This window comes from Amphibalanus amphitrite, unplaced genomic scaffold (assembly GCF_019059575.1).
Source record: "Amphibalanus amphitrite isolate SeventyFive unplaced genomic scaffold, NRLGWU_Aamphi_draft 000667F_arrow, whole genome shotgun sequence".
NCBI classification, from domain to species: domain Eukaryota; kingdom Metazoa; phylum Arthropoda; class Thecostraca; order Balanomorpha; family Balanidae; genus Amphibalanus; species Amphibalanus amphitrite.
The window spans coordinates 45619-108749 of record NW_024882161.1 but is presented as its reverse complement, the minus strand read 5'-3'; the positions used below and the strand labels follow the sequence as shown (position 1 = coordinate 108749).

General features: G+C 47.6%; 1 protein-coding gene across 12 annotated transcripts; it reads left to right on the top strand.

The window, feature by feature from the left end:
- The first annotated feature begins 20886 nt into the window (after nt 1-20886).
- Nucleotides 20887-42607, top strand: LOC122364291 (acetyl-CoA acetyltransferase, cytosolic-like). Of its 12 annotated transcripts, none has more exons than XM_043334526.1 (9): nt 20887-20915; nt 35509-35578; nt 37511-37632; nt 37963-38075; nt 38371-38570; nt 39358-39587; nt 39869-40060; nt 41305-41467; nt 41743-42607. In XM_043334526.1, the coding sequence occupies exons 2-9, from the start codon at nt 35524-35526 to the stop codon at nt 41859-41861; spliced, it is 1194 nt and encodes a 397-aa protein (XP_043190461.1). In that variant the 5' UTR covers nt 20887-20915; nt 35509-35523; the 3' UTR covers nt 41862-42607. The 12 variants fall into 12 exon arrangements, with proteins under 12 accessions (XP_043190461.1, XP_043190464.1, XP_043190458.1 ...); XM_043334529.1 differs by lacking the exon at nt 20887-20915 and adding an exon at nt 24645-24840 and having other exon boundaries at nt 35518-35578; XM_043334523.1 differs by lacking the exon at nt 20887-20915 and adding an exon at nt 24704-24840.
- Nucleotides 42608-63131: the final 20524 nt, after the last annotated feature.

Here is a 63131-nt window from a genome sequence, read left to right as displayed (position 1 = left end):
TCCCTTGTACACCTGAATGGCCAACTATCCCCTCCGTGTCCTCAGCAACTGACCTTGGAGTTCTTGTAGACACCAATTTAAAATTTCATGGTCATGTGCATAAGATTCAGGGTTGTATACGACTCAGAGTTGAATCATGAATCGACTCAAGAATCAGTCGTTTTTCTTCGAGTCATGAGTTGAGTCGAATCAAATAATTTGAAAGCTTAATGAATCATGAGTCGAGTCGATTCACATATGCATAGGCCACTTGAGTCAGAGTTTGAGACTTGAGTCGATTCAAGGTAACGCGAGTCACATTTTGAATCGATTCAAGGAACTTGTCACAGTCTGCTCCAGCCACCAGGTAAGATAAACTTACCTTACCTTACCTTACCTTTGCGGTAATCGGGATTTAAAAGGCCACTTGGCCTGGGGATCCCGCTCACATCGAGCTCGTGACAGGATACAGGCTGGGCTCTTAGGGGGTTGGGATGTCGAACATCGAGTCGCCCCAGTGTTTATCCAGGAGAGCCTTGAACTGGTTCACGGACTGGGCCGCCACCACTGCGTTCGGCAATGAGTTCCAGTCGTTGATGACTCTAATGCTGAATGAGTTTCTGCGCACCAGTTTCGAGGCCCTGGGCTTCTTAAGTTTCCAGTCGTGGCCCCTGTACGACCAGAGTCACTCCGCGTCAGGAAGACTTCAGGTGGAATTGCCAAACCGCCGTGGAACAGCTGGTACACCGTCACCATGTCGCCTCTACGTCTCCGGTAGTGTAGGGATGGCAATCCCAACCGACGGAGCCGTTCAGTGTACGGGAGGTGCCTGATCGCGGTGACCATCTTTGTGGCACGCCGTTGCACGCGTTCCAGCTTCTTCTGGTCGACCTTTCCGAAGGGACCCCAGATGGTGTTTCCGTATTCCAGGAGGGGGCGAACCATCGTCTTATATAACAGTGGCAGTGTGAACTCATCGATGTTAGCGAATGAGCGCCTCACAACGGCCAGTATCTGGGAAGCCTTCGCGATGGCTGCGGCAGTCTGCTTGTGGAAGTTGAGCTGGCAGTCTATGAAGATGCCAAGGTCTTTCTCCTCCTCTGTCTCTTGTATCGGAATGCCACTCAGGGTGTACGTCAGGGCCGGGTTTCGCAGGCCGAGATGCATTGCCTTACATTTCTGGGCATTGAATGGGAGAAGCCATTTTTCGGACCATCGGACGAGTGCGTCGATGTCGCTTTGGAGGCTTGTGCCGGTACCGGGCACTTGTCGATAAAGCTTAGTGTCATCTGCGAAAAGCTTGACTGAGCCAGACACTTCCAAGGGCAGGTCGTTGACGAAGATAGTGAACAGCACAGGTCCGAGGACCGATCCCTGGGGAATTCCGCTCGTCACCGGTGCCCAAGGGGACTTACTTCCCTGGACCACGACCCTCTGTCGACGACCGACCAGAAAGGCCGCAATCCAATTGAGAATGGCTCCTCTGACACCATAGGCGTACAGCTTGTGTATCAATCGTTTGTGCGGCACGGAATCGAAGGCCTTAGCAAAGTCCAAGTAGATGATGTCAATGGCCTCGCCATTTTCGAGAGCACAGCTCCAATCTTCCATCGCTTCCATCAGCTGGGTAGTGCAGGACCTCTTTGGGAGGAACCCGTGCTGGGCGCTGTCAAGCAGACCATTTGTGCACATATGCTGGAGGAGGGCGTCTCGGACGATTGACTCCAGGACTTTGACGGGGATGGCCGTTAGTGTTATAGGTCTGTAACTCGAGGGGTTCTGACGGTCTCCTTTCTTGAAGATAGGGGTGATCCTCCGGTCTTCCATTCTGGGGGGAGGGCTCCAGCATCCAGTGACTTCCTGAATAGTGTGCTCAGGGGCATCGCGAGGGTCCTTGCAGATTCGCGGAGGACTCGAGGCTGTATGGAGTCGGGTCCTGGAGAGCTGTTTGGTCTGAGGGAAGTCAGTTTTGCCTCCACTTTTTGCGCAGAAACGTCGATGTCTTCGAGGACAGGTCCATCCCACCGCACGTTAAGTTCTGGCTCTGGTTCGTTGGCTTCGTGGGTGAAAATGCCACTGAAGTACCTTCCCAAGATGTTAGCCTTTTCTTGGTTGCAGGATGCTAGCGCTCCATGTTCGTTGACTAGGTCTTCAACTCTGCTCTTGGTACGGAGTCTTGTGCTAGCGTATCTCCAGAAGGCTTTGGGATTTTCCTTTAGTTTACCCGCCAGGCTGGATTCGTATTGCTTTCGCAAATTTCTTGTGAGTTTCCTTAACTCATTCCTACAGCGTACGAACCTGGCGTGGTCAATTGGGTCTAGCGTTCGTCGATATTCACCCCAGAGTAACTTCTTTTTCTTTCGCAGCTGCATTGCTTTTCTGTCCATGTAGATGTTTTTCTTGGGGCGGATCTTTCTTCTTGTGGAGGCTTGTGACACAGCCTCGGATAGCCGTGCCTTGAATGTTGCGTATGCATCATCCAAATTCATGTTATCAAGCTCTGACCAGTCTCGGGCACCCAGCTCAGCGGATAGTTGCGCAAAGTCAGTGATCGTGCGACACTGAGGGAGTGAAGTAGCGGTATCTGTGTAACAAGAGAGGGTGAACCGGATGACCAGGTGGTCGCTATTTCCTAACGCAGGCTGGTACTGGAGGCTAGTGACCATACCCTCCTCATTCGTGAGGACCAGGTCAAGGACAGATGGGGTCTCGCCCAATCGGTATCGAATTGGGTGCTTTATATGCTGAAAGAGGAGGCAGTCATGGATCAGGTCCAGGAAGGAGTGTGAGATGTGCTGAGCTGGTGCGGTTTCTGATTCCCAGTCAATGTAAGGGAAGTTAAAGTCGCCGACTATGAGGAGGTGGGAGAATGGCAACAGGCATGCCTGCCGAAACAGACCCTCAAGGTGCTGCATACTTTCTTCTGGAGAACCAGAAGGACTTCTATAGATGCATCCCAACAGAAGGCGATCGCTTCCAGTGAGTGATAAACTCACCCAGGCGTGCTCCACTGATGAGTGTTCTAGAAAGACTTCAGACACACTTAGTTTTTCAGATGTGAAAATGCATACACCTCTCATGCCGCTAGTACCCAAGTTGGGTGTAGATGGTGCAAAGCTAGGGTGCATAGTATATCCAGGGATGTGGAGCAGTGCAGGGGCTATTGGATTTTTTTGGGCCTTGGGAATCACTTCAGAGATGAGAATAATGTCTGGTTCATCATTGCAGATTAGCATGCAGAGGTCGTCCCGTTTGGTGGTGAACTGGTCGGCATTTGTATACAGGAACTGTCAGACCCTTGATGCGCTGCCTTGGGTGACTTAGTCAAAAGCCAGGGGCAGCATTTTCTGGTTGGGCTGAGTGGCCTTCAGTGCCAGAGGTGCCACCAGATTCCCGTACTGCACCAGGCAGACCTGCGCGACCCTGACCCTCGTTGTTATCAGGGCTGCGGGTGTAGCCCCAATAATTTGAGGAGCGGCAGGGGCTGGCTGAGCAGGGACACTGTCGGGGACATGGCTTCTAGACTCTGACTCCCTGGACTGAGAGGACACTGAGGTGCCACCAGACACACTGCTCTTGCCTGGTGCTTTGCTGTTTTCATTTGGTGGCTGGGTTAGGCAGATGATTTTGCCTCCCTTGATCTTCAGGTTTGTTTCACCTGCTCTACGTCTTGATGTGAGCTCATCTCTGAGCTTCCTGTTCACCTCTCTCTCCTGCTGAGTCAGATCAGGCGTGATGTAGATGTTGGGGTACTGCACAGAGTGGCGCAGCTGCGGAGCACACCTAAGTACATCATGTCTACAAGCTGGTTATCCAGAGTTACTATCAGTAGTCGTGGTTTCCCGGGCACTGCCTTACCAACTCTGAACGACTTTGATGCCCTTACGTTTATCTTCATCTCATTCTTGACTATCTCAGTGAACAGGGACAGGTCTTTTACAGACCTCTCGTAGAAGGTGCCTTCTACCTGCTCGGGAAGGTTGTGAACAACAAGGTTCGCTTTCCTTCTCTCTTTGTCGAGATGGTTGTCAAGGACCTTGGAAAGATCCATTGTAGCCTTGCGCTCTTCGTGTTGGCCGGATTTTGGAAGCTGGGCAAATTGAGTTTTCACCACCTGAGCCACCTCAGAGCAAGTACTTTTTACTGCTTCAGCATAAGAGACCTTGTGTTGCTGGGTTGTAAGTTCAAGCAACTGAGACTGCTTGACTGTCTGCAACTCAATGGATTTGAGTGATTTTTCAAGCAGGGATGCATGGTCCTTAATCGATTTCTCGTGAGACTTGACTGAGGTCAGGAAAAGCTCCGAGTTTCTCTTAGCTGCATCTTCGAGCTGCCGCAGCCTGTTCTCGGTGGACCGCAGTTGCAAAAGGAGAGATTTTTCCTTTCCACCCTTTAAATCTGTCTTGCATGTCATGCAAAGCCAAGCGAGGGCCTGAAATCTCTCAAGAGCTCTAGAAGCAGCTTTTGGAATCCCTTGGCAGCTGGGATGAAACCATTCGTGACACCTATCACAGCAGACCCCAGGTTCGCCATTTTTCACAGGGTTTCCACATACCTTGTCAGGGCCACCAGTACAGATTGCCTCTGTGCTGCTCGTGTCGCTTGAGGAGCGTGATAGGGTACCGCCAGATTCCTGCTCAAAAGCTTTGTAGACGCTTTGATTGAGTTTACCACCTTGGTTTGCTTCGTCGAGGTTTGTTCCATACCTGAATCGATGTCTTTCTCGCCGACCGCCGCCACGCTTCCCTGTTTATGGTGCTCGTCGCTCCCTCCTTCGCTACCGCCACCATCACCACAGCCACCGATAGCTAAAGCCCTGGTTCCACCGCTTTCCCCGTCGCGACTTTTTTCCTTGCTTTTCTCGGAGACTCCGGTCGCATTTTTGAAACCGATCCCGACGCTAGCGTCTTGAGGCTGATTGCGGTCAGCTGGCGTCCCTCCTTGGTTTCGGCGGGAAAGTACCGGCGATCGTTCTAACGGCATTTCTTGCTTTTCTTTACTCTTGTTGTTTTTGTTTACGAAGATGTGATCCGTGGATTAGGAAATAGCAAAGACCAGGAAAGAAAACCAGGAAAAGTGAGAAACTCTGCTTGGCGTCGACCAATCGAGTTATGGCCCGGCACCAATCAGCTGACTAGCCAGGCAGTAAGGAGGAGCTCGATGGGCACGTCCGATCCCGACGGAATCCCGACACCGCACCAACTTATTTTTAAAGTCATGAAACTGCTTGTGAAGTAGTGAGCACCTTTTATGTTTTGGCTGGCATCAGCTACCTATTATATTCAACTTTGGCAAGTCAGCATTGCAATTGCCTCAGCCTGTATTTAACTATACCTATATGCAATCACTACATCTGTGGACTGTTACTGAAATACTCACATTGGGTTGGCTTTGTGAGTGCTAGTAAGGGACACTAACAAGTATGAGATAGATACCAGTTAACAATTGAAATAAACCTTAAATAATTGTCTATCAAAGTTGTCTAGAAAGACCATCAATAACCCTCACATTTTTCTTTTCCGATGGTTCACAATTGCTAATTCGTGGTCGCGCATGACGTCGCAAATAACTATTCGTAAACAAGATGAAAAATGAAGTTTTTATTTAATTCAAGCTGATAAATGAATAGGAACAGATTTAAAACGATATGAGAACTTGATCTTTTTAGCCAGAAAATTATAAAATGATAAAAGTTAAGAAAAAAATATAACATGATTTGGTTTCAAATTAAAATTGTATGACGTCATTAACGTGGACAAATGTTTCTCGAGCTTGCATAGATAAGAGTAATATTTGTAAGTTATTAGCAATTTCTGTCGACAATCATATTTGCTGCCATATCCCAAACGTAAAGGAAAAGCAAAAAATCGTAGCGGCGCTACCATAGCTAAAAAAAACGGGTGACATTCATAAGTACCAGAGTACCATTGTACCCAGGTTACACCGGGACCAAGGTTACACAGGGGCCCAGGTTACGTTCGGCCCCAGGATTTGAAGGGACCATGAAGACGCAAGTACCATACTGTGATTGGTCGTTGGCAGACGGGAATGACGTAATGCATCTATGTGGCGGCCGTGACGTTGACCAATAGGAGGGGCGGATACAAATTTGGACCGCCTTGGTACACTACTTGGCAGTGTGCTTGGGATTGATTTTCTCGAGATTGAATTGAGGTAGTGCCGTCCATCGCCCGCCGCGGCGGCGCCCAGGCCCGAGGGTCATCCGGCGCGGCGGGAGGTAGCGTCCCTCGGCCCCCCTCCCCCGCGCGGCGGTATGGCGTACTGCGGCGTCCAGGAGAAGTGAAAATGACCCCTTGCACGAATTAGTGTTCGCAGCAGCTAACTTAAATTGCAGGAGGGGGAGGAGGCAGTGGCGTAGCCACGGATTTTTTAGTGTGTGTGTGTGGGGGGGGGGGGGGGGTCGGGTTTCCGGTCTTCGTCTTGATGGGTAGAGGTGTTTTAGCCACACTCCGACTCCCGGTTTTTTTCATGTGTTGAGAAAAACCTCGGCGCACAGTGCCACGAAAGCAGCGGTATATCTTATTGTACATCACTTTTGCATCGTGCATAAAAATCAAGCACAGGCCACCTGAGGTCAGGTCACAATGTCATGTTCAGTTCAGTTCAGCCTCTAAAAGCTGCAATCTTGTCATTCTCATAGATTATCTCCTATAAGTCTGAAATTTGGTGCAATGAATGGGATTATAAGTGCCAACAGTTCATGAATCTGGGATTTTACATCTGAAAAGTGAAGTCAGGTCAAATATGTGACCTCACCAATCATGATAAGATATGGGAAAATGCACGAATGCCCTCTGCTTTGAACGAATATGCTAAAAACGCTAAAAGATACTTCTGTAGCACTTCTTCTGTGATTGACCTTTACCTGATGTCAAGTTTTCTAGTTAAGTTCTTAAGTTCAAATTGTAAGCCATGCGACGTGTTTCGACGAAACAAACACGATGGTGAAACCTAACATGAATATCATACCTACACATTCACTGAATTATAGGTTGTTACAGAACAAATGTTTCGGCAAATTCCGTCCGTTTAACTGTTTGGCCTCTGTTTAACTGTTTGGCCATAGACCCGAAGTCATATCTGAGGCGAAGTTGGCGAAAGAGCTTTAAAAAAAGCTATCGAGTAAGCTTTCTGTGTCGCTTTAGCTCTTATTCGTGTTTTACGGGTCGCCATAGGCGGCGGAACGGGGAGGGCACCGGGGCACCGTGCCCCCCTTTGATTTTGGCATTTTAGCATTAGCCCTATGGGCGTTGCATGGAAAGAATGGGACCAAAAGTCGGCAGTGCCCCCCCCCCCCCCCTTAATTGAAGGTGTTCCGCCGCTACTGCGGGTCGCTAAGGTAAAATGTTTACCAACGTAACGCTAAAGGTACGCTTTCGGCCCCTGATCGAGGTAGAGCTTCGCGGAAAAGCGAGGGTGCTGCCCGTGATGAGAGAAAGCCGATGATGCCCAATTTCAAGGTCTTGGCCGAGTCATCTTAGGTCAACGCCCAAAAGTAGAAAAAAGCTGGCCTGCTAGAACTTTGTGAGCCGTAGCTGTTATCGGGGTTCCGGGTACGAGTTCGATGTTAGTTTTGGACAAAGCTGATGACTCCATGCATTTGGGGTAGATCGGGTCGGGTCAGGTCAGGTCGACCAGCACGCTTCCTGCCGGCCATCTAGAGTCGGTGACAACCACCAACGAGAGCTTCGTAACATGTTTACTACATTACCACCATTTATCAAAATTACTTCTTAAGTTCAAACGGGCGCTTAACTCGAAATCAGTTCCAAAAACTTCACTTGTAAGTGGAAGCAAATAAAACTAAAAAAAGTGAACCAAGGTCAGCTATATTCGAATCAGGGCCAATAAATTTTTAGAGTAGGTGTAAAATTGATTAACTCGAGGTCACAGGAAGTTTCGTTGCAATAGGCTCCTTTTTGCGCGTCTTATTGGGAAAGCCCGAGAGGGTCCACCATCTGACCCCATTTCCCCTAGCTACAGGCAGGTCCGAGGGTAGTCAGGGCTGAGGCTAGTTAGGTACCTCGTAGTTACTGATATGTCATCCGACGAATCGACTGTAACCATTATTTTGACAATCAGACGAACGCCTGGGTCAGTTTTGGCGAGCTCATTCGTTTGAGGGATAAAAAGGGACTAGAATAGTGGCTATATACTTTAACCCTCGCCCGGCGAGGAGGTTTGATGCAACCCCCTAAGGTTTTTCGCAAATAACGTAAAAACGGCGGCGCTACGCCAAATTTGGCATACCTTCTGGGGCAACCTTTTCGCACCTATCCTGAAAATTTGAAGTCCCAGTCTTTTCAGGTCAGGTCACCAGGTCACAAAAGCCGGTACAAGGTCAGGGGAAAATTGGACTAGCTTAGCGGCAACTGAATTCCAGAGTTCACTTAAAATGGTAACAAAGTATATCATTCGATGCGCACGGACGTTCTGAGTTCACTGGTGCTTTTATTTTTGCTCTATCTTTACTAGGTAAAAAGTTATAAGCGAAAAACGTTTGACATGTTTAAGCAAAATTGTTGCGTTCATACCCCCCAAAACCCCCTAAATATTGACTTTAAGTCACCAAACTTTTACAGGGGCGAGATCTCCTATGGACCCACCTACCCTGTAAATTTGGCGTTTCTAAGTGCCATAGAAGCTAATCGCGAGGGGGGTCGTACCAACCCCCCCCCCCCCCCGCCGTCCGTGTTATGGAAAAGGCCCTCGCCTGGCAAGGGTTAAAATATTGTTATGCTGTCCTTGGAAGAACTTAACCCTCGCCCTGGCAGGGCATTTTTCATAACACAGCCTGGCAGGGGGGGGGGTCGATGCGACCCCCCCCCCCCTCGCGATTGGCTCCTATGGCACCTAGAAACACCAAATTTGGTAGGTAGGTGGGCCCCCAGGAGTTCTCGCCCCTGTGCAAATTTGGTTGCTCTAGGTCAATATTTAGGGGGGTTTTGGGGGGTATAAATGTAAAAATTTCGCTAAAAACAGGTCAAAAGTTTTTCGCTTATAACTTTTGATCTAATTAAGATAGAGCAAAAAGAAAAGCACCAGTGAATTCAGCACGTCAAGGCGCGTCGAATGATATACTTTTTATCTTGCTTAAGTGTACTTAAAGTTTTTCTTAAATTTTAAGTAAACTTAAATTAATATCTTAAGTTCAAGTTAACCAAATTTCATCATATCGCATATCATTCGATTCGGCTGATCACCAGGAACACAATGATACCATTTTTAAAGCTCTAGCGTCATTATGTGCCACGTTATTGGCAAAAACGTCATTTGACCTCTGTTGACCTCATTTGACCTGACCCATGGATAAGTACACCAAACAAAGAAGCACCAAGTGACCTGCTGTTGAGTACTGTGGTTTGAAAGCACAAAAGTGATAGAACGAAGCGGATATCTCCAGTATTTTCCGAATTTAGTATTTTCCCATAGGCTTAACATTACGACGTAATGACCTCTAACTGACCTCAGGTCAGTGACCTCAAAAAACCCGAACTATATGTTATACAACTCGGTGAACTTAGCACATCCTGAAAGTTTGAAGGAAATCAGTCCAAAACTGTGAGTTGGACAGGTGCAAAAAGAAAATTGAAATTTGACCATGACCTTGTACCGGTTTTTCTGACCTGGTGACCTGACCCAAGGTCACCCGGACCTGAAATTTTCAGGTCATATGTAAAAAGGTTGCCCCATAGGCTGTGCCAAATTTGGCGGCGCTGCGCGCCGCCGTTTTTACGCTATCTTTGAAAAACCTTAGGGGGGGTCGCATCGACCCCCCCCTGCCAGGGCGAGGGTTAAACAGCCTTGGCTTTTCACGTGGCACGCACCACGACGGTCATTTTAGATGCATCAAGAGAAGTGTAAGGTGTGGTACTTGTAACATATTTTTACGCTTACTCTGTCACACAAAATTCCATTTCAACCCTGGAGAAAGAAAAACTGTTCAAGTAGCGCAAATATAACTTCCTTTCTGACCATGCAAACCTTATTTTTGGACAAGCTTTGTGTTATATTATGACTTCATCCATCATTGGGTGTATGCCTGTGGATGATTGATTGAATGAACTAAACTAACTAAACTAAGCTGAACATACTTGGAAAAGTAAAGCCTCACTTCCCCACCAAGTCACGGTGTGTTACCCCCGACCGTGCGGTACTTACATAGAACAGTCTTCATATCTTTGCACGCAATAAAACGATAACCTCGCTATCACCGCTGTTGTTTGGTGCCTAAACAAATAGCCACAACAGCTCTTAACATACCTAGGAAAAAGTGGGGTAAGACGGTCAGGGTAGGTAAGACGGGCACCCCTTCTGCAGACCAAACCAATAGCGCTACGAGCGAGAAAAATTAGGACCAGAATTGCCTTTGTTCACTACACACCACCATTGAAGTCTGGTGAATTTGTGTTCAGTCGATAATCTTTTATTTTGCTTTCTTTAAAACACTCATTTCATTGAAAACATCCATAATGTGTTGTGCATTGTGCAAGCTTTTGTGTGCAACAATATAGATTAAAAAACTCGCAATCACTTGTGGTACACTCATATGCCACCAGTGCTCATTTACCGCGGATTTGCTTTGTCTGCATCAAATTGTCCACAGAGAAAAATCGTGCTGAACTTCTGACATTGAGTTTGGGGTAAGACGGGCAACTATGAATCCAATGGGTCTGCAATGGTGAAAATATTTTTGTTGCTGTAGGAAAAAAGAAGCATTTCTAATAAGAATATGTTCGATTCCGATACTTACAGACATGTCAGCAATATTCCTTCGGCACAGTTTATTCTCGAATAATGAATGTGAAAAACGGTTCTACATGGTTTCTGAACTAGGGCCTCTATACGAGCATACGCCTTCTGCACGAATCTCGTATACTGCCATTTCCGAAGCACTTGAGACCAACGAGCGACTGTATCAATGCGGCTAATCTCGGGCATTTGGTGCGAGCTGTGCTGGTCGGTGAAAGAAGCTGGCCGTCTTGCCCTACCCATGTGACCGTCTCACCCCATGGGGTGGGGTAAGACGGGTTTTTGAAAGGTTTTGCAAAAATAGCTGCAGTTTATTTGTTGAATCAGGTCTATGTCTCATCTTCTGGCAAATGGAAGTAAAATGTCTAAAAAAAAAGTTTTCACTCAGTTTCCCTTTTCTATGACGTTTATAACCGGCCAAAAAATGGCTCCAAAGTTAAGGTGTCCGTCTTACCCCACTTTCCCCTATATTAAAAAATCAAAACAACAAAAATGACCATTGCCGAGTATCAATACCTATCTGCTCGTTGCACACCGGTTAGTTGATAGTCAAATTCTAACATAAATTACACGGGATAGTTTCGTTCTTGTCGATGAGACCACGCCCAGTTACGGTATGTGCGATTTTGTCAAAAACGGTCGGAGGTTGTACCTATTATGACGTCGTAGCTCGGTGACCTGATATGACCCGATTTTTTTTTACCAAAAGTTGCGCGAAGGATGTCCCAGAGGCCATTGAAAATTTAAGCACGATCCAACTAATAGTTCGGTTTGCATCACAAAAAGGCTCGGGCGACCTGCCAGGGCGAGGGTTAATTATATAATCTTCGCCATAGCTCATCAAAAATTATGACAAAATGCAAAAACGATATCAATGTCAATGCACAAGTCAGTTTGGAGGCCGCATGCAAAACTTTAATAAAATCCGTTCATACATTTTTCAGTCATGGACTGAAAACAAACAGGTAAATCTTTCTGCCCCACCCTGTACATAGGCCATTAGTCTGACCTGGAAGCCGAAGGTCAGGTAAATGACCAAATATCGGGAAAATCGAGACCTTGTAGAACTTCTAAAAGTGATGTTTTATGTTTCTGAAGTCCTGATTTCAAACTTAAGAATTATTACGATCAAAGAATATGTGTTCATCCATTTGAGTAGATCAAACGAGGTCAGGTCAGGTCAACCGGCGTCCCATCGGCTATCCATTAGTCACTATAAACCATCGCTGTCAAGTGTCATTTTTGTAACATATTGTCAGAACTAGTTCCGGAATGTTTATATCTGTGCTTAGGAATCAGCTCATAAAAACTACGCTGAGACGTTTTAAAACGCCAAACGAGGTCATCTAAGGAAAATAACTTTGACCTGAGTCCCAGGGCTGCGGAGTCGGAGTCGGATCGGTCGGAGTCGGAAGTTTTGCCCTGAGTCGGAGTTGGAGTCGCTAAAATCTTATACCGACTCCGACTCCGAAGTTAAGTCTGCATTGCTCAAAGTCATGCCCGACACCTGGTTGCTTCATGATATTTGGCTTGTTGACCTTTCAAAATCTGATTTTGTTGAAGCTAAGAACATAAGACTACGGTTTTGGACCAGCGTTTTCATTGAAAAAAAAACTGAAGAAGGCTGCTGCGTCAAAACCTGTTTTTATGTATGCATGCTATTTAAAAAGTAGGCACTTATTTGCAACATTGGCCTTGGAACGCGCAAAAGGTCGCTTCAGGCAAGATAAAAAGATCTCCGACAATAAATTTTATTTCATTATATGGACTTGCTGGGCATTGTCCGAAGTCGGAGTTGGAGTCGATTTTTGAAGCCGGATATTTTTTTGGCCGTAGTCAGAGTCTGAGTCTGAGTCGTAGTCACCTTAAAATCCATCGTCTCCGCAGCTTCATGTGACCTTGCCACCCACCCTATCAACAAGTAAACACAGGTAGTTAGTTTATCACAAAGAAATGTGGAGATGACAAGATAATAGCCATTTTTAGAACGGTTATCTGGAACACATTTTGTGACATTCGGTGCGATCTGGTTAAAATAGGTTTATAACTGATTCTTAGTAGTTTTTATCTTGGGCTGCACCAGTTGCTCAATTCATGGATGACTGAGTGTCGCCACAGGAGGTCCCCCGGTGGGCCGGGGCAGCGCAGGGGACGGGCCCCGCCACTGAGCCGACCATCGGATGTGCCCATTGTAAGAGCGTACCGGGCAGAGGCGGATCCAGGTCAGAGTTTTGGGGGGCAAACCATAACAATTTATCGATTCTTTCCATGCATCGTCCATAGGCGTAATGTTAAAATTATGCCGTTGGGGGGGGGGGCAAATGCCCATTTTGCCCCCCCCCCCCTGGATCCGCCACTGGTACCGGGCAGCGGAGCAAATCTCGGACCCACCTCAAGGGTATCCTTATCAATCAGCTTCCCACCCCTGCTGTCTCATGACAGGGGGAGTATGTGAACGGTAGTGGCAGCGGTAACCGTTAGGCGAGCCGGGCCTGCGCTGTGAATAGGGGTGCGCGCCACCTCCCAGACGGTGTGACGCTCCTGCACCCCGCTCTCCCGGCTGCGGCCGGGCTCCCGGTGCTGGACCGCAAAGCGCTGGCCGTACATGTGTCCACTGTTGACATAATCAAGTCGCTTTACATGACCTTGTTTATCCCTCGCCCGCACATGGGGGGGGGGGGTTGCCACCCCCCTAGGTAGTCTTTCTGCTCTGCACTCAACATTTTTAGAGCTAAAAGGCTGATTTTTGGTATAGCTGCTCCTCTATCCTTTTTAGATGTCCACTGAAAATTTCCAGTTTCTGTGATTTTTGGTTTCGGAGATATGACCTTGTTTGTCAGGTCATGTCATGACCCAAATGGCCAATTCTCAACATCTTGCGTTTGCCATGGGCCTTGTGAGCTTTTGACACGTTGATTTCGGCCTTTTTTGCCAGTCTTACCTCCCACCTATCATGGAACATGTTGTTCGACGATGTACAGGGGTCAAGGTCAGGGTCAAGGTCAACCTAGGTCATCTAAGATAATTGCGTTTTAGGCAAGCTGAATTTACTTTTTGTGAAGTTTTTTTGTCTGCATTTTTGGTAAAAGCTTTTCAGATCATGATTTCATGTAATATGGACACAAAAACAATCGGTGCACACATCAGTACCTATACACACAGACACACACAGACATACAAACACATATAACTGACCTTGACCTGAAATGACCTCAGCAGCAAAAATCTGGTCGGGTAGTGTGACAAAGAGGTTCTAGCTGGCTTGGCACCAAAAAACGGCATCGTCATCGGTAGGTATATGATAAGCAGCGCACTTGATATCCAACGGTGACCCAAAACAGCAACATTTTTTAGTTTGACGTGACCTGGAAGGTCAATAACTGACCTGAGAAGGTAAAATCGGGTATCATTGGATTCGTCTCTTCCCAAAGAATCTTTTTGGTCTTTACCGCTAAGCTCTATCTCCAACAGGAACGAAACGGCGCGGGGGGGGGGGGTGGCAACCACCCACCCCATGTGCGTTCTAGCCCTCGCCCGTATTGGTGTTTTTCCAGCCGCGAACGTATAAGGGGGGGGGGGGTCCGTTGGACCCCCCCCCCTTGCCGATTCGCCCCTGATCGAGCTAGAGCTTCGCGGAAAAAACGAGCGTGTTGCCCGTGACGAGAGGAAGCCGATGATACCTAATTTTAAGATCCTAGGTCATTGGTTGACCTTGCAGGTCAGGTCAATGACCCAAAAGTCGGGAAAATCGAGACCTGTTAGAACGTCGTAAAGTGTGGCTGCTATGGGGTTTTTCAGGGCGCTGATCACGAATATCATGTTAGTTTTGATCACAGATGATGTCTTTATGCATTTAGTCCAGGTCGGGTCAGGTCAGGTCAGGTCAACCAGTAGGGGTCTTGCCGGGTATTCCTAGTAGGTGTCAACCGCCTCTGACAGCTTCGTAACATGTTACGAAGGTACCAAAACTACTTCGTAAACGTTCATATGGTTGCTAAATTCGAATTCAGCTCCAAAAACTGGCCTAGAAACATGTAAAACTCGAAAAAGTGAACCGAGGTCACCAAAGGTCAATGACCTGACCTGACCTTCAGGTGACCTTGACACCCACCTAATGCATGGGGGCAACATCATATCACATGTTTGAACGCTTGAAACCAAGAAAAGACTGCAAACGCGCGGCTAATGCGAGCAGACATACGCCGAATCGCGATTCCGGCCAAACATGGTCTCAAAAAGTAGGTCACAGGTCAAAGGTCATTGGGGTCAGGGTCATGAAATTTTCAGGGTAGGTGTAAAATTGATTAACGCGAGGGTACTGAAAGTTTCGTCGCGATCGGCCGCTTTTTACGCGAGTTATTCGCGAAAAACCATGGGGGGGGTCCGTTCGACCCCCCTCCCCCTATACGGGCGAGGGCTAGGATGGGAAAATGGCATGTGCGGGCGAGGGTTAAAGCGTGTACCTATAGTTTGTGCACAGTGTGACATGATCTCTCACGTGACTACGATGTAGGGGTTGACGGTAGCCGTACCAAGGTCAAACCAATTAAGGTATTGACATGAATAGAATCAGTCTCTATTAATTTATGTTTAAATCAAAGCGTCAACGTGTAGTCATCATCATTGCCTCAATGCTTTAATGTATCAACGCTACCAATGCTTATGTTCCGGTCAATGACCCAAAAGTCGGAAAAATCGGAACCTATTAGAACTTCGTTAAGTGTGGATGTAATGGTGTTTTTAGAGGTGCTGATCACGTATTTTATATTAGTTTTGATAATGAGGTCTTCATGCATTTAGGCCAGGTTGGGTCAGTTCAGGTCAATCAATAGGCGTCCTACCGGCTATCCAATGTCCAACACCACTGACAGCTTCTTAACATGTTACAAAGGCACCAAAACTATCGGCTAAAAAAACTAAGGCACGCTATAACAAATGCCTAAATCGATGATGCAGTTGAAACGGTAACAAATAACAATAGCCGTAGGTACCCATCTTACAACAGAGACACATAGGGGTGCACCGTGTGAAACGCTCAGGCTAGGTAGGTAAAACGCCCCATGCCCTTATTTACGGCACAATTGTTTCCTAGCCTTTATTACCCATACCATACAGGTTAAGCAGATACTGTGAAAGAAAAATACTGACGAAGTTTGGTTCGTGGCATCATCATCGGGTTGATTTTATAGCCAAAACATGGTTTTATGCAATTTCTCAAATATGTAAATGTCCGTCATAAAAACGGCACTGATTCACTGCTCAGTTGTCACTTGGACCTGAGATGTTTCGGTTAACGAGACTTGTATAAAGCACTGAAGTTCGCTAAAAGCAGTGCTAAATGACAGATATACCGACAGATAACACATATTAACCGCGAATAGGTACGACAAATCTTTTAAACGTCGAGCCGATAGGCGAGACGTTTAAAATTCAATTCAATTCAATTCAATGTGTATTCGCGATAGATCCACGCAAACTGGTGGCTTTTCGCCATCGTACGTAGTAAAAATAAAACAGTGATAAAAGGTAAACATACAGTAGCATCCATCCAAAGCACAGATACACAAACAAAAACGTAAGGCAGGTGACAGTATACCCATTATCCATATAGGGCGCACAGGTAATCACAGCACTCGCCAACAAACCTCCCGGCTCCAGCTCTCGTCACGTTTCGACGGCACGCAGGTGGCGCTTTGCAGCAGTCTTGAATGAGGTTCCTGCAGGCTTCGGTACCTCATTATACAATTTCACACCGCTGAAACACAAGCGCTTGCGACCAGTCTCGGTACGAATACGTGGCACAGTCAGGAGGTCAGCAGACCGTGTGTCGTGATCGTGCTGGCGGCGAGCAGGAGCACCGATAGTCTGCGCTAATGGCGGCGGAACGAGGCATGACATGAGTCGGTGAATGACAAGAACTCGATGATAGGAAATGAGCTCGTCTGCTTTGAACCAACCCAGCGATCGAACCACGTCAGAAATATGGTCGGTCTTCCGACGTCCAGACACAACACGCGCAGCGAAGTTAATCAACTTTTGAATTCGGTGGACCTGCGTTTTGTTACAAATGCCGTATACAGACATGCAGTATCGCATCACGGGAAAAACTAGCGCGGTAATGAGATATTTTACAGTGGCCATTGGAATCACGTGTTTTGCATGGTTCAAAGCGAGTAACATGCCGGTGCACTTCGGTACAAGCTGGTCTACATGCAGACGAAAGTCGAGGTGTTGGTCAAATATCACTCCTAGGTTGCGGGCCTGGTTCATAGATCTAATGGTGGCACCATTAAATTTAACGGTCACCTCCGCGATATCTCTCAGCATTTGCCTTGTTCCGAATAACATGAGCTCAGTTTTTGCCTCGTTCACTTTCATGTTGTTGCTACAAAACCAGTCGAACATACTCTGGAGAGCGGTCTCGAGTTGTGTCACCAGCTGAGGCAAGTCTTGTTTCTTGCCCGTGATCCAGATCTGGGTGTCGTCTGCGAACTGCACTACCTTTACAGGCGGCGGCACATGCAGACAGAGGTCGTTGGAAAACACACACCACAGTATACAACTTAACGAACCTCCCTGGTACACACCGACTGCATTCTGTTTCACGGCTGATTTGATCTCGTGTCCTTCATGATTCACCGTCTGCACGTGCTGTGTGTGACCGTTTAAATAGTCCGTGAACCAAAAAGGGTCAACGCCATATAAAAGTAGTTTGTCGATCAGCCTGTCATGCGGCACCATGTCAAAGCACTTTGAGAGGTCGACCATCGCCCAGAGGGCGATTTCACCGCTGTCCATCGCTCGCAGTATGTCGTCGGTCACTACGTGAAGTGCCGTCTCGCAGGAGTGACTCTTCCAATAGCCGTGCTGCGTCTCGCTGAGCAGATGGTGCCTCTCCATGTACTCGGCGAGCTGGAGCTGGACGGCCCTTTCGGTGATTTTGGTGATCGCCGGCAGCATGGAGATAGGCCGCGTGCTAGATGGGTCGGATGAGATTAGCTTCCCCTTGGGGATCGGTGTTATGGTAGCGTGTTTCCACGATGCAGGAACCGTGCCCGTCTCGAGGCTCGCGTTAACCAGGTCCAGCACAATGTGTCCGAAGCCGTCGAAGAAGGTCTGAATCGTCTTCACGCTGAGTCCGTCGGGGCCCTCGAAGCTGGACGGCTTCATCCCCTGGATTATCCCCCACAGTGCCTATAATAAAATATTTTTCTACCTACGAGCGGTTTAATAATTTTATTCCGTGCCGCCAACATAATTCATGTAATGTCTTCTAGACGGTTTAACAGTTTGTTAATCGTCACAGTAGACGTTTAACAACTGTTAAACATCTAGAACCTGTTAAACCATAGACCACTATATATCTATATAGTGGTCTATGGTTAAACAAATCAATTACTCAACATCTGATAATTTTCTCTCTTAGCACGTGAAGCAATTGTAAACACTGACTATACGGTGCGGGATAAATGACAGATATAAGATATACCGCTACAAACAAGCATTGTAAAATTCACAAAACGCACCAGCATGGTTTCTAATAAGGCTGAAACAGACTTTTTCCGCAGTCAGGAAATCGCATGCGAGAGCCTATTCAAATAGATTAAATCACGCTTGCATCAATCGTACGCACCTCCCGCATGCGTTTGATGCGGGAAGGATTGTAATGTATTTGAATAGGCTCTCGCATGCGATTTCCTGACTGCGGAAAGTCTGTTTCAGCCTTGATCATTTTATTTGCTTAAATGCCACAATCCAGAAACGGCTATATTGTGATGCATTGTTGCTGATTAGGGTAAATACCGGGCTTCTAAAAAAAGTTGGACGATTTTATAACTAACGTATTGAAGGGTGTATCAATGTAACAAAACATAATTGGGTATCACCTAAAAGCCTAATCAAAGACGTTTCGTTTGAGGGGATTTCGATCCTCGACAGTCGCCTTTCTGAGCCGCGCCGAGGTCATGTTTGAGATGATTCCCTTTTTGCTCGATGCACAGTTTAGCCCGGCGCAGCGCGACCTCTGCTGCAGCACGACCCACGGAAAGCTGCAGACGGCACACCGCTGACTTCAATGCATCCTTATGATCTTCGCAACTTTTTGGGTGGTTTCGGTACACCTAGATAGAACTTGAGGTGGTCCTAAAGGAAAAAGTCCGGTGGGGTTACGTTCGGACTAGTTCGGAGAGTTCGCCGACCACGGGCGTGTCTCGAACCTCGAGATCACGCGCTGCCCGAAGCGCTCCCACAGCCCCTCCCGGTTTTCTTTAGCGGTATTGGCGTGGCGCCGTCTTGCTGGAACCATTGGATCTTAAGCGTTTCCGGATCTCTGCTCATCCTGATATTGCAGAACCCTCCAAAACGTCGCCAGAGCCACCCGATATCGCTGACCATTGACAGTCTGAGTAGCGCATCTCTCACACGAGCATGGCATTCGCCGTGAGCCTTTGATTGGGTTTATGGCCGCCGCTGTGTTCCTTGAATTGCGTGAACCTATTGTTGACACTTCCTCGAGCCAGAAACTTGTCAATTATGTGGTAAATTTAGTTTCAAGATGCTGCTTTCTTTGCCCTAAAGTGCTTGCGGATCTTCCGCGGTGTCGAGCCGACCGACTTAGTCTGGGAAAGCATAATTTCACGAGTTTTGCTTTTACTTCCTAAGACCACGGCTTCATTTTTTAAGCTCAAACCATGGTGTCATATAAATCTACGAAAAATTCTCCGTTTTTCCACGTGCATTGATTTTGCTTAAATGTTGTTAGGGCCGGGGTCCTCTATTCGCAAAAGAAATCCGTCTAACTTTTTTGAGAAGCCCGGTAGATAACGAAGACATTGAAAACAGTGATTTTTTGCAATGGGTGAATTTATTGAGCTAGCTAGCTTTGCTTGCAAATGCTGAAGCATTGTTTTTTTAACGGTTCTCCATCCAATCATATTCTCCGAAAGCACGTTACTGACGTTAATACGTTTCTGCTTACCTAAATAATAGAGTAGTACCGCCGAAACTGGAATATTAAATGCATTATCTATACAAACGGAACTCATACTCATAACCAGGTGACAACCAAAGTTGGGGCGTTTTAGCATATCCGTAATGTAAAACGCCCCGTTTTCAAAGGTCTTGCAAAAGCCCATTCATGCTGGAATGTAGCATTCCAGTGCTTTACATATGATTGTGTTCAATAGTCTAAAGATGACGCCTATAAGCATATGGTCCAATAACTAGCCTAGCCGTGACACACTTTCTTAAGGGGGCGTTTTGCACGGTTCACCTCTACCTAAGAAATTGCTAAGATCCGCAATCATAAAACATGGCTCACAGCAGGGCTGAAGTATGAAATACGCAAGCATGACCGGTTATTCAGGCTTGCTCAGCGCCACGACTCAGAAAGCCATGCAGTTCAGTTTGCCGCCGATGATGACAGCATGGTCGGGTGGTTCGTTCCGCGACAGGGTCCGGCTGCTTTGTGCGGCTCGGCGGGGCGGGAGGGGGGAGGCAGGCGACGCGTCTGACAGGCGACACTTGAGCGTCCCGGGAATCAGCTGTCACCGTGCGGCGCGGCGGGCCGTCCCTCCGACCCTTCCCATTGTTACCTGACTGGGCGCCGGCCGCCGGTTCTCCGGAAGGGTCACTTTGGTATGCGAAATCTTCACCGCACTTGCCCTCTGTCAGAGAGTGTACTGAGGTACAGTAGTTTCTAACAGCTCGTTCGATTGGTCTGCCTGCTCAGCCAATCATATTCTGGCAACCTTGAGCCTTGGGACCCAACGTCGCTATGGTACTTCCGTATAGCCTGAGGCACCTGGGTACTTATGAATCTTGGGTCCCGTTGGATCTTGGGTCCGACTGTACTTGGGTACATTTGATACACACCCAAAAAAACGCTACCATAACGCAAATCAACTGGAAAGTGACGTTTTATTTAACTTTGTTATTTATAATTATCGCAAACGTCCATTTTTAGGCTTGGTGTTGTATTCTTCTGCTAAATTTAATAAAAATTGGTTTGTTTATTTTGAGTTTAATTAGTTATGACAAGCTAAAGCTAAGGTTAAGATAATTGACGTCATGTGTTTATACCTTTAAAAAGTAAACCACACTACATTATTGGATTATGCCCTAAACCTTGTCCTGGTAAATTCTCAAGGCCGCAAGACAACAGGGCATGAACAAAATGTTTTTTCTTTGCATTTTGAGATTCTAATTAGCCTTACATTTGACTTCATATTTGTCATATCAGTTGGGCAAACTAGACTTTTGGAATCAAAATATGGAGGCATCAATAATTTGATTCTGGTGGGAGGAGCCATGACCAAATATGGGCATGGAATCAATTTTTTGATTCATTTGGGTACACTTTTGACTTCAAATGAATCGTTACGGTTGAAAAAAGGCCCATGACGGTGAGATTTTTCTTTTAAAAGGTAGAAAAATGTGGTAGGTTTGCAAAAAGTGTTACCTCAAAGCTAAGAAATTGTCCCTTTGGCCTTGTGAATGGGAAAAAGACAGAGCCACTGTCCATCACGTAAAAGCTGTTTTGAGGAAATCACACTGTATGTTATTTATGTATCATGAATCACATACTAACCAATCAGTATTTGTGTAAAATGGCAAAATGAAATTTATAAACCCCTAATTACCATTGTTGTAGTGCTTTTATATTATTTATATGGTTTTTACCTGTTGCTTCAGTTTTTGTATTCTTGACATTTAAAAATTGTGAATTGTTATCAAATGTAGTGAAGGTAAAGTACAACAATGCTATAGGTATCAGTTGTGGTGCTGAGGATACCACTAAATGAGAATAATAGCAAGATAAATGCTGTATTCTTGCAAGTCATTGTTGCCTATCTGTTAACATTACCTGTGAATCAAAATAATGATTAGCCAGCTGATGGGGAATCAATATTATGATTATCTGTTTAAAGTGAATCAATTCCTTGATTGCCTTTCACTACCTATAGAATTCAAATTGTTATGATAGGAGCAATATTATTTTGCTTAGGAGATAGTTCAAGCATTTCTGCTCAAGATCAGGCATGCTCCTTCTTGAAACACTCTCTTATTTTTATGTGATTGGTAAGTTAGAAATGGTCTGCATTTATGCCCAAAAGGAATCAATCTTTTGATGCCTCCATATTTTGATTCCAAAGGTCTAGTTTGCCCAACTGATATATTAAAGGCGTAACCGGACAAATCTTCGTATGGCATTTCTTCGTCGCGCAATATTTCGTCCGCATTTCTTCGTCCGCAAATCTTCGTCGGCGCATTTATTCGTGTCGCATTACTTCGTCTCGCATTTCTTCGTAGGTGCAAAAATTCGTAGCGCATTTCTTCGTATCCGCATTTCTTCGTCGGCGCATTTCTTCGTCAAGCATTTTTTCGTCCACGCATTTCTTCGTCTACGCAAATCTTCGTCCGCATTTCTTCGTCCACGCAAATCTTCGTCTGCGCAAATCTTCGTCCGCAAATCTTCGTCCCCGCAAATCTTCGTCCGCAAATCTTCGTCCGCATTTTTTCGTCCACGCATTTCTTCGTCTACGCAAATCTTCGTCCGCATTTCTTCGTCCACGCAAATCTTCGTCCCCGCAAATCTTCGTCCGCAAATCTTCGTCCGCAAATCTTCGTCCGCAAATTTTCGTCCGCATTTTTCGTCCACGCATTTCTTCGTCCAATCAAATCTTCGTCCGCAAACCTTCGTCCGCAAATTTTTGTCTGCGCTATCTTCGTCTCCGCAAACACTCGTCCACAAATGTGGTTCAATAAAACCATGAAGAAATATCAGACAGTCAAGTGAATGACGAATTTGATGCATGGAATGGATGATCGAAACTTTTGAAGTCAGGTAGATGAGGTCAGTCAGGTGAAGCTATTGTATTTGGAGCCGACAATTGTAACATTCCATATCATTTGTGTCCCGAGCATTCTTTTTTTCCCGGTCGTTGAATGACAATATAATCTCTTGTACCCTCGCCGGCATAGGCGGTGGAACGGGGAGTGCACCGGGGCACCGTTCCCCTCTTTAATTTTGGCCTTTTAACAGTAGCCCTATGGGTGTTGCATGGAAAGCATATTGGACCAAAAGTCGGCAGTGCCGTGCCCCCTTAATTGAAGATGTTCCGCCGCTACTGCCCGCCGGACCTATTTGTTTTCTACGGTACGGTGCACGCCGGCCGAGGGGGCGGGTACGACCCCCCCCCCCCATCGCCGTTTCGCCACTGGTGGAGCTAGCGCGTCGCGGAAAAAAACGAGCGTGTGCGCCGCTACGAGCCGCAGAGATTGATACCCGATTTTAAGGCCTTCTAGGTCAGGGGTCGGCATACGGCCCGCGGGCCGGATCCGGCCAGTTGGGTGACGGTTGGATCCGGCCCGCGACCATCTGACGTCCGGCCCGCGGCTGGTATCAGCGACTTACATCGTGTTCCGGCCCGGCCCCCCCCCCGCCACACACACACCGCCTGGAAGGTTAAGCGAGTAGACCACGTGAAGCCGCCAAGTGCACGCAGCTGCAGCAGTCGTTGATGCTACGCGCAAGAGCTGCTGACCAAATCTTACCGTTGCAAGTTTTGTCTAGAAGTAGAATTAGACAAAAACACCCGCAAATGGTGTTTATAAACTCATGAAGTGTGCGAAGGAAGAACTGTTGTGCCAAAGCACATTTGAGTCACTTTTATATCGGAGTCGATTTATGAAGGAACCGCGGGCCGGAACACGATGTAAGTCGCTGATACCAGCCGCGGGCCGGACGTCAGCTGGTCGCGGGCCGGATCCAACCGTCACCCACCTGGCCGGATCCGGCCCGCGGGCCGTATGCCGACCCCTGACCTAGAACGCCTTAAAATCGGGTATAAATCTCTGCGGCTCGTAACGGCGCACACGCTCGTTTTTTTTCCGCGACGCGCTAGCTCCACCAGTGGCGAAACGGCGATGGGGGGGGGGGTCGTACCCGCCCCCTCGGTCGGCGTGTACCGTAGAAAACAAATAGGTCCGGCGGGCAGTAGCGGCGGAACATCTTCAATTAAGGGGGGGGGGGGCACGGCACTGCCGACTTTTGGTCCAATATGCTTTCCATGCAACGCCCATAGGGCTACTGTTAAAAGGCCAAAATTAAAGAAGGGAACGGTGCCCCGGTGCCCTCCCCGTTCCGCCGCCTATGCCGGCGAGGGTACAAGAGATTATATTGTCATTCAACGACCGCAAAAAAAGAATGTCCGGGACACAAATGAGGAATATTACGATTGTCGGCTCCCAAATACAATAGCTTCACCTGACTGACCTCATCTACCTGTCTTCAAAAGTTTCGATCATCCATTCCTTGCATTAAATTCGTCATTCACTTGACTGTCTGATATTTCTTCATGGTTTTATTGAACCACATTTGTGGACGAATATTTGCGGAGACGAAGATAGCGCAGACAAAGGTTTGCGGACGAAGATTTGCGGACGAAGATTTGGTTGGACGAAGAAATGCGTGGACGAAAAATGCGGACGAAAATTTGCGGACGAAGATTTGCGGACGAAGATTTGCGGACGAAGATTTGCGGACGAAGATTTGCGGGGACGAAGATTTGCGTGGACGAAGAAATGCGGGCGAAGATTTGCGTAGACGAAGAAATGCGTGGACGAAAAAATGCGGACGAAGATTTGCGGACGAAGATTTGCGGGGACGAAGATTTGCGGACGAAGATTTGCGCAGACGAAGATTTGCGTGGACGAAGAAATGCGGACGAAGATTTGCGTAGACGAAGAAATGCGTGGACGAAAAAATGCTTGACGAAGAAATGCGCCGACGAAGAAATGCGGATACGAAGAAATGCGCTACGAATTTTTGCACCTACGAAGAAATGCGAGACGAAGTAATGCGACACGAATAAATGCGCCGACGAAGATTTGCGGACGAAGAAATGCGGACGAAGAATTGCGCGACGAAGAAAACTGTGTGCCGATCCCAGAAGTTTATGTCGTTTTTACTAACTACGCACATCCGGCCGCTAATTGAATACTGCTCTTGCGTGTGGCACACCGGATTTGTCCAGGATTTGCGGTTACTTGAGCGAATCCAGCGTCGCTGGACAAAGCAGATTGACGGTATGGCCCTTCTCCCCTATGGAGAGCGTCTACAGCTCCTAAACCTTTACTCTATCCAAGGCCGACTGCTACGGGCTGACCTCATACAGTGCTGGAAGATTTTTCACGGCCACTCATGTATCTTGCCGGCTGAACTATTTGCCCAGCCCACCCTAACCAGAACCCGTGGACACAGGTACAAAGCATTTCTCCCTGCCGTCAACACAGATGTGCGTAAAAGGTCGTTTGCAATTAGGTGTATACATGTTTGGAACTCTCTGTCTGACGCCACGGTGTGCGCTCCTACTATTTCGTCATTCAAGCAGGGCCTACACAGAGATATACATGATTTGCTGTATGCATATGTTTGATGTCGTCTATCTTATGCTACCTTCTTGTTAACTATTCCACACAACGAATGTACAACTGTTTAACACTTATGTATTCATGCCTTAACATTCAGATGTAATCTCACAGACGGGACGCAACTTTCCAGCCGCCCGCTTTCCATGATAGGTGTCTTTTGTATAGCTTTGCAAGGCTGGCACGTCCCTTGTGTACGGGGTTCCTAAATTCCTCTTCTTGACTCTCCTATCTCTATCCTACTGGACATTGTTGGAACCCAACCAGGTAAAACCAGGTAAAAAAGTTGTCAAATTTGTAGCACATTTTCAACACTTTCATATCAATATGGTGTCAGTGTGGCATGTAACCTAGCTAGGTTCAATATGTTCAGGGTTCAATTCAGAAGAGCTCAGCATAACTCACATAAGAGATAGACGGGGGCTTTACATGGGGTAGATGGCCTGATGACTTAGCTGGAATATGGCCAAAATTAAATTGACAGCTTTTAGGTGAAAGGTGGTGATTTGGGTTAAGGGGCGTTTGTTGAAGTCAACTACTGGGTTATTTTGCACCCACCCATTAAATGAAACTTCTGCTCCAATTCTACCCATTGAACCTCAATATCATGATCCACCTGTCCATCACTAGGTATCCTTCCTTATTACATAGAAACTTTGAATGGCATGGCAATTTATAATTTTAAATGACAATATTTTTGTTTCTTCTGTAGGTAGGTAGGTAGGTAGGTACACCAGACTGCTATGGACACTTTTCCAAGTTGGTGGGGCAAAAAACCTAATGTATATCTTGGTTTGAGTCGTTTGATTGAGTTGATTGATTCCTTTCATTGTCGCGTTTGAGTCGATTGAATCAATTCCCGAAAACTGCTCTGACTTGATTGATTTGATTGGTTTCCCAAATTTGTCGTGATTGAATTGATTGCTATTGATTGAGTCGTATACAACCCTAGTCGAGACCCCAGTAATGTGGGCGCTTCTTTGGCAGCTAATCGGCTGACCTGGCCGGTTGTTCAACAACCGGTAAACTGAACAGTGAGCAGGGGGCATCGCGCAGCTACCTCATATAACAAGGGCATTCTACACCGTCTGATGCTCTATTCGGCAGGACACTACTTTTCAACTGCCACACTTGCATTCATCGTAGCTAAAAGAAAAAAATCACGGGGCTGATCGAGAAAAAAAGCTCCATTCAAACTGCAGTAACTAGACATTTTGCAAATATTTTTTAATATGATGACCACAGATGACCTCCGTGACCTCACAGGTCAGCAATGCCTTCGCCTATTGCAGCTACCTTGACCGAATTCCAAATCAAAGCATATCATCGGGTAGCCCATAGGCCGTAGTAACTTTCCTTAAAAGCCGCTTCTCGATATGTGACCCCGTTTGACCTCGGCAGGGCAAAAGGTACAAATAAACGACACTCCATAGTCCATACGTCACAGCCCGGATTCAGCCCAGATTCGGGACACCTCCGATCAAGCTGAAACTCGCAAACAATGAAGGTCCTGACATGCCCAATCCACAGTCCGAGTCATTCGGTGGCATTCCCAGCCGTTTGACCTACAGAGGTCAGCAAAGGTCACGCGGCCCAAATTTGCACAGCAGATTGTGGCCCACCCAGTAGAGCTAGAGCGCTAAAAATGGCACCAATCGAGTCACAAGCATCTAATCTTACTTTCCCAATACCCATTTGACCTCTCAAGGTCATGCAATGACCAAAGGTCATTTGTGGGCTATGTCGAAAATAGGTACACTTGCACAGCAGTTTTCGAGTAGAGGGATTGACCGAATTCCAAATCAAAGCACATCATCGGGTAGCCCATAGGCCGTAGTAACTTTCCTTCAAAACTGCTTCTCGATACGTGACCCCGTTTGACCTCGGCAGGGCAAAATGTACAAATAATCGACACTCCATACGTCGCAGCCCGGATTCAGCCCAGATTCGGGACACCTCCGATCAAACTGAAACTCGCACACAATGGAATGTTTTATATCTTGCCTGAAACGATCCCTTGTGCGTTCCAAGACATTGCGTTGGAATATGACGTTAAAAATACCTAACATGCAGTTAAAAAGCAGATTCTGGGGCATTCACCGTCCTTGCTTCTTTCGCTGGAAACGATCGTCCAAAACAGTAAAATGGCTTTTTTCGACAAAATCTAATTTCGAGCGCAGTCTCGTCAATCAAACATTTGCAGTGCATGACGTTGAGCCATGCAGCGTTAACTCCGACTCCGGAGTCGGAGTCGGTAAGATATTGACGACTCCGACTCTGACTCCGGGCAGAACTGTCGACTCCGACCGACTCCAACTCCGACTCCGACTCCGCAGTAGGGTGGGTCAAGATGGGGGTCAATCTCTCGGATTTTGGGGAGACAGCACTTTTTTGTGTCCCGTGGTCCACTAGCATCGATTGCTCCCCATATAAGTCCTGAATACGTCTTATTTGGTACGCTAGAGTGATTTTTCTGATGTAAAAATTTCGCTGAAACAGGCCAACAGTTTTTCGCTTATAACTTTTGATCTAATTAAGATAGAGCAAAAACAAAAGCACCAGTGAACTCAGCACGCCAAGGCGCGTCGAATGATGTACTTTTTTGCTTGCTTAAGTGTACTTAAACAGTTAAGCACATCTTAAGTACAAATTAATTTCTAAGAACGGTCGAAATGCTTAATGTTGCATATCATTCGACTCGGCTGTTCAAGAGGAACATAATGATACCATTTTGAAAGCTTTATGCTTATAATGTGACAAGTTATTGGCACAAAAGTCATTTGACCTCAGTTGACCACCCTTGGATAAGCACACCAAACAAAGAAGCACAAAGTGACATAATGTTAAGTACTGTGGTTTCAAAGCACAAAAGTGATAGAACGAAACGGATATCTCCAGTATTTTCCAATTTGAATATTTTCCCATAGGGTTAACATTACGGCGTAATGACCTTTAACTGACCTCAGGTCAGTGACATAAAAAACGAACTGTATGTTATATACAACTCGGTGAACTTACCACATCCTGAAGGTTTGAAGGAAATCAGTCCAAAACTGTGAGTTGGACAGGTGCATAAAGAAACTTGAAATTTGACCATGACCTTGTACCGGTTTTTCGACCTGGTGACCTGACCCAAAGTCATACGGACCTGAAATTTTCAGGTCATATGTAAAAAGATTGTCCCATAGGCTGTGCCAAATTTGGCGGCCGTTTTTACGCTATCTCTAAAAAACCTTAGGGGGGGGGGGGGGTTGTATCAACTATCAACTATTTGACATCTCTAACCTTGCCAGGGCGAAGGTTAGAGAGGGACTCTCTTCCTATTATTCGGCATCTTCTCCGTCACGGTCGTCCTGTTCTAAGCTCATGGTCCCCCTCCTGGTCTGAGGGGGCCAGAGGCGACCGCCGGAGGAGGTAGCTACTGATGTTCTGCCTGTTGATCCTGGAGAGACAGAGCTTGCATGGCCTGCGCGTCGTAGCCATTTCCCTAATATCTGCGTCCGTGAGCCGATGAAGGTGATCTATGAAGCGGGGCGGCCGAGGAGGTGAGGGCTGCAGCTGTGTGACATCCACTGTCGGCGGACCCTGGTATTCGTCGTCAGAGTCGGTTTCGTACGGTTCTGTAGAGGCCTCCGGCCGGTTGGCACTCGAACTCCTGCCCAGAATACTGTCCAGGTCGGGCAGTTCGGGCAGGCATGAGGGCGACAGAGGCAGCGGCCGTGGCGAGGGAGTCAGCAGCTGGTGCAGGTCAGGCAGCGACTCAATCTCATCGATGGTCTGCTGCGACTCGGCACTAATGAGAGAACCTGCTAGCGAGAGCGAATCACTGCTGGGGCTCAGAGGCTCGTTCTTAGGTGCAGGTGGTGCCTCATCTGCTGGGACGTCAGCCAGGTGCGGTCGCTCTTGGAGCTGAAGCGGAGAATCCGCTGGCTGTTGTTGACGAGGGACGAGCCTCTGGAGGAGGGGCCCTGCTTCCGGCTGCCAAGCCGGAAGGGCCCCTGCGGGGCCCGGCACGCGAGCTCCGTCGGGGCGGGGGAGGATCAGAGGGACCGTAGCTACACCCCGCACCGTCGCGTGCCAGGCCGCCATGATGCTGTTAATGCGTACCGCCCGCGGCGGCCGCTGCCTGCCTCGTACGACGGCGGCAGCGACTGACAGGAGGGCCGGGGACCACACTCCCCGCATACTGTACCGAAGGGGCCGGAGCAGGCGGCAGGTGCAGCACAGGGGCGGGCGGCAGCAGCTGGACTCCCAGCTGCTGCAGCTCTAGATCCGGGAGAGCCGTAAGGGCGGCCGCCCAGCCGCCGCGGCCGACGGTGACAAATATCTTCAGCCTGTCTGGGAGAAACTGAAAGTCTTGGATGTCGGCGGGAACCTGAACTGTAGCTGGCAGAAGTACCCGACTCTCCTGCCGGTTCCTGGTCTGGTAGTTGTCGTTGATGAGTTGTTGGGCTACCAGAAAGTCCCGCCACTGTTGGTTAAACATAGGCGGGGGGAGCACCAGTGGCGGGGCCCGTCCATCGGGCGCTGGCTGGTCGAACCCAGGCGCGGTGTCGAATATCTGGTTCGACGGCTGGGAAGAGCGAGACGGAGGGGGCGGCTGCAATAGCGCCGCCGCTCGATGGGCAAGCTGAAATGCTTGCACGTTTGATGTCTGCATTTGTTACGTGATTTGACTTCCCTCCTGTATTGGTTTTTAAAATCTAACCCTGATCTGGCCTGTCTGGATAGGTGGCGCCACTATCGCCTTGGGTGGCATTCATGATTACAGAAAATCTTATCTAGCGTACCAATTATTGGGTTTAGGGCAAATATTTTGTTATCGCTCATCATATAATGAATCAGCGCCATAAAATATTGCTGTCTCCCATCGATTCTAGATTATCGACCCACCCTACTCCGCAGCCCTGGTTTAGAGGCTGGTAGAACTCTATTACCACGGAATATATAGTCTACGACAGAGTCGTAGACTATATATTCCGTGCTATTAGTTATTACTAAGGCCGGCTTGGTGGGCTTGGTTTACTAGGGGGAAAATATTGTTCCCCTGTGACGTCAAGGATTTGGTAGCAATGTGGTAGTTATCGAAATAGCCGTTCATGGCGCAATTGTTACATAAAGATTCTAGTTCAAATATTTGCAGAATCTGGTATTCCTTAGTGATGACGTCAGTCAGTCGGGAAGTTTTTCCTTCACAGTAAAAGATCACGAGATCCACGAGATCACAGCACTGAGCAGTGAGCACTATGAGCACGACCTTACTTACCGGACCTTACGTTTTCTATCATATTTCATAAGTTATAACATAACTTAGGCTGGGGGGATCCGTGCTATCGTAAGTTATATCGGACGTGGCTGCGAAACTTCTCTCGGTACGAAACTTCTCTTGATCGGAAGAAAATCGGAGGGATGAAAAAGAAAGAGGGGCAAATCGGAGCTACGTTGTACGTAAGTTGTTTCGCAGCGTTTAAATGCCAGTTTTACTACGATTTAAATGCCAAGCAGATCAGCTGACCTCGTAGTACCATGTCGATAAGGTCGAATTCCCCATACGTCTATAGTGTAAAAGTGACCCCTATTGCAAAGGGGCTGTCAGGGACATCTCCTCCTCTGTAAATTTGGAGGGATCATGTGTCGGCATTCCCACGTTCGTTTCGGAGTCCATCTGTTCCATTTGGAGCCCGTCAGTTGTCGTCAAGAGTTGGCGCAGCGAGCGCCCCGAAGACTGCGTCTGCGCACGAGGCTTCGCGATGGAGGAGTATTTTGACGAAATCGCCCTCGCTGCAGAATAAATAGAGGGACTTGTTGAGAAAGAGGAGGCCGCAGTGTGCCGACGACTTTAAACTGTACGCCAACGCCAAGACCAAGGCAATCAGGGGGCGCTCAGATGATCGGGAGGTTTCGATTGATCAGGGACCCACCAGGTGACCAGGGAACCCTCTGATAACTAGGGGTCCTTCCAATAACCAGGGACTCCTTCAATAACCAGGGGCCCCTCAGTAAACGTGGGCCACTCAGGTTACTGCAAGAGACAGGAGTCCCTTATAACCAGGGACCGGCAAGGTCTTTCAGGTCCGTTTTTGACAAAGCTGTTATTGATGTCATATGCGAGCAATTTGCCAGCAGCAGAGGGCCCTTTCAAGCCTTTTTAGGGCCGTTTAACGTCTCTTGAGTTTCCTTTGAGGCTAAGGGCCTCTTCAGCAGCCGAGGGGTCTTTGAGGCCTTTTGAGAGCCTCTTAACGTCAGCTGAGGACCGTTGGACGCCATCTGTTGGGGCCTTCTGATGGCCAGTAGATGCCAACTGAGGGCTCTCTGACACCAGCTGAGGGCACGCTGACACCAACTGGGGGCCTCCTGACACCAACTAAGGGCGCTTTTATATTTGACACGAGCTCAGGGCCCTTTGACGCCCTTTGAGACCTTCTGAGGTCCGTTTGACGCCAGCAGAGGACCCTTTGGGGGCATATGAGGGCCCTTTGCTGCCTTTTAAGCGGCCTTTGAGGCTTTTTGAGGGCCGCTTGACGCCACCTGAGGACCGTTGCGGTTGGACTCCAGTTACGGACCGTTTGAGGCCTTCTGATGGCCATTTTGCGCCAACTGAGGGCCGGGGGGCCCTCTGATACTAGCTGGGGGCCCTCTGACACCAGATAAGGGACCTTTAAGGCCTTCTGAAGTCCGGTTAACGCTAGCGGAGGGCCTTTTGAGGCCAAATGAGGGCCCTTTGAGACCTTATAAGGGCTCCTTGAGGCTTTTGAGGGCCGCGTGACGGCATCTGAGGACCGTTGTACTCCAGCTGACGACCGTTTGAGGCCTTCAGATGGACTTTTGGCGCCAGCTGAGGAGGGCTCACTGACACCAGCTGGGGGCCCTCTGACACAAGCTAAGGACTCTTTAAGGCCTTCGGAGGGTCGTTTGACGCGAGCTCAGGGCCCTCTGACGCAGGTTTAGGGCCTTTTGACGCCCTTTAAGGTCTTCTGAGGTAGGTTTAACGTTGGCTGAGAGCCATTTGAACCCATTTGAGGGCCCTTTGAGGCCATCTTGTGGCCCTTCATTTGGCCATCTGAGGGCCCTTTGACACCAGATGAGGGCCATTTGACGCTAACCGAGGGCCCTTCGAGACCATCTGAGGACCCGGTGACCCCATCTGTGGGCCCTTTGAGGTCTTTTGAGGGCCATTGAAATTTCACAATACCCCTGGCTGCGCTACTGGGCATTTATGGACTCGTATGGGCCTGCTGGGGAACGAGATGGGCCCTGCCGGTCTTCTCAATCATTATTTCAGTTCATTTTACATGGTCTTCGGCGGTCTAAAGATTAGGGGCCCCAACTCGAATGGGGGGGGGGCCGTGTGCCCTCTCCTGTGTGTGGCCTTGCCGACACTACACCGCTTCCCCTCCCTCCGCCATAAACGCACCGCTGCACTGTTAGGCGCCGACAAATACGGACCGGCGCCGCAACCGCCTCCCCCGCGGCCTGCCTCGCGTTGACATAGCCCTTTCCGAACACCAGTGTAACCCCCACGCGGCCTAGGTATCGCCGCGCCCACCTGTCCGCGGCGCGGCCTCTAATGGCGTATCGGATCATTGATGGTGCGATACATGTTTTGGTCAGATTTTCGCAATTAACGCGAAAAATTGCCCAAAAGACTTTTTAAATTTCAAAATTGAAAAAAAATATTACAAAAATGACGTGAAAGTGACCGTTTTCAACGTGTAAATTTAAAACGCTCTAGCGCAGCCGTTTTTGAAGAAATCGACTTCAAATTTTGCACACGTGTTCATCAACCATATTTGTTTAACATATATTTCGGTTTTGTGAAAATTTTGAAAATTTCTTATATTTTTCTCTTGAGAAAGAGGTAAAGCTTCGCTACGATCGGCCTTCCGATCGACCGAGAAGATTCGTAAAGTTAGTTCGTATCTTCACCATTTGCGATACAACTTGCGTATCTACTTAGCCTACGATGTGATGGATCCCTCCAATATCTGTTCCGATTCAACTTACGTTTGATCGCAACTGCGAGGTGCCTTGCGCTGTTATCTGAAATGACCATTTGGATCTTTTAACCCTCGCCCGCACATGGGGGGGGGGGTGGTTGCCACCCCCCCCCCCCAGGTAGTCTTTCTGCTCTGCACTCAACATTTTTAGAGCTAGAAGGCTGATTTTTCGTATAGCTGCTCCTCTATCCTTTCTTGATGTCCACTGAAAATTTCAAGTTTCTGTGATTTTTGGTTTCGGAGATATGACCTTGTTTGTCAGGTCATGTCATGACCCAAATGGCCAATTCTCAACATATTGCGTTTGCCATGGGCCTTATGAGCTTTTGACACCCTGATTTCGGCCTTTTTTGCCAGTCTTACCTCCCACCTATCATGGAACATGTTGTTCGACGATGTACAGGGGTCAAGGTCAGGGTCAAGGTCAACCTAGGTCATCTAAGATAATTGCGTTTTAGGCAAGCTGAATTTACTTTTTTGAAGTTTTTTTGACTGCATTTTTGGTAAAAGCTTCTCAGATCATGATTTCATGTAATATGGACCCAAAAACAATCGGTGCACACATCAGTATACACACAGACACACACAGACATACAAACACATATAATTGACCTTGACCTAACTTGACCTGAAATGACCTCAGCAGCAAAATTCTGGTCGGGTAGTGTGACAAAGAGGTTCTAGCTGGCTTGGCACCAGAAAACAGCATCGTCATCGGTATTTGATAAGCAGCACACTTGATATCCAACGGTGACCCAAAACAGCAACATTTTTTTGTTTGACCTGACCTGGAAGGTCAATGACTGACCTGAGAAGGTAAAACTGGGTATCATTGGATTCGTCTCTTCCCAAAGAATCTTTTTGGTCTTTACCGCTAAGCTCTATCTCCAACAGGAACGAAATGGCGCGGGGGGGGGTGGCAACCACCCCCCCCCCCCATGTGCGTTCTAGGATGGGAAAATGGCATGTGCGCCGTGCGGGCGAGGGTTAGTTAACTGAACCATGATCTTTTCAAGGATTACAATACAACGCCACCCGAGGCAATCGCCGATGCCAAATGCCATATGGCCATGCGATAGCCCTGCAAATGTGAAAAATCAATTTATCGCTTGGAACATTTTTCGAAAGCCCATCATTTATTTATGAGGGCAAAATAAACCCCTGCTGAATCCCTGCTAACTTCCGTTACATCACCTTTTTGTTGTTTCGTGCTCCAGATTCGTTTCAAATGCGTCAGATTTGGAACAGAGCGATTGCTACCATATCATCGGGCCTCATCATACTTGCATCCAACCCTGAACACATCAAGGCCCTATAGAACACATCACACGCAATCACACACGTATCACCTCTGCGAATCACACGGTATCACACCAAGATCACAGAACGCGAGCGCAACGCAACACAACATTTCCAACAACAACAACCTATATACCGTGAGTCTTGCAACAACCCAAGGCAACAACCGCCCGTCCCCCCAGCGAATGTTGGTTTGCCTCAAGAACCTCAACCTAGAAGTCCCTTGGTTCGTCTAAAAAACTGGTGAGGATTTTTTCTCATTACTGATTACTTTATTTTTTCACATTTTATTTTTAATTGACCACCACATGACAATGATAAATGGTCTTAGGGCAGACCTTCACTTCAACTTAACACTATGCGTGATTGTCCAGGAAATTACGTGCGTGATCTGCGAGTTTGCTTGTTTTGCAGAAAATCAGTACGCAGATGAGGTTCAGCTGATAGGAAATATACAGGGTCGGCTACACTGGGGTCACGCTGACGCAGATTGTCAAGGAAATGCCGGACGCTCAGTGCAGGAATTGCCAGATAGGACGGTCAGGATATTCCGTACTGATATAAAGTTCAGAGCTAACTATTTTGCAGAATCTGTGAGATTGTGTGATATGAGAGTTATTGGCACACTTGGTGGTGCACTGTATGAATCCAAGTGATGTAATTAATCATTGTTTCTTTAATTTTCATGTGTTATTGATGTCTTATTAACTAAATAAACTATTTATCAATAGAATAGTATAGAAGATAGCAAACTTGAGCATTTGTTGCGAAACCATTTATTAGTTGTCATTAGGTATTGTGTCAGCATACAATAATTCATGGAAATTCTGGAAAATAGCAGAAACCAATGTTAAGAGACTAGAGAGTCTTGCAATCACGGATCCCCAGATCACGTGCTTAATTTCCTGGATGGTCACGCATAGTGTAGCTCGGCCTTTACTTGCCTGATTTCAGACCTCAGCCTAATCATACAGATCCTACTGCTATGTAGTAACATTGGGTAATTTGTCGACATTCATCACTTGTTTAGTTGTTTCAGGAAAAAATGGATTCAAACAAAACTGAAGTTGTGATTGTGTCAGCTGCAAGGACACCAATTGGTAAGTGAAAAGCTGAATGGTCCAAAAGATGAAAAGGTGAAGTGACCCACTCCATCCCTTCTTATCTTAGAAAAGGTGACTATCAGTTATGGAATTTTCACCCTATAAAGATTCAGAAACATATCCCCTGAAGTAAAGACATCAGCCAGCCTAATAAAATTGAAGCCACTGATAAACTCTGAATAGACTCTGTAGACCCACCATATCAAATGATATGTTATGTGACATCCTTTGACAAAGGAACTTCATAACCTTTGGCTTTGACATGACCCTGACCCAAGACCAACATTCTGAGCTGATTTTTCCATAGCTAAGAGTATATCATTTGACAGTCCTGACTCCTGAGCATGAACAGTGTGAATGTGTCAAAATTGCTTCTCTGACCAATTTTGGCTATGTTGTTTTGCAAAAGCAGACCAGCTACTGTGGAGCCTTAGATTTCACCTCAGAGATCACCAGTTGACCTGTGACCTTAAAATTGGGTACCAGTTGCAGTGTTTAAGGAAATATACCACTTTCCTCAAATAACTATTTTGTGACAGTATTATTATTTTTTCTGTGTAAAAAGATCTGAAAAAATTGTACAAATTTTCCAAAGTAATTCTTCACTATTTTCATATTGGAAGAATTATATTCCATCTTTGGTAGAGGCTAAATAGCGGTGGTGCTGAAGTGTATTACTCATGGATTAATCATATTGTATAGTTCAAAAGCAACTGCATGCTGATTCCCTGAGCTTAGCCTCTGCGGCTGGCTGCTGCTTTCTTGGCATTCTTCTACAAGTGACGCATTCTTTTGTGTCATTCAAGAGACAAGGTGCTCTTTTCGAAACGAGAAATGAAATATCATTGCCTAGGGTGATTTTCGGGGCTTAAAGCTCCCGATTTGTGCCAGTCTCAGCTCAAGCCACAAAACTGATATTCCTGAGGGGTGTTCACGGGCACCGCACACTGCCGCGTGCGGTGTGTGCGGAGCGTCCAGCAGGCGTGGGGGTAGGGGATGGGTACCTAGGCGGCTCTGACGTCACGGCTGCGTGCGGTGGACGGTCCGCTGTGGCCAGTCCCGACCGGCCACAGCGGTCGTTGTGTGCGGTGACGGAAGGCTGACGTAGGGACGCAGTGGGCGGAGCTTGGAGGCTGTGTGCGGTCCGACCGCACACAGGGCCCGTGAACAGCCCTCTGTTCAAAACTCTATTTTGAAAGTGGTATATTTCCTTTAAAGGGACCCTCCCACCTTCAAAAAAGTTAATGAATTGGCATGAAAGTGATGTCGCTCGGTTCAGAAAGAGCAAAAACGAATATCTACCAAATTTCATCAAAAAATATTCACCGGTTTTCAAGATATTAGACTTTTACTTTTGTTTACTTTTTGGGATCTCCGCTGTTCCTAGCGACTTTATTTGAAAGTGCGGCATTTGTTGCGCGCAAAGCAGCATATACCACCGCGTGCTACAAAACGTTTTAGTCAAACATTTAACGGACGTTCGAAAGCCTGATGACGTCATCAGATTCCCGTAATGGTTAAGAGATAGGGACCAAGCTGGTCCCACCCTGCAAGTAAAAGGAAGAAATTTCTTGAACACCATAAAGCTGCGGGGGTTGAGACCAGGATAAATGGTGGTTTCTGAGCCTGGCCGCAAACTTGGCTATCTCAACTCAAAACTAATGTTAAGGTGGGAGGGTCCCTTTAAAAGCGTATACGCTCGTTATTTTGTGAAGCTCATAATCTCAGGGGTGGAACGGCGAGGGAGCCCCCCCCCCCCGTGCGTACCCACTGTACGGGACTGCGCATCGTAAGCCGTAAGCCGTAACGTTCGGTGTGGCCAACCAGGCGGCCGTCCAGTCGGAACACCGGCCGGTTGTTCAGTCTGTGTGCATTCTTGCACTTGATCACGATCCCATTGTCACTTTGTGTTGCCGTTATGTGATTCAGGCTCGTTTCTGGGCTCGCTTTCTACGGTTAAGAGTCACCAGCTGGGCAGCCTGGTCATCAAAGAAGTGCTGGCACGGGCCGGGGTCGACCCGTCTGAGGTCAGCGAGGTCATCATGGGTCAGGTGAGAGCGATGGCGCCGGTGGCAGACAATAGTGAACGCGACGGTGGGCCATACACTGACTGGGGACATATCTACTTTTGGTTAAAGGTCAGGGACTGCGAGCTAGGAATAGAGCACAAGATGTAGCATGCACATTGCAAACAGACCTTGCAAGTATGCATTACAGATATTCTACGTATAACCACCGGCCATAGACGCAAACTGTGGCGATCCGCCCGCTCTGTTGCTGACATGTGGTTCTGGCGTGCCTGCCGGTATGCTCAGTTCGCCTGGCGGCAGTGACGCCCGCGGCTGGTCTGACTCGGGTGTGTTTTTTTTTTTTTTTGTCAGGTGCTGCCGGCCGGCCAGGGACAGAACCCGGCCCGGCAGGCCGCCGTCAGCGCCGGTGTGCCCGTCCACGTGCCCGCCAGTGGTGTCAACATTGTGTGCGGCTCCGGGCTGAAGTGAGTGGAGGTCAGGACAGTGCCTCAGGTCCAGGCGGTATCACGTACTGAGTGGGCCGTGAACTCAGCCAAGGCTGGACACAACCTTACCAAAGACTCGCTCATCGTAAGACTCGTTTGGTGTGTCTAATTAAGTCTTTTTTTTACATGGGCGACCACATTATGGAAGTAGTTATGCCTAATAGTTGTTTTTGAAGATAGTAACGTCGTGTGGTGACATGCGGAGATTAACTGTCCATCCACCTGCTCCGACGACTGAACCGTCAGATTGTGCTCACCGTGTTTCCGCGCGCAGGGCGGTGTGTAACGCGGCGCAGGCGATCCGCTGCGGCGAGGCGCGGCTCGTAGTGGCCGGCGGCCAGGAGTCCATGTCGCAGGCGCCGCACCTAATGGGTCTGCGCACCGGACAGAAGCTGGGAGACGCCCAGCTAAGGGACAGCCTGCTGGCCGACGGCCTGCAGGACGCCTTCTCCGGGATACACATGGGGGTCACCGGTGGGTGCTTGGTCATGGGAGTGACCGGTGGGTGCCGAGTGTCCTGGGAGTGAGTGCCCAGATAGTCCCCTCTCCTCCCCCGTGAGGGCCCCGTAAGCAGGGCGCCGTGCTGTCTGAGAGAGTTTGATATATTAGTCGACGAATTATCACTCCTATAATACGACATAGCTACCGCGTCGATATTGCATAGTCCATGACGACTGTTTGCCCTATGATCAGTGTTAACGCTGCCACCGGCGCTGCTCACCCTAGGCGACGTCAGAGCGAATCTCCGCAGGTGTACAGTCAGCTGGACAATTAGGTCATTAGGCGCCGTCAGCCGGGATTTAATGGGCGACCGTCTAACGCCCCGCCCCCTCCCCGAGGTCTTCATATTTGGAGAGAGTGCGATACTCAACACCTGGGCTGAATCGATGGACCGTTTTACGCTACTCTCGGCAGCGACTGCTGTTTACCCTGCTAATGACGCCTTTCTAATTTGCTAAATCTAATTCTCAACACAAGAAATTTCACGAGCGCTTGCGAACGCCGATATTAAATATTAATACAAGCTTCACGCTGAAGTGCCACCTTTTCGCCCTTGCTGTGATGAATATAATGATGTTTTATTTACTGTTTTTGCTCGACTTCGTTTATGTTTTTTCTGCGTTTTATGATTTTTACTCTACTTCCGAAAATGTTGGTTTGGGGATTCGCTCTATCGAGTATCACTTTTCGAGCTATTCAGAACGGACTATGCGTTCACCACATTCTCTCACTGATTCCCCCTGGTGTCGGTTGTCCTCAGCGGAGAACATTGCCAAGCAGTTCTCCATCTCTCGGTCGGAGCAGGACGAGTACGCGTGCCGGTCTCAGTCGCTGACCAGGGCGGCGGTGGAGGCCGGCCGATTCGCCGCCCAGATCGTACCTGTTCCCGTCCAGTCGCGCAAGGGTGTCACAGAGGTGACGGCAGACGAGTTCCCGCGCCCGGAGACCACCACCGAAACGCTGGCCAAGCTGAAACCGGCCTTCATCACGGTCAGTCGCTAGAAATGTTGAAAGTAGCCGTGCACTTTGCGTCATCGCTTTCCGATCTCGGGTCTTATTTGACTCACTGGGTCTCGCTTTTAATTTTTATTGGAAGATCAGCTGGACAACGTGGACTTCCACTACTTTTTTCCCTTTTTGTTTCTTTTCTTGATAAGAATAATCACAATTCACTGTTTTCCTGCATTTTGCTTCTGTATTTTCTGTTTGAATGAATTGTGTTTGCTTTCTGCTTATCAATTAATATGTGTATTCATTACCTATGTCCGCAGGACGGCAGTGGCACTGTGACGGCCGGTAACGCCTCGGGGCTGAACGACGGCGCGGCGGCCGTCCTGCTGATGAGCGCAGAGGAGGCGGCCACCCGCCGGCTCACCCCGCTGGCACGTGTCGTCTCCAGCGCCTCCTACGGCGTGGAGCCCAGCATCATGGGCACGGGCCCGATCCCGGCCACCCGACTGGCGGTGAGCGGCGCACGGCAGGCGTGTTAGTCACAAACGGGGTGTTTGGAATACGGAGAGATAAGCCGGCTTTCGGGAATAGATTAGGGAGAGGGTAATAGCCAGAGCTGGGCGCGTTCCTCGATTTTTGGTAGTGCGTTAGCGTTCCTGCGTTCCTCCGGCCGCGGTTAGTGCGTTCCTGGAATAGCGTTCCTCAATTTTTTTTCGCTCGGTGCGTTAGCGTTCCTGCGTTCCTGCGTTCCTCCCTCAAAAATACCACCGAACCACGCGGCGCGGGCCCAACCAAACACGGGGCGAATCGATCACAGAATACCCAGAATGGCGACGTGGGGCCGAAAAGCAGCTCGACATCTCTTTTCCGAATCGAATATCTGAAATACGTTTTACCAATATCATCCGTAGGGTTTTCAACAAAAATACGACCTGCTTAAAAACAATAGTTAAGTTAAAAGATGTATCTCAGTAAAAGTTATCATATTTACTTTACACATTTAATGCCTGAAACTGAATCGAATAGTAAACATCACCTCTAAAAATCTTTACACATCTAATGCCTGAAACCGAATCGAATAGTAAACATCAGCACTAAATCTAAGCAAGCCTTCCTCGATTCGACCGACAAGTGGCGCCTCTACCGGCAAACACACGTACTCGAGATTCAAACATTTGACACAGAGGTCATTGGCAGCAATATAATTTTTCGGGTGGTTCCGCAAGAACGCAGGAACGCTTCAAAATTTCGGGTGGTGCGTTCCTCTTACTTGCGTTCCTTTGAAAAACTTTGCGTTCCTGCGTTCTTGCGTTCCTAAAAAGGGCGGTGCGTACGTACGGAAGAACGCAGGAACGCACTAAAGGAACGCACTTGCCCAGCTCTGGTAATAGCCATGTACAAAACTCGTAATTCGAGAGAAGCAACACGTCAAATAGCTGCCAAGCTTCCAAAGCTGAGCAATCTGATCCTGTAAAGGACATTGGCGTCTGGACGTAAAGGCATTTGAAATCATGAAGTAAATGTCACGCAATCTCAACCAAATGCTCAGGCCATCGTTTATAATTGTTCGTCGATGATGATGCTGATTTGGTGTTTTAGGGCACACCACCAACGAGGCTATATGGCTAATTGTTCGTCACGTGTTACTAACGAGTCACGATATGTTAATTAATGACGGTAGTCATATTCCGGTTGCACCACTCTCGAAGTATATACCCTCCGCAGAGTTGAGCTGCATTTCGGCGTTCCGTTTCAGCTGGAGCGGGCCGGCTGGAGTATGGACGACGTGGACCTGTTTGAGATCAACGAGGCGTTTGCGGCGCAGGCGCTGGCCGTGCAGCGCACGCTCGGCGCGCCCATCGACAAGGTCAACGTCAACGGCGGCAGCATCGCGCTGGGACACCCGCTCGGGGCCTCAGGTCAGTCGGTGTGAACACTGCCGTCAGCAGCGCTGCCAGACCTTTATCTTCATCACACAACACTTAGACAGACAGGATAGGGTCGGATGTCTCGTCTTACCGTTTTTCATCATTCAGACATGTTTACTTTATGGGTGGGGTGACTAGCTTCTGAGCACGGACGGTGTTTATCTTGGGAAGTTGAAAACTCGTGCGGGGTTCTGGTCCTCCACGCGGCCGTCCCTACAGTGTCACTCTTCCCACGAACCCTCGTGACCGCTGCTCTCCCTCCCCAGGCGCGCGGGTGCTCGTCACGCTGCTGTACGCGCTGAGGGAGCGCCAGCTGAAGAAGGGCGTGGCTGCGCTCTGTATCGGCGGCGGCATGGGCATCGCCATGTGTGTCGAGCTCATGTGACGTCGTCACCGGGTCGCTTCCAACGGAAACGCGCCGCCGCAGAGGGAGGGTCGCCACCCGCCACTGCTGCAGTAGCGGGAGATGAGGCCAGTCGAACCCCGTTAGGGGGCTGTACCAAAATGATATTTCACTATACTCGTATACTCGTGCCTTTCTTGCCCACATGTATAATGTGCGTGCCAGTGGGCGTTTCCGATCAAACATTTTGTACCGAGCGTTTTACACTTGGCGGGCCAGTGAAGAGTTGTCTTCCCCTCGCGGCTGCGCTCTGTAGCTGTATTGTTTTGGACGTTGGGCTGTCCGATGTGCTAAAACATCGTTGTTCTTTTGGTGACGGTTTTTTGGTGACGGTCGAAGCTTTCTGAGTGAACGGGTGAGGGCTTTTATCGTTGACGTTTTGCCCCTTAGAACGTGTTCTTTGCTGCCAGTATAGCTCGATCATGACAGGCACGTCAGCGTGCATATCAGGAATTCAATCGTATTTGCCAAAGGTATGGAAGCTCAAGGCTCGCAAGTTTTTAGCAACTTGTTTTTGTTCCTTGTTGGGAGCCTGCCGACGTGAGATCTATGTATTTTGCCATATGCCATATCAGCACGTTGTCTGTTTTGTTGCAAGAAAATACTCAGATAGGTTATCGTGCGTTGATACTGTTACGTTTTTCTGTTAATGCTTTACCAAATACTCATTAGTCGTTTTGAGTTGTTGATTTGGTTATTTGGAAAATATATTATTCATCCATCTGCTCTTAAGTGCTTTTCCCTTTGTATTATAAGGCCTCTTCTCATCTCCGTTCACGAATCAGGTACTTCCTTCTGCTCAAAATGTCACGATTGTCTTACGTTTGCCGTTTACCATTATACTTTCTACAGGGTGGGGCAGAAAGATTTACCTGTTTGTTTTAAGCCCATAACTCAAAAAGTTTTGGACGGATTTTAGTAAGATTTTGCATGCGGCTTCCCAACTGACTCGTGTATAATTGTTCTGATCGGTTTTAATTCCGTCGTGGTTGTTTATGAGCTACGGCGGAGATTACAAAAAGAGCCCAAATTGCGGTGCCGATGCAGGCTGGCCACAGTGTCCGAAGCGTCCCAAAACAGCTTGGTGTTGCCATGAAAACTGTTAACAATCTAATGAAATGCCTTAAAGGGACAGGTACAGTGTCCATGAAGCCCATCCCAGGCAGAACAAGACATGTCCGCACCAAAAAGCTGGTTGATATCGTACACAAGATGGTGTCTCGAAATCCTTGGCGAAACATGCGCAAACTGGCAAAGGACCTCAATTTTTCGCACAAAACGATCAGAAGAATCATAAACGACGTTTTGAGCATTGAGTCGTACACGATGCAACGTCGACACCTAATTTCGGCGGCATCCAAGGAGAGGCGGCTTCACAGGGCCCAAAAGATATTGGAGGAAATCAGAAGCGCCGGTAGCAAGGTCTTCCTCTGATCTGATAAAAAAGATTTCCACGGTTCAGCCCCAGATGAACTCTCAAGGCGACATAATCTTGGCAGATGGTACATGCAGCATTAATCCTGCTATCCAGGCCAGTTTTGGTCGCCACAACCCTGCTGGTGTCATGATTTGAGCTGCCGTCGCATCCGACGGCTCAAAAGGACCCTTGATCTTCATCGAGGCGGGTGTGAAAGTCAGTTCACACGTTTATGTCCATCTGCTAGAGGAACATGCTCTGCCTTGGATCGCTTAGTCGTTCCGAGACGGATACGTCGTCGTCCAGGACGTTGCGTCGTCTCATACGGCTAACTTCACTCAACAGTGGTGCAAGACCCACATGCCTGGATTCTGGGACAAGGACATGTGGCCACCATCAAGTCCAGACCTGAACCCGATGGACTTCACCACCTGGGCCATCCTGGAGAGCGAGATGTGCGCAACACCACACAGCAGCATCGCCGCTCTGAAGCTGGCCCTCGAGACGGCATGGTCGAATTTCGACGAGGACACCGTGCGGCGCACGCGCCTTCTTCTTCTTCTTCTGTTGTCCGGCGATTCCGGCGGGCCGATCATCGGGCCTCCGGCAGGAGGCCAGTCCTCCTGAAGAACCTCAGCACCGCGTCCGGGTCCTCTTGTAGCACCGTCAGTGTCGGGGTGTGGCCGAGGAGCGCAGACCGCGCCGCCTGGTATTTCGGGCATTCACAGACCACGTGTTCCGTGTCCTCCGGCACGCCACACTCGGGACACAGGCCGTCGGTGTCCGGCCTGTTCCATCTGGCTAGTGTGGCTTGGAGCAGTGGACAGCGGTTCGCTCGCAGCTGATGGAGCAGAACCTGGTCCCGTCTGGCCCATTCACTCTCATACTTCAGGCAGCGCCCGTCCGGCCTTCGCTGCGGTGCGCGGCGCCGGCTACGTCATCGCTGGTGGACGCATCGCGGCCGACGGAGGTGGGGCGAAGGGAGCGGCCTCGGCCCCTGCCTGCCGCCCGAACGCCTCCCTCGGGGGCGCAAGCCCCGCCCACGCGCCTCACCTTCTCGTGGTGGGGGTGTTTGCACCAAGAGGCGCACCTGCCGGAGTCAACCGACGACTTCAGCTGCGACCGCACGCGCCTCTCCGCAGGGGGAGGTTTCGGGGCAGGGGTGAAGACCAAAGGTGGCCATATTGGTTCATAGTGCCGTTGCTAAGATGTGTACATGCTACTGAATACGTGTACCAAAAATCATTTGAATATCTTAGTTCTGGACCGAAATATTTTCAAAAATCAAGAGGTAAATCTTTCTGCCCCACCCTGTATATCTGGCATCTGCTGTAGCCTTGTGCCTGTCTCCGTCAAGCACTTGCAGTGATGTCGCGCGGGCTACCCCTCGGGGTATATACTGCCTTGCCCCTCGGTCGTGGCACTGTCTATCGTTGCCGACTGGCGGCTGTACCCACATGGGCCAATACTAAATACCCATGTTCCTGGAAAGAACTAAAACAGCACGAATGTCTCACAATAATGTGACCATTGGTCAGATTTTATCACCCACGCACTCATAGATATGAACCTTTCAATTACGAGTGAGCTCCGTTTGCAAGCAAAATGTGGTTTTGTACACGGTTGGTTGCAGTAGGCAGAATAGTCCTTCCTCAATCCTCAGTTCTTCGGAACCGTTGACACAGTTCCGAGATTATTCAAGATCTTTCTTGATTGCAGTCTGATTAAAAGAAAATGCCATTCGGGCTATTTTCAAATGGTTTAAATAGAAATCAGAATCAGAATCAGAATCAGAATATATTTCATAACGAATCCATCGAATATGGTTTTTCATCGTCACACGTCAAAGGTTGAAAACATACGAGGTAAAATACATTCAGGCCAATACAATACACCGCGATACTTGATCAGGTCAGCCATACAGTTCTCTGAGTAAGTAGCGTCTCAGGGTTGATTTGAAGTGGCGAGTGTTTGTGTCGAATGGCAGCTGGTTGTACTGCTGGACAGCACCGTAGCTGAGACGCCTGCGACCCGACTCAGAGTGTATCCTCGGTAGCGTGCGCTGAGAGGAGCCTCTCGTCTGATACACGTGGTCTCTACTGGGGCCGATGCACATAGCGATGCATTCGGGACTACCGGTCGTGATGGCAGCATGGGTGAGACACAGTCGGTGATACATGACAAGGCCACGCGCGTCTAACCAGTTCAGGTCACGGAGAACGTCCGCTACATGGTCGTGTTTACGCCGGCCGCTAACCACTCTGGCACCAAAGTTTAGGAGCTTCTGTACTCTATGTAGCTGCGTTGCATTACATGTACCGTAAACCGAGATGCAGTATCTAATGATTGATGTCACAAGAGCCTGCACGATCGTCACGACAGCACTTTTCGGAACTACATGTTTGGCATGCATCATACCAAGAAGAATGCCCGTGCACTTTGATGTTACATGGTCCACATGCGACTGGAAGCTCAGATAATTGTCCATGATGACACCCAAGTTCTTCACTACTCTAGAGTCGGGTATGGTGGTTCCTAGGAAGTCTAGTGCCACTGGCGGTAAACCTCTCAGCATAGCGGGTGTACCGAGCACAAGTGCCTGGGTTTTGGACGCGTTTAGTTTCATCCCGTTTGAACAAAACCAGTCGTACACACTGACAAGGGCCTGCTCCATGCGGACAATTAAAGCAGGCAGCTCACTTTTCTTGCCGCTGACAAGCAACTGTGTGTCGTCCGCGTATTGTACCACTCGGACCCCGTCGGGCACAAACAAACTGAGCTCGTTCGTGAAGATGGTGTACAAGACACAGCTGAGCGAGCCGCCCTGGAAGACCACGATGGAGTTGGGCTTAGCAGCGGAACACATGGGAGTGCCGTCACCACCGATCACTTGCACTTGCTGAGTGTGGCCGCGCAAATAGTCTCCGAACCACTCTGTGTCTACTGTCTACGCCATACAGCGCCAGCTTATCGAGTAGTCTGGCGTGCGGTACCACATCGAAGCACTTCGATAGGTCAAGTAGCACGAGCACAGATATCTCGCGACAGTCCATAGCGCAGAGGACGTGTTCGGTGATGACGCTGAGAGCGGTCTCCGTGCTGTGACCCTTCCGGTATCCGTGCTGGGCGCTGGAGAGCAGCTTGTTGGTCTCCAGATACTGAGTGAGCTGGAGCTGCACTACTCTCTCAGTAATCTTCATCACTCCCGGCAGAATCGAGATTGGGCGGGTGTTGGCTGGAGCTGAAGGTCCTTTCCCCTTCGGGATTGGCGTGACAAGCGCGTGTTTCCACGCCGCCGGCACCTGACAGGTCACCAGGCTCGTGTTGATCATGTCGAGCAGAATCTGTCCAGTACCCCAGAAGTATCTCCTGAACATGTCGACACTGATCCCGTCAAGTCCGGTTGCTCTAGACGGCTTCATGGACCACAGGACCAGACACAGCGTGTCAAGATCGATGGGCTGTGGCCGGAACCCACTTGTCGTCAACGTCCGTGAAGTTAGCGTCGTATTCCGCGACGGATTCAGCGTCGAGTCCGAATTTCAACTAAACCCAACCTATCCGATGCAGTTTGGGACGCTGATTCCGAATATCGTATTCATTTCAAATTTCAAGGTCATCTTCAAGGTCAAATCACGGAATGAAATTGAGTCCCTGATTTTTCCTACACCGATCGTCCGATCCGATTTCTGAAGGTCGCATTCGAAAGCTAGGGTCAGAATCTCGAATTCCCTAATATATACCTTATTAAAAATATTTGACCTTAAAGGTCAAATCACGGAATGAAATTTTGAGTCCCCCTATTTTTTCTACACCGATCGTCCGATCCAATTTCTGATGGTCGCATTCGATAGCTAGGGTCAGAATCTCGAGTTCCCTAATACATACCTTATTAAAAAGATTTGACCTTAAAGGTCAAATCACGGATTGAAATTTTGAGTCCCCCTATTTTTTCTACACCGATCGTCCGATCCAATTTCTGATGGTCGCATTCGATAGCTAGGGTCAGAATCTCGAGTTCCCTTAAATATACCTTATTAAAAATATTTGACCTTAAAGGTCAAATCACGGATTGAAATTTTGAGTCCCCCTATTTTTTCTACACCGATCGTCCGATCCGATTTCTGATGGTCGCATTCGATAGCTAGGGTCAGAATCTTGAGTTCCCCAATATATACCTTATTAAAAATATTTGACCTTAAAGGTCAAATCACGGATTGAAATTTTGAGTCCCCTATTTTTTCTACACCGATCGTCCGATCCAATTTGTGATGGTCGCATTCGATAGCTAATGTCAGAATCTCGAGTTCTCTAATATATACCTTATTAAAAATATTTGACCTTAAAGGTCAAATCACGGATTGAAATTTTGAGTCCCCAATTTTTTCTACACCGATCGTCCGATCCGATTTCTGATGGTCGCATTCGATAGCTAGGGTCAGAATCTCGAGTTCCCTAATACATACCTTATTAAAAATATTTGACCTTAAAGGTCAAATCACGGATTGAAATTTTGAGTCCCCTATTTTTTCTACACCGATCGTCCGATCCAATTTCTGATGGTCGCATTCAATAGCTGGGGTCAGAATCTCGAGTTCCCTATTACATACCTTATTAAAAATATTTGACCTTAAAGGTCAAATCACGGATTGAAATTTTGAGTCCCCTATTTTTTCTACACCGATCGTCCGATCTAATTTCTGATGGTCGCATTCGATAGCTAAGGTCAGAATCTCGAGTTCCCTAATACATACCTTATTAAAAATATTTGACCTTAAAGGTCAAATCACGGATTGAAATTTTGAGTCCCCCGGTTTTTCTACACCGATCGTCCGATCCGAGTTCTGAAGGTCGCATTCGATAGCTAGGGTCAGAATCTCGAATTCCCTAATATATATCTTATTAAAAATATTTGACCTTAAAGGTCAAATCACGGATTGAAATTTTGAGTCCCCCAATTTTTCTACACCGATCGTCCGATCCGATTTCTGATGGTCGCATTCGATAGCTAGAGTCAGAATCTCGAGTTCCCTAATATATACCTTATTAAAAATATTTGACCTTAAAGATCAAATCACGGATATTTGACCTTAAAGGTCTCATCACGGATTGAAATTTTGAGTCCCCCGATTATTTCTACACCGATCGTCCGATCCGATTTCTGAAGGTCGCATTCGATAGCTAGGGTCAGAATCTCGAATTCCCTAATATATACCTTATTGAAAATATTTGACCTTAAAGGTCAAATCACGGATTGAAATTTTGAGTCCCGCTATTTTTTCTACACCGATCGTCCGATCCAATTTCTGATATGTCCGTGAAGTTGGCGACGTCGCCAGCGACTTTTCCAGCGACGAGCACCGATTTTAGCCAAAACCTCGTCCAAAGTCAATTGGACCGTGAGGATCACGAAAATCGAACCCATTCTCCCCTAAACCTTGACCTTCAAGTTCAAATTCAAGGTCAAAGGACGGAGAACTGAAAAAGTGCCAGTAAATATTGTCCGATCTTCAAAATTTTGGCACCAACATGTAGCGCGTGCAAAGTTCTAGCCGAACATCGAAAACCATTTTCATCAAGGTCAAACTTCAAGGTCAAATTCAAGGTCAAAGGACGGGGAACTGAAAAAGTGCCAGTAAATAGGTATTGTCTGATTTTCAAAATTTTGGCACCAAAATGTAGCGCGTGCAAAGTTCTAGCCGCACATCGAAAACCATTTTCATCAAGGTCAAACTTCAAGGTCAAATTCAAGGTCAAAGGACGGGGAACTGAAAAAGTGCCACTAAATATTGTCCGATTTTCAAAATTTTGGCACCAAAATGTAGCGCGTGCAAATTTCTAGCCGCACATTGAAAACCATTTTCATCAAGTTCAAACTCCAAGGTCAAATTCAAGGTCAAAGGACGGGGAACTGAAAAAGTGCCACTAAATATTGTCCGATTTTCAAAATTTTGGCACCAAAATGTAGCGCGTGCAAAGTTCTAGTCGCACATCGAAAACCATTTTCATCAAGGTCAAACTTCAAGGTCAAGTTCAAGGTCAAATGACGGGGAACTGAAAAAGTGCCACTAAATATTGTCCGATTTTCAAAATTTTTGCACCAAAATGTAGCGCGTGCAAAGTTCTAGCCGCACATCGAAAACCATTTTCATCAAGGTCAAACTTCAAGGTCAAATTCAAGGTGAAAGGACGGGGAACTTTAAAAATGCTACGTCACCAGCGACGTTTCCAGCGACGAGCACCGATTTTAGCCAAAACCTCGTCCAAGGTCAATTGGACCATGTAGATGACGAAAATCGAACCCATTCTCCCCTAAACCTTGACCTTCAAGGTCAAATTCAAGGTCAAAGGACGGGGAACTGAAAAAGTGCCACTAAATATTGTCCGATCTTCAAAATTTTGGCACCAAAATGTAGCGCGTGCAAAGTTCTAGCCGCACAACGAAAACCATTTTCAAGGTCAAACTTATAGGTCAAATTCAAGGTCAAAGGACGGGGAACTGAAAAAGTGCCACTAAATATTGTCCGATCTTCAAAATTTTGGCACCAAAATGTAGCGCGTGCAAAGTTCTAGCCGCACATCGAAAACCATTTTCATCAAGGTCAAACTTCAAGGTCAAATTCAAGGTCAAAGGACGGGGAACTGAAAAAGTGCCACTAAATATTGTCCGATTTTCAAAAATTTTGCACCAAAATGTAGCGCGTGCAAAGTTCTTGCCGCACATCGAAAACCATTTTCATCAAGGTCAAACTTCAAGGTCAAATTCAAGGTCAAAGGACGGGGAACTGAAAAAGTGCCACTAAATATTGTCCGATTTTCAAAACTTTGGCACCAAAATGTAGCGCGTGCAAAGTTCTACTGCACGCGCTACATTTTGGTGCCAAAATTTTGAAGATCGGACAATATTGACTGGCACTTCTTCAGTTCCCCGTCCTTTGACCTGGAATTTGACCTTGAAGGTCAAGGTTTATGGGAGAATGGGTTCGATTTTCGTGATCCTCATGGTCCAATCGACCTTGGACGAGGTTTTGGCTAAAATCGGTGCTCGTCGCTGGAAAAGTCGCTGGTAGTGGTGACGTAGCATTTTTAAGTTCCCCGTCCTTTGACCTTGAATTTGAACTTGAAGTTTGAACTTGATGAAAATGGTTTTCGATGTGCGGCTAGAACTTTGCACGCGCTATATTTTGGTGCCATAATTTTGAAAATCGGACAATATTTACTGGCACTTTTTCAGTTTCCCGTCCTTTGACCTTAAATTTGACCTTAAAGGTCAAGGTTTATGGGAGAAAGGGTTCGATTTTCGTGATCCTCATGGTCCAATTGACCTTGGACGAGGTTTTGGCTAAAATCGGTGCTCGTCGCTGGAAAAGTCGCTGGTGACGTAGCATTTTTAAAGTTCCCCGTCCTTTGACCTTGAATTTGACCTTGAAGTTTGACCTTGATGAAAATGGTTTTCGATGTGCGGCTAGAACTTTGCACGCGCTACATTTTGGTGCAAAAATTTTGAAAATCGGACAATATTTACTGGCACTTTTTCAGTTCCCCGTCCTTTGACCTTGAATTTGACCTTGAAGTTTGACCTTGATGAAAATGGTTTTCGATGTGCGGCTAGAACTTTGCACACGCTACATTTTGGTGCCAAAATTTTGAAAATCGGACAATATTTAGTGGCACTTTTTCAGTTCTCCGTCCTTTGACCTTGAATTTGACCTTGAAGTTTGACCTTGATGAAAATGGTTTTCGATGTGCGGCTAGAACTTTGCACGCGCTACATTTTGGTGCAAAAATTTTGAAAATCGGACAATATTTAGTGGCACTTTTTCAGTTCCCCGTCCTTTGACCTTGAATTTGACCTTGAAGTTTGACCTTGATGAAAATGGTTTTCGATGTGCGGCTAGAACTTTGCACGCGCTACATTTTGGTGCCAAAATTTTGAAAATCGGACAATATTTAGTGGCACTTTTTCAGTTCCCCGTCCTTTGACCTTGAATTTGACCTTGAAGTTTGACCTTGATGAAAATGGTTTTCGATGTGCGGCTAGAACTTTGCACGCGCTACATTTTGGTGCCAAAATTTTGAAGATCGGACAATATTTACTGGCACTTTTGCAGTTCCCCGTCGTTTGACCTTGAATTTGACCTTGAAGTTTGACCTTGATGAAAATGGTTTTTGATGTGCGGCTAGAACTTTGCACGCGTTACATTTTGGTGCCAAAATTTTGAAGATCGGACAATATTTACTGGCACTTTTTCAGTTCCCCGTCCTTTGACCTTGAATTTGACCTTGAAGGTCAAGGTTTAGGGGAGAATGGGTTCGATTTTCGTGATCCTCATGGTCCAATTGACCTTGTACGAGGTTTTGGCTAAAATCGGTGCTCGTCGCTGGAAAAGTCGCTGGCGACGTCGCCAACTTCACGGACATATTTCTGATGGTCGCATTCGATAGCTAGGGTCAGAATCTCGAGTTCCCTAATATATACCATATTGAAAATATTTGACCTTAATGGTCCAATCACGGATATTCGACCTTAAAGGTCACATCACGGATTGAAATTTTGAGTCCCCCGATTTTTTCTACACCGATCGTCCGATCCGATCCGATTTGACCTTTAAGGTCAAATATTTTTAAAAAGGTATATATTAGGGAACTCGAGATTCTGACCATAGCTATCGAATGCGACCATCAGAAATCGGATCGGACGATCGGTGTAGAAAAAATTGGGGGACTCAAAATTTAAATCCGTGATTTGACCTTTAAGGTCAAATATTTTTAATAAGGTATATATAACCCAGTAAACATGACGACGTCGGCCCGACGTCGGGCCGAGGCTCGGCCCGACGTCGGCCCAACGTCGGTTCAACCTCGGCCCGACATCGGCTGGACGTCGGATATGCCCGCATGTTCCGACGTCCAGCCGAAGTCCAGCCGACGTCGGGCCGACGTCGGGCCGAGATCGTTTGCCGAGGATGACGAGATCGTTTGTCGTTGAACCGACGAGGCCGACGTCGGCATGTTTATTGGGACAACGCGCCAAAAATATCAACCGGCGGCGGGATTCGAGCCCCCAGTCGCCGACGTCGGCATGTTTACTGGGACAACACTCCAAAAGCATCAGCCGGCTAGGGGATTCGAACCCCGTGTCATACGAACGCTACGTTAGTGCGCTAACCACTACACCACGCAGCCAGCTAAGGAATTCGGTTTGTTTTGTTGGGTTATGCCCTTTCGGTCTGACAAGACCATTTCAGAGCCGGAAGGATCATAGGATGGAGACATTGGACTTCTTGGCGAGCACCCTGGGTCCAGTTCATATAGAGTCCCTGGTCCCATTGCTGTTACGTGACACTTATTGGAAAGGGCGACCCCACAATGGATTCATATAGCCACTCTTACACACCTGCACCAACGTTTCCCAAAGTGTCCCTTTGACAAGTGGCACTTTGGCGAAGTGACACTTGCCGACTGGCCTTTTTATATGAACTGGGCCCGGCCCTGGTGAGTTGCCGGGGCTGAGCCTGACCAAAGGATAGGCCAAGCAGCCCCCAAGCACTCACCGCACCCGGCTACCGGCGAGCTCGGCTTACGGGCAATCCCAAATGGGATAAAGTTTCCCGTCCAGTCCGGATCAGGGGGTTGCGGCGTGGAGGAAGATTTGAGTTTCCTGAGGATATTTTGAATACAGAAGCTCTTTATGAAACATGAAACATGTATTTTATATTATTTTAACGGTCAAAACAGCGGCCGATGTCGGTCCGACGTCGCCCCGACGTCGGCCCGACGTCGGCTGGACCTCAGCAATTGATCTCGGTCCGACGTCGGCCCGACGTCGGCTGGACCTCGGCTGGACGTCGGAACATGCGGGCATATCCGACATGCAGCCGACGTCGTGCCGAGGTTGGACCGACGTCGGACCGACGTCGGCATGCTGATGCCGAGTTGCCGACGTCACCCCGACGTCGGCCGACGTCGGGCCGACGTCGGCATGTTTACTGGGAAGGGAACTCGAGATTCTGACCCTGGCTATCGAATGCGACCTTCAGAAATGGGATCGGACAATCGGTGTAGAAAAAATAGGGGGACTCAAAATTTCAATCCGTGATTTGACCTTAAAGGTCAAATATTTTTAATAAGGTATATATTAGGGAACTCGAGATTCTGACCCTAGCTATCGAATGCGACCATCAGAAATTGGATCGGACGATCGGTGTAGAAAAAATAGGGGACTCAAAATTTCAATCCGTTATTTGACCTTTAAGGTCAAATATTTTTAATAAGGTATGCATTGGGGAACTCGAGATTCTGACCCTAGCTATCGAATGCGACCATCAGAAATTGGATCGGACGATCGGTGTAGAAAAAATAGGGGGACTCAAAATTTCAATCCGTGATTTAACCTTTAAGGTCAAATATTTTTAATAAGGTATATATTAAGGAACTCGAGATTCTGACCCTAGCTATCGAATGCGACCATCAGAAATTGGATAGGACGATCGGTGTAGAAAAAATAGGGGGACTCAAAATTTCAATCCGTGAATTGACCTTTAAGGTCAAATATTTTAAGAAGGTATATATTAGGGAATTCGAGATTCTGACCCTAGCTTTCGAATGCGACCTTCAGAAATCGGATCGGACGATCGGTGTAGAAAAAATCAAGGGACTCAAAATTTCAATCCGTGATGTGACCTTTAAGGTCAAATATCCGTGATTTGATCTTTAAGGTCAAATATTTTTAATAAGGTATATATTAAGAAACTCGAGATTCTGACCCTAGCTATCGAATGCGACCATCAGAAATTGGATCGGACGATCGGTGTAGAAAAAATAGGGAACTCAAAATTTCAATCCGTGATTTGACCTTTAAGGTCAAATATTTTTAATAAGGTATGCACTAGGGAACTCGAGATTCTGACCCTAGCTATCGAATGCGACCATCAGAAATTGGATCGGACAATCGGTGTAGAAAAAATAGGGGGACTCAAAATTTCAATCCGTGATTTGACCTTTAAGGTCAAATATTTTTAATAAGGTATATATTAGGGAACTCGAGATTCTGACCCTAGCTATCGAATGCGACCATCAGAAATTGGATCGGACGATCGGTGTAGAAAAAATAGGGGGACTCAAAATTTCAATCCGTGATTTGACCTTTAAGGTCAAATATTTTTAATAAGGTATGTATTAGGGAACTCGAGATTCTGACTCTAGCTATCGACTGCGACCATCAGAAATTGGATCGGACGATCGGTGTAGAAAAAATAGGGGGACTCAAAATTTCAATCCGTGATTTGACCTTTAAGGTCAAATATTTTTTATAAGGTATATATTAGGGAACTCGAGATTCTGACCCTAGCTATCGAATGCGACCATCAGAAATTAGATCGGACGATCGGTGTAGAAAAATAGGGGACTCAAAATTTCAATCCGTGATTTGACCTTTAAGGTCAAATATTTTTAATAAGGTATATATTAGGGAATTCGACATTTTGACCCTAGCTATCGAATGCGACCTTCAGAAATCGGATCGGACGATCGGTGTAGAAAAAATCGGGGGACTCAAAATTTCAATCCGTGATGTGACCTTTAAGGTCGAATATCCGTGATTTGACCTTTAAGGTCAAATATTTTTAATAAGTTATATATTAGGGAACTCCAGATTCTGACCCTAGCTATCGAATGCGACCATCAGAAATCGGATCGGACGATCGGTGTAGAAAAAATTGGGGACTCAAAATTTCAATCCGTGATTTGAACTTTAAGGTCAAATATTTTCAATAAGGTATATATTAGGGAACTCGAGATTCTGACCCTAGCTATCGAATGCGACCTTCAGAAATTGGATCGGACGATCGGTGTAGAAAAAATAGGGGGACTCAAAATTTCAATCCGTGATTTGACCTTTAAGGTCAAATATTTTTAATAAGGTATATATATAAGGGAACTCGAGATTCTGACCCTAGCTATCGAATGCGACCATCAGAAATTGGATCGGACGATCGGTGTAGAAAAAATAGGGGACTCAAAATTTCAATCCGTGATTTGACCTTTAAGGTCAAATATTTTTAATAAGGTATGCATTAGGGAACTCGAGATTCTGACCCTAGCTATCGAATGCGACCATCAGAAATTGGATCGGACGATCGGTGTAGAAAAAAATAGGGGGACTCAAAATTTCAATCCGTGATTTGACCTTTAAGGTCAAATATTTTTAATTAGGTATATATTAGGGAACTCGAGATTCTGACCCTAGCTATCGAATGCGACCATCAGAAATTGGATAGGACGATCGGTGTAGAAAAAATAGGGGGACTCAAAATTTCAATCCGTGATTTGACCTTTAAGGTCAAATATTTTTAAGAAGGTATATATTAGGGAATTCGAGATTCCGACCCTAGCTTTCGAATGCGACCTTCAGAAATCGGATCGGACGATCGGTGTAGAAAAAATCGGGGGACTCAAAATTTCAATCCGTGATGTGACCTTTAAGGTCAAATATCCGTGATTTGATCTTTAAGGTCAAATATTTTTAATAAGGTATATAATAGGGAACTCGAGATTCTGACTCTAGCTATCGAATGCGACCATCAGAAATCGGATCGGACGATCGGTGTAGAAAAAATTGGGGGACTCAAAATTCCAATCCGTGATTTGACCTTTAAGGTCAAATATTTTTAATAAGGTATATATTAGGGAATTCGAGATTCTGACCCTAGCTATCGAATGCGACCTTCAGAACTCGGATCGGACGATCGGTGTAGAAAAAATCGGGGGACTCAAAATTTCAATCCGTGATGTGACCTTTAAGGTCGAATATCCGTGATTGGACCATTAAGGTCAAATATTTTTTAATAAGGTACATAAAAGGGAACTCGAGATTCCGACCCTAGCTATCGAATGCGACCATCAGAAATCGGATCGGACAATCGGTGTAGAAAAAATTGGGGGACTCAAAATTTCAATCCGTGATTTGACCTTTAAGGTCAAATATTTTTAATAAGGTATATATTAGGGAACTCGAGATTCTGACCCTAGCTATCGAATGCGATCATCAGAAATTGGATCGGACGATCGGTGTAGAAAAAATAGGGGGACTCAAAATTTCAATCCGTGATTTGACCTTTAAGGTCAAATATTTTTAATAAGGTATATGTAAGGGAACTCGAGATTCTGACTTTAGCTATCGACTGCGACCATCAGAAATTGGATCGGACGATCGGTGTAGAAAAAATAGGGGGACTCAAAATTTCAATCCGTGATGTGACCTTTAAGGTCGTATATCCGTGATTTGACCTTTAAGGTCAAATATTTTTAATAAGGTATATATTAGGGAACTCGAGATTCTGACCCTAGCTTTCGAATGCGACCATCAGAAATCGGATCGGACGATCGGTGTAGAAAAAATTGGGGGACTCAAAATTTCATTCCATGATTTGACCTTTAAGGTCAAGTATTTTTAATAAGGTATATATTAGGGAACTCGAGATTCTGACCCTAGCTATCGAATGCGACCATCAGAAATTGGATCGGACGATCGGTGTAGAAAAAATAGGGGACTCAAAATTTCAATCCGTAATTTGACCTTTAAGGTCAAATATTTTTAATAAGGTATATATTAGGGAACTCGAGATTCTGACCCTAGCTATCGAATGCGACCATCAGAAATTAGATCGGACGATCGGTGTAGAAAAAATAGGGGGACTCAAAACTTCAATCCGTGATTTGACCTTTAACGTCAAATATTTTTAATAAGGTATGTACTAGGGAACTCGAGATTCTGACCCTAGCTATCGAATGCGACCATCAGAAATTGGATCGGACGATCGGTGTAGAAAAAATAGGGGACTCAAAATTTCAATCCGTGATTTGACCTTTAAGGTCAAATATTTTTAATAAGGTATATATTAGGGAACTCGAGATTCTGACCCTAGCTATCGAATGCGACCATCAGTAATTGGATCGGACGATCGGTGTAGAAAAAATAGGGGACTCAAAATTTCAATCCGTGATTTGACCTTTAAGGTCAAATATTTTTAATAAGGTATATTTTAGGGAATTCGAGATTCTGACCCTAGCTTTCGAATGCGACCTTCAGAAATCGGATCGGACGATCGGTGTAGGAAAAATCGGGGACTCAATTTCAATCCGTGATTTGACCTTGAAGATGACCTTGAAATTTGAAATGAATACGACATTCGGAATCAGCGTTCCAAACTGCATCGGATAGGTTGGGTTTAGTTGAAATTCGGACTCGACGCTGAATCCGTCGCGGAATACGACGCTAACTTCACGCACGTCTTGTCGTCACTCGTGGCAGGCGGACGGGCACCGGTGCAGCAGGTCTCGGGACGCTGGCGGCAGTGGCAGGGCCAATGCTGACATAATAGTCGTTGAGTGCATCAGGGGTAGCACTGGGCACGGCAGTTTCCTTCTTACTGCCAATGATAGGCCGCAGCACGCGCCAGACGCTGCCCGGCCCCGCCTTGTCCAGTTCGCGCTGATAGTGGGCAGTCTGGTCTCGCCGTATCGCTCCGCGGCACTGGCGGTTCAGCTCCTTGTAGCGGTCGCGCTGTCCGCCTGCCTGGAGCGCCTGTCTCCGCTCGGCTAGCAGCTGGCGGGTGTCAGCCGTCAGGGGCGGCGCGCCGGGTGGCGACAGCCGCACTCGGGTGACCGGGGCCACCCCGTCGAGCTGCGAGAGGAATATCGCGCGAAATTCCTCCCATTTGTCGGCAGGTCGCTCGCGCAAGAGCACAGGACTTCAGTCCGCTTCGGAGAGCTGCAGATTAAACTGCTCAGAGTCGACTTTCTGCAGGCATCTCCGCTGTACAGTCGGTCGGGACGGTCGCCCCGCTCCACCGCAGCGCAGCACCAGCCGTGTGAAGTCGTGCGGGGTGCCGTACTGGCAGCGGGTCACCCCAGCACGTGTCACCAGGTCGGGCCGGCTGGTTGCGATGACGTCAAGTAGTGAGTTGGCTGGTCGGTAAGTCGGGAGCTCGGTGTTGGCGATCCGCAGGCCGTACGTGGTCAGCAGGCGAGTCAGCCGGTGGCCGGGCGAGTCAGCAGCAGGCTTCAGCAGGCAGCAGTTCAGGTCACCGGCTAACACCAGTGTAGCGCCGGGGTAACTCGCAACCATATGTTGCACCTGACCTTCTATGTCCTCTAGGTCTGACGTCACTTGTGCTGCTGAATTCCGCGGCACACGGTACACGCTGGCGAACAAAATACCACGGTGGTTTCCTACGGACACTTTGGCCCACAGTATCTCGATATTAGAGTTCGGCACTCCGGTCACTGGCGTAGGTAAAACCTCCACTCGGTGCGTTTCACGGACCAACAGAGCTACACCACCGCGGCCGCTGGCTAGACCGCGACCGTCCTGTCGGTCACTCCTATACAGCCGGTAGCCACTGACCGTCAGGAGACGGTTCGGAACGTTAGGGGACAGCCAGGTTTCACATAGGACAAGCACATCAAAACCATACACATCACATATGTCAGTGCGCAAGTCGGGCAGCTTAGGTTTAAGTGATTGAACGTTGAGCTGCCCCACCATCACAGAGCTTGCGGTGTAGTCACCGTGTCGGTGCCAGGTCACTCCTCCCCTCCTCCGCCGCGGTCGAGTCCTCTTCTGTCCTCCCCTCCGACCCCGCCTCCGCGCCCGTGCTGGGACGGGAGTGGCAGCCGGGCAGTACGTAGGTGAGCCGGGCGCACCGGGTCGGCCAGCGCCGGCCGCCAGACCGGGTCGCGGCAGGGGCGAGCCGGCGCCGCCGGTCAGCGGGGCAGAGCGGGGCGAACGCTCCGGGTAGAGGCCGGCGTCCGAGTCCGTAGTATGAGTCGGTGGTCGGATCAAGTCGGGGCACCGCACACCAGCGGCAGCGACACGTTCAAGGTCACGCCCCGCGGCGACACGGTCAAGGTCACGGTCGGCGGCCGGCGCTGAGCGGCCGGCGCGCACAGCACGACGCCACGGATCGGCGGCCGGCAGAGCGGCGACACACACAGGGACATGCCTAAGAGCTGGACTTTTTGCACGCGTTCCCCGCCAGGGGGCGCCACTGAGGAAGCACCCTCTGACGTCACGATAAAACTGCGAGCACTGTGCGCACGGTTCTGTAAGCAAGTAATATAGTGGTGGTTTCATGGTGGAAATTGGAATAAGTATTTTGACGTTGTAAAATTTCAAGCCGTTTTTGTGAAATTAATTAGTGAATGCATTTCAAAAGTATTTATTTAAAATGTGAAGGGAGAATAATTAGAAGAACATGGATATTTTTGCTCAAATAGCTTATTATGTGAGACATGATCGGTACTAACGGGTACTTCTAAGAAGTAGTGAAGAAGTACCAAACAGCCTGCTCGGCTACGATCGTCAGCTGTCCTTTGGAGCTGGACTTCAACGCTGTAAAAAAAATATGTGCTGAATTAATTTTTAGTTTCACCAAAATACCCAGCCAACAATTTTGCTCCGGGCCCAAGCAGGCTCAAGTGCGGATTGCCCGAGATTTTAAGTCGGGCTAAAGTCGGCTAGGGCTTGGGCTAAAGTCGGCGTATGACACAAAAACGCCGACTAAAGCCCATGCTCTGCCGGAGGTATGCCCGCTCTGCGAGCTCCGGACAGCCGTAGCTTAGCCCTAGTTGAGCGACGATTGGCGTTAGCCCGATTTAAGCCCGAGCAGTGAATCCATTTATATAATGGAGATTACTCTGGGCCCGAGCGGGCTGAACTCCGGCAAGCCCACTCTGTGTGCCCTGTCTATCCCGACTTAAGCCATAGAAGTGAATGGGGTTTATGCATTGCAAATTGCTGTGGCTTTGCTCGGGTTCGGCTCGAGTGACGGCTCCTGTTTTCTCAAGTCTCGACTTGACTTCATCTTGATTTTGCTTCACACTGGATCAAGTAGCAAGGAGCAGCCAATGCACTTTCAGCAGGTTGTGCGGTTACAATGCATATTCAAAATTGTTACGGTCACTCATATGCTCTGTTAACCGGTCATCGAGCATTGCGAAAGGAAAGTAGTGGTTGACTTTGATTGAATGTATATTTCAAACGACTACAGACACGTCAAATGAAACACAAATGCATGAAACAGTGGACTGCAAACTGCAGCAATAATATGGCATGAGTCATGAAAAAGCGCCATCAAAACTATAAAACAATCACAAGGCCCGCTAGCGTCCCCCCCCCGTTCATAATACTTAGTTGAACACCCAACCGAAAGCATAAAGTAAGGACAGCAAGTACATAATCGCTCATAAGACATAAAGCAATTAGCAAACAATCGTTTATAAGGAACTTCACTCTGGTGAATGAGAGCTTTGTAGGCGTCTGGCTCCGCCACACACACACACACATCTGCAGTAGATGGTCGGTCAGCTTTCGGCGCAGTTTCCGTATATGTAGGTATACCTACTTAATTATAAGCAGGCAGTAATTCCGCTAAACCACTTGGCGAGGGCGACTGCGGCGTCCACCCGGTCCTGGTTTGTATAACTATTCTTTTTTTGGAACCATTTGCTCTGATGGTACGTACCTGAAAAAGAGATTAATTGGTTTAATTTACATTGCATGCATAGGCTTTAAAAATAACTTATTGTTGCATTAATACTGTAAAAGCACTTCTCATTGATCCGTATAAAATGTTCATTCGATTTTCAACGCGGACAGAGAATGAGCGTGCTCGGTGATAAGTAGATAAATATTTGTGTTTTGCATTTCATTTTCCTGGTTCAGAAGTGCTGGTATTTCACAAAGATATAAAGGCACGGAATGCGGCTTTTCTGAGTGAGGGTATAAGTCGCCAGGCTGAACAGCTATTCAGCTTCATGTTTGATGACGTAAAACTCAGTCAAAATCATGACGTTTACATACGATCAAACGCACCATTCAATACACTTACCTACCGTAAAACTCCATGCCAGTCCACTTGATAAGAGCAGTGCAGAGCACTATCCCTTCTTCGCGCTGTCACACGTGCCCAAACATCAACCACCAAATGCCCCAACACCGGTGTGTCGTTTCGTCGCACAGCGCGCAGACTGTCACAAACGCTGCACATGATTGGCGCAGAACTGCGCATGCGCGAACAGCCGAACAAGTATGGCTAAGCTCCGGCTTTACTCCAGTTAGCCGAAGGACACAGCCAGCTTAATCAGCCCGCGCTCCGCCCAAGTTAAGCCTGTTTTGGATGCGTGGGCAGATGTCGGGCTGAACTACTGCTATCCGCACGTGGGCATAGCTGCGGCATGCCCCAGCTTAGCCCTAGTAAAAAATACATTGGTTTTGATCAAAGTGGGCAAACCCAAGCTAAGCCCAGGCTGCCCGATGTTTGCCACAGTTCAGCCCAAGCGAATTGCTGGCTGGGTATAAGCAATTTATCATTTCTTTTTCACTTTTGTTATTATTGTTGAGTGAAGAGACATGTTGCTAGTTCTGACAATATAAATTATTAATTAAAAAAACGAAATGCGACGGTAAGTATCTGCTACTAAATTATCATTTTAACCAAATACATGGAGAATCTTGCTACCATTGCTTATAAAACGTGCTTATCAATACACAAATGTTTTATTTCAGACAAGAAGGATTTATTTGTCTGAAGTCTTGCGTCATGTGCTACTGCTTTGATTCCAAAGACGCTCTCCGGGTCGGGGTAATTAAGTTCTTCATCGATCGATAAGAGATTTTGATTCCATTGATATCCAAATTGATAAGCTCGGCACCATGGAGTAAGGGCGTCCCCACAGGGGTAACGCAGGAAATATGAATGGCGTTTACACCGACAGTAGTTTCCCACAGCCGGCAATGGGAATCTCCTGTCGGTGTAAACGCCACTATAGTCCCATCCAACTCAAACATTGGTGAATATCCCCGCACTTTTGAGGACGGAAATCTATGGACCTGCTCGAAAAATAGTGGATAAAATACGGCGAGCTTTCAGTTTATGGTTGGGTCTCCCTTCCGAGGCACATATTTACGGGGGATATTGGGTCATATTCCCCCGGCGTCCTGATGATCGGCGCCCAGCTCAACGTCGAAGGCGCCCTGATACGCGGCACTGCTATCTGTGAAGGTGCCCAGGTTGCTGCCGCTCGAATTTTGGTCGCCTTTAACAAAACCTCCGTTGGTGCCATCCAGGGGCGGATCCAGCATTTTGCCAAGGGAGGGGCTATTCCGAATCGGGGGCCCCCCATCGATGGGGGCCCTACCTACCCCCAAAAGTTTAAGCCTGGATTTCGTCCACTTTATTTTTGGGGGCCCCCTATCATGCTTTTTTTGCAAAAAAAAAAAGAAAATGAGAAAGTCGCCCGGGGGGGGCGCTATAGTCCCTATCGCCCCCCCTGGATCCGCCCCTGCTAGGAGGCCTTGTATGTGAACTAGGAAGCCCTCTGTGCAGATGCGAGCGCAGGCCCTCAGTACAGACTTGGAGACCCTTTGTGTGGATGCGAGTGGAGGCCCTCTGTGGAGATTAAGAGGTCCTGTGTTGGCGAAGAGGATATCTGTGCAGGCTTGGAGTCCCTCTGTGCAGGATAGGAGACCTTCTGTGTGAGTTAGGAGGCCCTCTGTGTTGGCTAGGAGGCCCTTTGTTCGGATGCGAGTGGAGGCCTCTGTGTAGGCTGAGATTTTGTGTTTGTTAGGACATCTGTGCAGGCTTGGAGGCCCTCTGTGCAGGTTAGGAGGCCCTGTAAAAGGGGTCATCTCTGTGAGTATAAGAGACCTCCAAGTTATGAAAAGCTTTACCAATCTTCTAACAAAGAAGTCTTCTCAGCTAGTCTTCTAAGAAATAACTAAGTGGGTAGGTTAAAAAAAACTCATCGGATTTCGGCCACTTTATTTTCAGGAG

Excerpts from the sequence above, each read along its gene's own strand:
- LOC122364291 (XM_043334521.1), top strand. The coding sequence starts at position 34,837 with ATGCGTGATTGTCCAGGAAATTAC. Across the intron at positions 37,633-37,962 it reads GCGAGGTCATCATGGGTCAG|GTGCTGCCGGCCGGCCAGGG; the intron begins GTGAGAGCGATG and ends TTTTTTTGTCAG. Across the intron at positions 39,588-39,868 it reads TGAAACCGGCCTTCATCACG|GACGGCAGTGGCACTGTGAC; the intron begins GTCAGTCGCTAG and ends CTATGTCCGCAG.